The following is a 71,447-nucleotide window of genomic DNA, read 5'->3' as shown; positions in this document are numbered from 1 at the left end:
TACGTTTTCTCATTTTTCATAAGCAGATTGCCCAAAATATATGTACGAATAAATTCCTAAAGCACTGTAGTTTTTACAGGTCATCAAACAAGAGAAAGTAGTGCGTTCCTCGGGGAACGTCCTTAGCAGAAGATTGACTGTATTTAGACTCCCCAGAAAATAACCATAAGATCCTTTAAGATCAAATGGAGATGGAGGTTTTGGGTTTTTTGTATTCGTAAAGGGAGAGGTCCTGATAAATCTCACTCATCCACATCTAATTGTATCCCCTAACTGTGTCTTGGGACTGTGTGGTTGTTAGTGAAAAGATACGGTGCACATTATTTCATGAAAGAGCAATCCTCACCCTGCCTAACATGTGTGTTGGTTAATATTCTTGTGTTTATTGTCTCAGATCCGGGCAGCTAACCTCAGTGGTGACTGCTCCTTTTGGAACGAATTTGACCGATCCAACTTCGGCTGGAAGCAGCATCATCAGGTACCGTCTTCCGAGCGACTTTCAATGGCATCTCCTTAGGGTCCTTGTGTGTCTGCAATCCAACACTGAGATCGTGCTTTTCCCTCGGGGTCAGGAGTGCGTCAGAGGCCGGGCGCTTCGCTCCATCCTGGCGGTGAGGAAAGTCAGCCGAGAGAAGGCGGAGAAAATAGTGGACGAGGTCTTCGTCTCGTGTTTCAACGACCACGCGCCCTTCGGACGGATCCCGCACGGCAAGAAGGACGCCGGGTTCGCCTACAGAGATTATAACAACAGAGATCGATACTATGCAAACCTTTAGACGTGTTCCCGTGTAACTCCACCGAGGGTGCCGCCGACAAACCGGGCCCCGGTCAATATAGAGGCCTCAACATAATGACGACCAAATCCCTTCCGAAGGGACATTCACGTGATGACTTGTCCACAGAGCAGTGAGGGGAGTACATTTGATGCCCTAGCTTAGTTCTTCATACCAGTTCTTTATAAAAGGATTGTGAGGAGGAATTTTGTTGTGGAAGTGAATTATTAGATGAGGCCACAGTAACTTATTTGCCATTTGTTTTTATTTTGGGTGCTTTTAAAGAAATGCATGTTTTGATTGTTTTTGTCCTTCGATACGTGCTGCGAAAGTCGAGGACGCGTTTCTCCGTTAGCGATTCGTCTTGTTGCCACGTCGACCTTCGATCATTTCTTGTAAATACAGCTGATTGTGCTCAAAATCAAACCAAATCAACTTGTGTTTGAATAAAAGTTTTGATTCCTCTGGAAAGAGTTGTTTGTAAGGACACGGGGGGGAGGGGCTACGTTAATGTTTGACTTTGTGATTGGCCAAAGGGTCGCCGGTATGCCGCGTGGCATTATAACGCCTTTTATGTCTAATCCCAATTGAGAATTCTAAAAAAAAAAATGAACATGTGAGGCGAGTTAACAGATAGAAAAGTTCTTCCACAACAAACGCGGTCAACTTTGTTCACATCCGCGGCGCAACTGTAAAATGTCACTGCCGACATCTTTATTAGACATTAGCATTTAAAGAACCTCGTATCCCTTCCACAGAGATTAATGAGGGAAAAAGTTATAAGGGAATTAGCCTCATAATCGCCTCCTCTTCTCCTCCTATCTCTAAGACAACACCCTCTGCATGGTAATCACAGAGACGCTGGGTGTGCCCGCTTTTTGACGTCGTTGCCACTTACCGAAGCATTTTCCTCTTAGAAAACACCAGACGAGTGTGGGGCTCGAAGGACAAGGCGAGTGGGTGGGATGACGAGCCCAGCAGATTAGCTTAATTTTAGAGGCTTAATGCAGAAAAGGCTGAAAACCGCTTCAAGGCCGGGGGATTAATGCGAGACAAACACGGGGAAAAACAAGCAGAGGGAATGATTTGTGGATTTGCGCAGTCATACACTCAAGGAGGCTAAATGCAGAAATCATACAAAACAAAAGAATGACTGCTGGAATTGTCAACTTATCAAATGCCAGCCGCCTAAACGCGCTGCACACAATTAGACACGCAGAAGAAGATTGTGGATTTGTAAAGCGGCTTATTTTAACGCTCTTGTTGACTTTGGGATTTGAGGAATACCACAGTGCAGAGTCCAAGCCCGCGCAACCCAGCCACACTTAGATCTCACATGTATTAAAGAAAAGAAAATGTATCAAAGGTGGACATGCTGGACTTCAAGGCGGTTTAGGGTTTTGGCGGCATCCAGCCACCAGGTTACACTCAAACTTCTCTCTTGACGCCACCGAGAGCGAAGGCAGCCGACCACAAAACGATTGAGAGTAAACACAATGTTGTATGCAGAAACCGCTGCCGAAAAAAATGTAGTTGAAGCCATATTGCTCTACTGATGTCCACTGGACCGTAGCACGTTTGCAGCTGTCCTTCAGTGTTGAGGAGCCTTCACGTCTTCCTCATCCTCAGCTGCAGTACCATCTCAGTCCTCTGGGTGGCAGCTGGTGCCACTAATCCCTATCATTCAAGATTCAAAGATTTTTATTGTCATTTACACACGCCCTGTGTAATGAAATTCTTGTGCTTGCCTTTCCGGAAAGCCGACCAGTTTTAAAATAAAAATAAAAATACAATATTTACATAAATGTACATGAAATAGAAAATAAAAATGAGGTACGTATAAGGCAGAAATGAGGTGAGGAGGAAAAATGCAAAACTGAGCAGGTTGTAAAAGAAAAAACTTAAATTAAATGAAATGAGTGCATTATAAATTAACAGTACAGTAACAGTAAGTGAAATTCTAACAAGCTAAAGTGCAGACCAGTTGTGAGTTAGTTTATAGAGTCCTCTCAGCGGTTGATGGCTCTAATGGCAGTGGGGGAAAAAGAGTTTTTCAGTCTGGTGGTCCTGCATTTGGCACTTCTGTACCTCCTGCCTGAGGGTAGAAGCTTGAACAGACCATGTTGGGGGTGGGTGGGATCTTTGAGAATGGAGGCAGCTCTCCTGTGAACCCTGCGGGGGTAGATGCTCTGCAGAGAGGGCAGCGGGGTCTTCTCCGCTGTCCTCACCACCCTCTGCAGGCGTTTGCGGTCCATGGTGGATGTGCTGCCGTACCACACGGTGATGCAGCTGGTCAATATGCTCTCCATGATGCAGCTGTAGAAGTTGCTGAGGATCTTGGGAGACATCCCAAACTTCCTCAGCCTCCTCGAGAAGTACAGCCGCTGTTGAGCCTTCTTGACCAGCTGTGTTGTGTCGAGTGTCCAGGTGAGGTCCTCACTGAAGTGGACCCCGAGGTATTTGAAGCTGCTCACCCTCTTAACTTCAAGCTCCTGGATGAAAAGTGGTTAATGAGGTCCTCTCCTTCCTCATGACGTTCTGATATTATCAATAATATCAGAACGTCCCATTAACCCCCCCCCCTCCCCCCCCCCGAAAAAAAAGCTGTCACTTGTTTTATTGATACACATAATTGAATCCAGGTGAATGTCGGGCCTTTTTTGGGCAGAACTTCAGTAATGAAGTTGCCGCTGCGAAGAGTGACTACTTTCATTATTCCATCTATTCGAGCATGCGACACCCACTGCGATCAAATTAGGACGCTCCGGCAACACCTAATTCCCCTCACTAATCTGCTGTAGGACAACACATTAACCCCGAGAGCACTAATGAACTCATCTCATTAATTAGAATAATGCCAGATTCAGAGGCGGTGGACTGTGAGGACACCCACTTGCCTTCGTGAAGTTTTAAGGTGTCTGCTCTTCACGGGGGTGGAGTCGATAATAAGAGGCCGCTCAATTATTTAGCTGTACAGAGAGAGAGAGATACACGTTTTTCTGACCTTATTTTTCCCATGAAGAAGTCCATGAATGTTGCCGCGCGATGCATATTTTCAGAATCAATTGAAACGTTAGTGATGACCTTCAGGGAAAAGATGTCTCACACACACACACACACACACACACGTTTGCGATTTCTTGGATGACTTTGGAATGAACGCGAGCCGACCTGGGGAAGTGCGAGTGGACACGGCATCCTTTGGGTGAGGTGGACACTTTTTCTGTCCCTCCTCCAGCACTCTGGGGAGACACTTGAACAAAGGGAAATATATTGAGTCCGGCCCGTCGTTCTTTAGCCCGAGGAGAACAATCTTCTTCAGCTGATTGAGGACAAGGGTGCGTATCTCAGAATGGCCTCTGTGATGAGCCGACAGGCTGAACACAGGTATGTGAGAGTAAAGTAACCAGGACGAGGGGAGGAAAAAGATGAAAAAGAATTAAATGAAGAAGATGGTACTTGTAATATACACACAGTAATTGTACATATCCATCCAACTGTGTAATGGATGTATATACATGTTTTTCTGCAGAGGCTCCTTTATCATGTTTATGGGCACCAGGGAGGTGATGTCTTAGTAAAACTATATTTACACAAAACAATTTAATTTGCAACATAGTGTAAGAATATGAAACAATGTTCCCGTTTACATCCTGAAAAAGTGAATATTCCTGGTTACTTTTTAAAATGTACTGTAGATCACGAGTGAGTCCATAGCCGCCAACAGATTGCATGTATTGTACATTATACAGTGTGATACTGTGATACAGTGCAATGAATTATGTAGTGAACAGGAACGAGTGAGAAAGAAAAAGTTGAAATCATTACCATTCACAGCGAACCTTCCAACCTGACAATTATCTTCCCCAGCGGGGGGGCACTGTTTGAGACTGTGGCAGGGGAGGGGAGGGGAGAGGGGGGGGCGGTATATCAATTAATTATGGGCACAAGTTGCGGATTAATTAAGGAGTTGTTCAAAGTTGGTAGAGATCATCTTTGTGCAAGTAGAATTGTGTGCAATTGAAAGCTTCTCACTAATAAGTGCAATGTGTTTTTTGGTTGGTTGATCTCAAATCTCAAAATAATGAACGACAGAAGAAGCTCAACCTAATTCATGTCATTATACTAAGATGGAAAAAGTAACTATCTGGGGGGGCAGGCGAGGCAAATGAGGGGGAGCAGGGTTAGTGCAGAGCAGGAGGGACAGAATAGTGGAATATAAACACACACACTAAGAGTCCCACATTATTCAAAAAAGCACATATCAACAATTATAATATTCACATCAGCGGTGACAGCCTTTGACAGGTACTCTGTGTGTGTTTGATCCATCTCAGGTTCAAGGTGAATCTCTTGTTGTTTTACAACACGGTTGTCATGTTTCCACTCATTTAAAGTCAAACAGAAGAGGGGGGGGGGGGTGTTAGTTGTGTGCCCTTAAGGCGAGGGATGTGTGGGTGGCACACGGAGGGACGTTTAAGAGGAATGAAAGGACTGGAGATTATATCAGGAAATCCCCCCCTGTGACACACGCACACACGCATGCACACGCAGAGCGGATCATCTCCATACTGCTAAACATCCTGTCGGAGAGTTGCAGCAAACACCCATAAATGTGCATAAAATCTATGAAAAACTCACAGACCGATCAGCTCTGTGTGAGGTGATGTCATGGGATTGCACTACGAAGCTGCTGTATTTGCTGCAATATGTTGGTTTTCTCCACTATTTCTGGAAACTTTTCTCATTTTGCAGCACAGATGAGACGGATTGAAGTGAATTAGCGCTGGCAGGCGGTTACCTCAGACTGCAGATATGTAGATTACTTCTACCACGGTAATTAAAGCATGTTGGCATTTAAATCTCCATTTTGCTAATGATATGCATGATATTAATTAGGCCTAAGTGATTAACATAACAACCGCTGGACAATGTCCTGGGGTAAGAGCGACGCTGATTTTCTTTTTATTAACTCTCCCTAAAGGCGCGGCCTCATTAATACACTCTAACAGACATCTCTGCTAACCTTGACAAGTCATTTAGAAGTACAATTTAACAAAACTCTGTGGACTGAATTGGAAGCTGAGACATGTCTCAAGAAAGTAAAGACACAAGAGAAAAAAATGCACTGTGATGCAAAGAGATAGAATGGATAGAATTGAACCCGAGAGGGATTAACTGTTAAATAGCAGAGAAGAATAAAGTGCAGCATACAACAGAAAACAAGACAAACCTGAACAGGATGAGAAACGTGAGTGAAACACGGAGCTGATGCGTTTATGGCCGATAAACATTCAAATTGCGCCACCCCTGGGTGACGAAACAGATCAGGATGGCTTAAATCTGCATTAACTGATCTCTTAGCAACATAAGAAATCCAAACACAGCATTGATGACACACACGTTAGCTGATATTTGCCTGTTTACTCATCCGGAAGACCTGAAGCAAGAACAGCATTAATGAGGCTACTCAAGAAATGTGTCCTTATTCCCTTCAGCTTTGTTTTGGTCTCCACAAACAGCAGGAAAAAAGGTTGATGAGATGTGTGGGGAAGTTTTCTGTGCGTATGTTACTGTTAAAATACTGATAAGTTCAGTATAAACAAAAGTTGTTTTTTATATGAATCAAGAGTGCTCTGCTCCAAAAAAAAACCCACACACATACTACCACTCTTTATAGTTAAAGAGGTCAGAGAAATGGTCTGGAGATCGGGCTACAGTCCTCCAGCTATCAGCTCAGACCCAAATCTCTGGTGCGCTTCAATTCTTTATCTTTCTAAACTCCAAGGACATCAGAGGATCACCTCATCCTCCTCTCCGCCCGATTTGCGAGGTGCGTCCGGCCTTTTTCTCTCGAGCCGGTGGGACTTCCAATTCATTGAAGGGAGGAGTGAGAAGATCGCCCGGAGGGTGGACTCCCCTCTCTGGTGAGCCAATCTGCTTTGACCCCTTGTCCCGTCTCCTGCGTGGCGAGTCCAGATAACTGTCCTCCAATCTGGAGACTTTGTCACGGTTGAGTTCTGTCAGCGGCAGATCCGCTGAACCCGAACGCCCACAACCGGAGGGATTACCCCTCTTCACCGAGGGCCCGTGCGATGGATTGATGCCATATTCTGCAGACATTGGCCTGTCACAGCAGAGCGGAATTGGGACAGCGGTGTGAAATAGCCCAGCAGAGTAGAAAAAGATGAAGTGTCCTGTAACTGGAAGGTCAACGGTTTGATCCCTTAAACTGCCAGCGTGTCCTTGAGCAACACAGATGTTGGAGAGATGATACAATTACACCTACGGGGGGGGGAGGATTTTCTTTGGTCAAAATCCGTTTGGTGACATTTTGTTGAATGCATTTTTGATCCCCTTCCGTAACAAGCAGATCGAGTATACAAACAAAGGTCATATGACGCACAAGCGCGTGGCGGATTGGACACGTTGACGGCGTTGATCAAGCCATTTTTAATTCATGGCACCAAACAAGCGTTTGGGTACTGAGCCAAGCAACGACCATGACCAACCAATGTCACGGTGTTGCCATTGATCATCGGTGCATTAAATCCACACCAGTATGCATCTTGAACTCTTACAGCAATTTGTCCAATTATCTTTCCTCCTGAGTAAACCTGCGTTGGCTCCACCTGAGCACAGGGTTCATCTTCATTGCGCATCACACTCATTTAGACAGCGGCGGGGGCGAGGAAGGATCATTCGCTATCCAGCTTTTAACAAGCGCCCGGTACTATTGATCAGCCACTCGCCCGGCGACATTTAGCCGCCTGAGCCGGCGGTAATTAAAGGATGATCTTATAGAAAGCACATCCATGCACTCGAGAACATTAGTGACTTGGGTAAAGAGCGTTGTTTGCAAAGATGGCAGTGCCGGGCTCCTGTTAAATCTTCACGTGTGTATGACAATCAACATGGCCACGACCATCCAAATGGGTTTCGGCTGAGCATTTTGTCAGGTCATTGCAACCACACAATCATTTTGTATTCTACCAATAGTAACATAGCTAAATGCACAACGGCACGTCTCCATATTTTTCCATTTGGTATTGGATCTGGGTTTGAGTTCCTCACTTTGGTGAATCTGTCAGCTCCAAACGGGACGTGCGCATCAAACCACTAGATGTCGCTCTGGTGCTGCTTCCCGTTTCACACAAGAATAAAAGATACGACTTTACATCACACTGGCCTCAGCCAGATTTATGAACCTGTAAATAATCTCTGGAATTGTTGGAACACAATTTCAAAAAATCAAACCCTACATTTACACACGTGTGCTTGTGTGATAGAGTGAACCCACACAAACACACACAGCATAGTTGATATGTGGCAGTACAGTGGAATTAATGATGTTTTATTATTAAAGCCCACATTAAGTTAACAAACAGAGGACTATTAAGGCTGAATTGAACAATGGAATCAAGACGGATTTCTCACTAAAAGTATTTATTTTAAATGTGAGTTTAAGTGGATCATCCTACAGTTCATTAGTTAAGAGAACACTGATTCGTTTTGCCCCACAGGCCATGGCCATCTTTTCTAAGTTGCCTCCACAGGCAGTAAATATTAGTCTACATATTTCAAGACCCAAGACTCTTGCTAATAAACGTGTGCTTATAAACCGTGCTGCTGAGTGCGAGACACATTTCACTTTTTTTCTGCAACCTTCCCTCCCACTCTCCCAGATCCTGCCCCCCCCCCCCGCAACTCCCCCCAAGGAATAAAACATCTTTGAGAAACCACTTCTGATGGAAAATGCAGCTATTTGGAAGTTTGGTCGCTGAGAGAGCATGGAAACGACTTGTAAGGCGCGCTGCGACAGCACGGTAGCCCCCCCTGGCAGACTGACACGGGGGCACAGAGCTCTGGTTTCACGTGGTTCAACATGCTGCATGAGTCACTGACCAGAAACATGTCCCAGGCAGCATGTGGGAGAGGACCCAAAGACAACAAGCCGGTGGCCGGCATGATAACATATGTGCATGTGAATACCAGGAGGAAACCCTGCAACAATGTTACAAGGAATCAAGAATGAGAGCGAGGAGCTGATCCAGGTCCTCACAAAGGCGAGAGACAGAGATGCCTCTGAGAAAAAAAGAGTATTCTCTTAGGAAACCATGTATGATTTTCGGACCAAAATGTACTTGCACAAATTGAGCCGTTACGTCCAACAACAAAAAAATGAAAGCTGCTCTACTATGGATTTGTATTCTAACATTCGATTAAAAGACTATCTATAACAATAAAGGGGTCCCTTGTAGTGAGAAATGCACAGACAATTAAGGCCCATCTCTGCACTGCCCGCAGGCTTTTTTGGACACTATAGTCCCATTATACTTTCTAATGGAGTTATTCTCAGTGACAACATCCCACTACACACTATATCGACTCAGCACCAAGCAGCGGACAGCCAAAGGGGTCTAGCTGGTGAATATAGTTAAGCATTTAGAAGCTAAAGAGACAGATGTGTCCCTCAGGATTCGGTGGAGACTACAAACAGAGCTGAAAGAAGTTGGAATGGTAGATACATTTATAAAGCAGCCAGAGACAAGACATTAAGAGGTAATTTCTAGTAATTAGAACAGTACATAATCACCACATTTTCAGTGGTTGAAAAGCATTTTATTGTGGCCAAGTCTGAGAATGTAGGAACCCCGAGGCTACATTACATTTTTGCGCTTTAATTTGTTGTGTTGAAGAAAGAGGTGTTTTGATGTGATGTCGGCGCCCACATTTTTCAGCGTCCCTCTGAGATTCTGTAGGCTACTCAAGAGAGGGTGTTTTACCAATTCATTAAAAAACAAGGAGAGCTGGTTCGCCGTCGAGCCTTTTTCTTTGAAAATGAAGAGCTTTTAATATCCCACGTGTCGTCTTTCAGGCAGCTTTGTGGGCACCGAGGCCGTCGCTGCAGCCTCGGCGAGGCGATTAAAATCAGGTGGTGCTGTATGATTGATGCAGTGTGCGCCACATATGTGCTGCTTTCACACTGGTAATTACAACACTTTCAAAAGATGTGGTACTCGGCTTTTGATGTATGTTCGCCTGCGAGGACTTTTAAGAACTCGGCGGAGGACCATCTGGCAGAACGTGGCTGGTCGGGGGGGGGGGGGGGGAGCGTGTCATATGGCAGCAAGTTCTTTGGAGACCTTGGATGAGACTGCAGTGCGGCATTGCCGGCTCGCGAGGATTGTACAACAGGAATAGAATACTATAGACCAAAACGCAATGAAAGAACGAGGCCGGTGGAGTTCTGAGTGAGGTTGCTTCCAAATCTTGCTCTACTGATGTGTGTAGTGTGGCTGTCTCGTTCCCTCCTCCCACTTCTGAAGATGCCGAGAGCAACGAGTCCAGACATGTTCCCCTGTGGGTCAGTCGAAAGGCATTCTGGGAAATGGAGGAACTATCTCCCTATTGTGGGAGTCGACAATTCATTCTGAGTAAATTAGAAACACGATGGACATTTTTATTTGAACTGATCTGAGGTAGGCGTCTTATAGAATGATCGGTTCTTTCTTTTCAAGACGTCCCTGATGAGAGCAGTACACGAGCAGGACACGTCATTTGTGCCTTGATTAAATAGATAAATACAGTAAATGCAATCTCACGGCCTCACACACATCAGCAAACTTTGCTTCAATCCGGCGAGTCTGTGTTGTGAAACCGCAGAGGAATCTAAGACGTAGAGCAACATCTGGCTGGTTTCAAGAGTCAAGAGTTTGCCGCAGGTGGTGCCGGGCGGGGGTTCATGCGGGTTCTACGGGCCACGGAAAATTAAAAGGGTCAATACGTTCAAATGAACACAACTGTGGCTCATGTGGTGAGCTGGAAAGCGGTGGGATTGCCAGATTGCAGGAAAAGTAAAACGATTTTTTTAAACAATTAATACAGCAATATATTATTCAACTTTTACCTGTAGAAGAGACGATGTTTAAGGAATGTACAACCACTTTCTCAGGAGCACCAAATCCATCAGGCCTTCCTGCTAAAAATTGGGACTCTGTTGATCATAGTTTGCTGAGTGAAATGCACAACAATGCCATGCATGGATGCCAAAAGTTTGGTGTAGAGAAAGGAAAAGTCCGCTTTGAGGCCCGCGTTGTGGAAATGATTACATTCCCCTCGGTGTCATGGAAAGTAATGCTGTCCAGCAATTTGTCCACCTGCACCTCTGAACAGCGGGCTTGGTAACAATTACTGATCCAGGAAAGAAAACATTACGGAGTCATTACAATAATGATAGTGATTCAGGCCAGGATAGACGTAGCCTCTCCAGGCCTTCTCTCCTCCTCCTTCTCTCTCTGTCCCACGGCTCCTTTCCCATCCACACCTTTCAATCTGTCTTTTCATGCTAATTTCTTTTTTTTTACCGTCCTTCGAAATCACTATTCATTTTTCTTTAGAGTGTCTGTTTAGTACTTCTCGACCGAATTGGACGACCCTTTTCACTGATGCTTGGCTGTGATTGTAGTTTATAGCCCCATAAATCACGTATATTACCCTGGAGACACACTTTAATGTGGGATTATTAAAAAGGCTCCCAACTTGAAATAAAGCCACGCCGTCAAAACATCCGGCTATTTTCAGCTAACAAGTGAATGTCCAGACGAGGAGGGGGGGCATGGATGACAAGGGGAGGAGGCCAGTCGGAGCCCTTCCTCGCCTGCCTGGCACGGCGCGTAGCGGTCTCTTATTTATTGTTTCACGAACTGAACTGACGGTGCCAAGACATGAGCCACGACGTCGTCGACGCCGTCGCCACACAGCGGCTGCAGGCACCCAGTCTGGAAAACATTTGAAAATCTTTATCGCGAAGAGAGCGAAAAGATGCACGCCCCCCCACCCCCCGGCACTAAGGGGGGAAAATGTGCTCTCCATTTTCCATCTGGAGCTCGCTGACTCAGCGTGGGAGGACGTGTGTATGTTTTCAGCACAAGTGAACGGACGATAAAGTAGCTTATGAAAAAAAGAAAGAGAAATGGCTGCAGCCGCTCTTCTGGGTGGGCCGGCGAGCACATGACATGTCAAAGCCTGCGAGGGATTATTTTTGTGTTTCTCAGCCAAAAAAACGTTCAGCAGCGTAAGACTGACAAATAGCGCAGTTAAATATCAGCCGTGATGTTCTGCTTTGATATGCATTTTTATAGCTTTATAACTTATAACTATAACCTGCTAACTGCTTCATGCAGTTATTCAGACTTTCAATTAGGCAAAAGCTAAAACAGTGTAACAAGTTCCAAAGCTGCAAAATGATGTGTGTGTAGCCCACGAGTTACTATTATTTGTGTGGTTGTGCTTTGTTTTTAAAACGCTCGGCTTATAATTTTATTCTTTATACTGTTTTATGGAAACAAAAGAGCAGCTTTTAGGTGAAGTGGAAATAGCCTTCCGAGCTGGCAGGTGAACGGTACTACTCGCCCGAGGTATTTGAAACATCTCGTCTTGGTCTAATTGTCTATAAAACATGTGTCTTTTGTGGAGCCGTTTATGGTCTGTCACACATTGACAACGATGGACAAAGAATTGACCGCCTACGAAATGAGGCCCTTTGATGATGATATTCCATCAGTGTGATTTCAGAGGCTTTACCAGAATAAAACTCTCGTAATGCACCATATATCTTCCATCAGCTACTTCAAAGCAAACATATCAGCACAGCTTTTCGAAAGCAAACATTCTTTTTTTTTTTGTTGACGGCCGCTTCCAGTTTCAAAGCAAGTCAGCCAAAGACAAACTATTCATCCAAACTGCAGTCTTTCCATCCAAGGATCGGGCCCAGGCGGCGCTGGTCCGAGGGGTAAGTGGGAAATCCCCCCCCCCTTCCCCGCCGAGCTGCTCCCATCATGCCGCCTACTGATGTCGTAATTTCTCACTGAAACCTTAACCAAACAATGAATATTCGACAGCTCAGTGGTTCTAAAAGGCAGCGCTTGTTTGCACAACACTGCCTGCCAGAACACGCTCTGCCGGGTCCACTGTGTGTGTGACGGTACGGGGCGGATTGATTGTCGCCAGGTTGGAATTGCAGACATCTTTTCACTTACAGAGATGCAAAGTCTTTCTTTCTTGTGGCTATGAAACACCCAACTACGCCTTTTTATCTTCGTCCGTGTGCTTAGTTTGGGTTTTAATGCCCCAAATGATTTCTCCACGTGAGGAAGAAAGCCAAAGATTGAATTCGTCTCATGTGTAGGGGCCATGTTGTACTCATTAATGACGGGCACACATGAAGAAAGCATGACTTAATTGCGGTGACATTCCTGCCATCATATAAACTGTGGCGGCCCAAACATTCATTCCCTGAGAAGCTATCGAAAATAATCCCAGCGAGATGTAATAATCAGTCCGTGGTGAAACCTTTGTTTGGAAGCCTTAGTTCTCTCAGTGTGATTCAGCACAGCAGGTTTCACAAACACCGTTTGGCGGCTGTGGGTCTCAGGTAAACTTATGAAAACACACACCCTGTTATCAGATTAAGTCTACAAAGGGCTCTCAGCATCGACAAAAGGCGAGAGATATTTCTTCTTTATAAAGAGAGAGGCTCGATTAGTATTGTGTCATGTTGGTCTTTCTCTTCTCCGCCCCCCAACCCCCCCTTGTCCCCCCGTTCCCCCCCATCCGTCCTCATTCCTTCCTTTGCTTTCATTTGTTGGAGCTGACGACAGCAGGCTTGGCCTGAAATTAAAAACCTTTCGTGTTTGTTTGCTCGTTGTCACTGCGAGGCTTTTCCCATCATTCCTGCGGACTACATTGCTCACGCCTTTTGAAAACTTTAGTTTAGTGTGGTGGGTGGTGGTCTCCAAAGGCTTAAACAAATATTAAAATCCACAATCGTATCCTCTTCATCCCCCTGAATGAGAAATCACATTCTCACATGGGGTCAAAGCGTATTACAGGCCTTTTAATAATGATGAAAAACAGTGAATGCACTTGAATTGGGCATCAAACTCTGTGATGTTGTTAAATATGTTGAACATTTTGTTTATACCTGAAGTTTAAAATTTGAAAGCTGAACAAAATATTTGCCTAATTGGGATTACTAAGATATCCAGAATAGTGTTTATAAAAAGGTGATTTGTTGATAATAGGTGTTAACAGACGGGTCTGAGTGTGTGTGTGTGTGTGTGTGTGTGTGTGTGTGTGTGTGTGTGTGTGTGTTGGGGGGGTCTCTTAGCTTATAGAGGGGGTTAAGCACACACTCAGTGCCAGTGTGTTTGACCCAGGAGTGCCTGAAGTGTTGATTCTCGAAGAGGTCAAAGGTCACGTGGAGACCGATGACTGATGTCTACTATCCTTATTAGAGCTGGTCTTCAAACTCATCTGGCGTCACAATGAACTTATAATCATACGTTCTTATGGGCCACTGAGTCTCTGTACTTTCTATTTACTATCAGCGTTTACTCTGCAATTTCCCCACAAGGATCAATACAGTGTTGTTCAATCATTTACATCCACTGCTGCCAGAGGCGTGTAGTGCCTCCTGACACAGAGCGCCCAACGTAGTCTGAACACAACCCGAGATATGCAACCGTGGGCTGAAACGCTAACAAATTGCCATTAAAAAAATGTCAAAGGATTATTCCTGCACCGCTTGTCTACCTGGGGTGGAGTTGATGAAACAAGTTAGCAAGCTATTAGCAATCTACTAGATAGCCGGGTCACAAAAAGCACAGAGTTTTGTTGCCTCACCTGGTGTGATATGACCAGTTTTAGCTAATATGAACCAAAGTTATCGGCATTTATACAGATCTTTTGGCGTAGCAGCGTAACGTTGCTCTCCTAAATGAATCAATCAATCAAATGGAAGGTTCCTGTTACCAAGAAGGAACAAAAGAGAGGCTACGGCAACCAACAGCATGAACAAGATTTTAATGAACAGAGCGAGAGCCCAGATGCATTAATCCTGATGTAGAGTTGATTCACAGTGCTGGTTTTAGACATATTGAGGCGCAGTGAATAGTTTGCAACATATGAAGAATCATAATGACAGCATTTATTTCTGCATGACTCATTTCGCTTGGCAAAGTTTAGGCTTTTCTTGTTTATTGACCATTCATCTGTATTCGTGCAATATATCTTCACCTGTGGTACTATCGGACCACGGCTGTATTCCTGCGTGCTCTGACATATATAGATATCCAGACTTTGTTAAATGCGCTGAAGCACATTGAAACGGTAATTGCAGGTTGACAGCAAACACCAGCCACCATATCACAGCTCTCTTTGCATACAGGGGAGGAATGCGACGGGGCGACAGACAGTGTTGACATGAAGACCGGACACCACCTGCAGTTTAAACCAAACTTGCAAGGTTACCTTTTCGCCCCCTGTGGCTTGTAGAAATCCCCTGAAGGTCAACTCTCCATCAGCCTCGACTAAATTCAGACAACATTCAACATCCAATTTGTTGGGGATTACCTCAAGCGTTTGATACTAGAACTATATGCAGGTGTTTATAAATGCGGCGTATCTGCTGCCAGCAGTGTGCATTCCTGAAAATACATATTTCAGAGATAATAGGGCAAGCTGCAAACATAAAACAAAGAATGGCCAAGTGTCCCAGGTGCTAGGAAACAGCTTAGCCTCTGGCAGTTTTCTTGTCTGTGTCAATGCTCATAAAGCTCTCATCACCACAAGGCCTCCCAGATAACACCTACCATCAAAATGCACATTGCAAAATGACGCACAAATCTCACAAGCTGCCAGGAAAGCAGATTGAAGAAGAAGAAGAGAATTATCACTCAAACGGGAAGTTCCTTTCCACTAAAAGGAGGATTTTATTGTCGAAGCTCACTGTTTGGGTTTTGAAACCCTCAAATTGACTGCTGGGGTTCGGCCTCCCTGGTTTTCTTTCTGCTGGTTCTATCCTTGTTTTTAGTGGAGAGCTTGCTGCCCGGCACCAAACGGTGCAGAGAGACTAAATTAGCTGCGATGGCTTGTTAAAATGTCTGACAACATTCAGTGGGTTTGATCCTATACCCTCTTCCAAGAAACAGAAACTGAAAAATCTCATACGTTGGTTTCATAAAATGTCACACCCTTTTAAAAGGGTCTAAACTCTACTTTTAATGTAGGTTTGCCTTCAACGAGGGCCAAGCTGACATGAGCCTGCTGTAGATTTCGAATGATATAACCTGCAGGAAAGAGAAAATAAGACTTCAACTCTCGGGTTCAGCTCTTCTTAATTGTCTTGCACTACTCCCAGTACCAGCGTGAAACCTTTGAGAGTAAAAAGCTTTAGATTTGAGATTTGAAAGAGCCGACAGGCAGCCTCTTCATCCGATGCCTCGCAGACTGTGATTCACAGCCCGGTCTGGGCCTCGGCCGTTATGGTCGCGTCTTTTACAGGCTCGGGGGTGTCGGTTATTGTCGACCACAGACACACAACCAGCATGACTGATTTAGCTCTTTAGATTTGTGCAGAATTAGTCACAGTGGAGGGCCGGCCAGGACAGCGGGGAGTTTAAGACATTGTTGAGAAAGAGAAAGCCTTAAGTGGGCGCCCCCCCCCCCTTTTTTTTTTCTTTCTGGTTTTTACGACCCCCTCAGGTTTCCACCTGTGCTGACATGGCTCAGACTTTACAATAGTCCTGAGAGAGTTACAAGCAGCCGGGTGGAAATTCCAGGCCTTTTCTTTTTTTTTTCTTTCACCCCTTTTCCTTTTTTCCCCCTCTCTTTTACTGGAATGGAGGGGTGGGGGCCCCCGGTTATTGTGGAACATTTGTCAGGGAGCCAGTTGTAGAGGCAGGGCCAACTGGTGATTTATGGCAACATCTGCAAGATGCAAAGCCATTGTGTATGCTTTTAATCATGCAAAGAGCCCTGCCTGGATTGGAGATTGGAAAGAGAAGGTCTGATGGGGTTTTATGGAGTCCGTGCTGGGATTCACACTGATGGCAACTCGCGTGAACGTATTATATGACCGTGGGATTTCTGCACCTTTGTGGTCCGGAGCTGAAGTCGGCTGCAGATGGTGTTTGCGCCGGGCAAATGGTGTTGCTGTGATTCAGTAATGTCAAAGGATTCTCTGCAAGCTTTGAAAAAAAGAATCTGCGAATGATCTAAGTGTTTAGTCTCATAAAAATGAAAACTAGAAAAACACAAACCTTGTTGGGTTTGTCTGCGAACTGTCGGAAAGTTGGACCCAAAGTGAGTGTGACTTCGGATCACCTCACTTTTTAAATATGTACGTTTTAGCACTGACAAAGCGATTCTAATGTAGAAATGAGCGCAGTGGTCGTAAAAAAGTCTGACACACATCCTCCAGATAATTTTCTGAGCTTTGTAACAGAGGAATAATCATTCCTACAGGCCGCCTTTAGCTGTTTGATATAATAAACATCTGTCTGCATGTCAGCACATCTGGCAATATTAAAGACAAATTAGCTTCCAACGTGTTTAGGAAAGTGTTGTAGGAATGAGATAAGACCGTGGCATGCTCGCTGGACTCCCTGGGATCAGCCCCTGTGGTGTAGAGAGCGCAGGAGGCCTGGGGAGTTGACCCTGGATCAATGTCTGACTGCTGACACCAACACTCCGAGGTCAGATGATGTAGATTAGACGCTGATCTGAGACCAGAGGGTAGCTGACCGCCTCCGCCGTCTGCCAGTCATTGGCGGTCTGAGGGAATTGTCAACTTCCTGTCTCATTTCCCTGGACGCGGAATCAAAGAGGGGGAACTATTCTGCAATCTGGCCCATGTTTTCTTTTTTCTCCCTGACTGGAAATGTGAAGTTTGTCGCTTGTTGCAGACTCGGCAAGAGGCCTTAGGATCCACAGAGCCCTTTTCAAAAGTGGAAACGCCTCAGCCGCTTGTTATGCCCACAAATTGTTTCTTGGTTGCAGCAATTTCAGAGACTTTGCTGACGGAGTAAATAAACCATTCTGAGGGGAATTACATCCACCCGCCTAATTGTTACAAGCAGATTTGAGTTAAGCGTCGAAGCTCGCTAAGAAAAATGGATTCACGTTTTGTTGAGAAGAGCGTTTGAATCCGCTGCTCAAACATTCTACCCACAGTTGCCATTAAGTGACCTTGAGAAAGGTCAGTTCAAGGAAACACATGATGATGTGAATGGGCAGCTTGTTAAACGTGTGGGTTTGAAAGTAGAATGTCTAGATAGTAGAATATCTATTCCCTGTGGGTGTTGAAACAGATTCCAAAAACTCTTCTGACCATGATTTTCAATCTGAAAGCCTTCGATATTGACTTTTACATTTTAAATATTCCAACTGATCAGGTTACAAAATACTTACATTTTCTATAATAAATGTTCTTTCTTTGTTTTTTCAACCATTATTCCAAATGGATCAAACAACTATGTATTTTAATAAAGTCCAGAACCAGTATAGAATTTGTAGGGAAGCATTGACGTATTAGAGAATTCCAAACGGCTCTTATCCTGGTGGCCACTTATATTATTTTGGGGTAATTTCACTCAGTTAGAACCCTTCCTAAGGAAATTTGTCAATTTAAATACCGCCTTAAATACAGTAACTTCATTAGCTGAATATTTCAATACACAGGCCGTGTGTAAATGACAATAAAAATCTTTGAATCTTAAATTTTAAATGAATGCTACATTACTCCACGTCTGCTTGATGTGTTAATAAGCCTCTGTTTGCTCATCATTTTAACCATGTTACAATTATTATCTTATGTGATGTCAAAGTTGGGTGAGAGTGCCCAAGAAATGTAAACCCTGATACGTACATCCTGACATTAGAGCCATTCAACTATTCTACCTGAATTCTATTTCTCGTCCCTGTGGGAACTGATGGCGCCTCATGTCGTAACGTCCTTTGCCAAAGCAAAGGAAACTAAACTACCTAACCACAAAAGGTTAGGTAATTATCAACAGGAACACGAAATGCAACGTCGATTGCAAACAATGTGTTTAAGAACGATGAACCAATTAGTTGGCTTTTTCCCCCCAAAACATATAACTATTGAAAGCAGCTCTTTCTTTTCTAGTCTGACATCTAAAACGCCACCGTGCTTTATCAAGTTTATCAAGTATCACTCCCCGGGTCCGGTTTGAACGACATGGTTTCTGCTCGAACCAGAGACACCCCTTCAAACTGAGATAGCGTCAATAGGCAGAAGTGGACGGGTCCTTCACGTTGCCTCAGCAGCTGCAGCAGCTGTTTCCCAGGTGTTTGGATATGTATGTGTGGCTCCACCATCTTGTCTTAATAGCAGACTCCTCAAAGAACTGCCAAGACTTTCAACAAACCTCATTCCTTGACAGTGGGATAAAGGACCAGGTGTCCTTAAACATTAGTCAGCCAGAGGGAAGGGGGCGAAATAGCACGTGGTATCACAACATCAGCATTTCCCAACACAAACCTTTAGGTTGCATACGATTAGAACAAAAAGTCCCTTCTACTGCATTTGCACTCCGTCCCTTCATGCTGCCAGATTAAACGGTAGACTGAAACAACTGCCCTTGAAAAGGGGATCTGACTGACTCCTGGCACCACCATCGGGAATCTGCCTTGGTAAATAAACTCCACTGTGGGCGCCACAGAGCCACGAGACGCTTTCCAAATTCAAGTTTCAACAGCCGTAGCCCCGGCGCACAAGCGCACCTTTTCTCCCTGGGTTGGAGAGGAGAGGCCTGAAACAACAAACCTGTGGTGGGGCAGAGGGGGCGGGAGGGGGAGGGAGGGTGGGGAAGAGGGGTCATGAGTCATCCGACAAACAGAGTAGAATTAACTCGGAGCTAGGCTACATTGTTCTTACAAGTAGCAATTTGTGGGATTAACATTAATTACATGTAGTAGTGCGTTGAATGCTGTCCGTATCATCATTGGAGACCAATTGGTAATGCAAGTAATATTAATAATGGTAGAACTAGTAACAACTTGTTTTGTGTCGAGGCATTGATGATAACTTGTGGGTTATTTGTACTTCAGTGCAATTGATGACCATTGTCAGAATATGGTCATGGATCATTTTCCAGTATTCATGTAAGTCCCAACATCGCAAACACATGCAAACTCACCAAGGATCAAACATTACAGCGACTCTAAGGCTACATCACGTGATCAAGTCGCATTCGTAATAACATTCCAGGCCCTACATGGAACCACATTGTGATACCCAATACTTAAACACCCTCTCGCGCTCTTGGTGGGGGGGCTGGCTGATGGCAGAGAGAGACGTCCTTGGCGGTCTGTGGTTCAGCTCCAGAAGGCCAGCGTTCAACACCCGCCAGCAACTCGTACTCTAAATCTCAACGCACAACGTGCTGCAGGACGAAGGCAGTAACATCATTGAAGGCTCGGAGCTCTTGGAAGAATGCAGCCACACACGTTCAGGTTTTTTCTTTTATTGTTTACAAACGTGCAAAACATTGCTTCATTCAAAGCATGAATAACTGAATAGGCAGGGCTGCAAAATACTCATACACAAAATGTAAGCAAAAATATTGGAATCTGTTTATATACAATTTACAAAATATAATAAACTATATAAAAAATGTACGTATTCATCTATATTATTCAGCTGGTCCTCGACCAGCAGCTGTTAATATGTTCCTCTAGGAACATCAAATTGTCCGTTACATTCACTTGTTGCACATTGTAGGAGTCCTTTATTGCAAACGTGTCCATTCAGTGAGGTAGAAGTTGTCCTTTTTTTGGTCGTGCTGGTTCTGCGCTACGGAAAGGGATCTGTCCTGCTGCTGGCAAACGGCTGCTCGTAAACACTGTTGCTCTGCTCCGACGAAGAGTCCTTGATGAGACTGTTCTCCTCGAGGTCGTAATCGGCGTCCGGAGCGACGTAGGGATTCTCGTGCAGAGTCATCCCGTTGTGGGTCGCCACGGGCGATGAGAAGTCCGGGTCACGGCCCTTATTAGGCCTCCAGGGAGCCTTCCCGAAGGTTCCTGCACAAACGAGAACGAGGCGACAAGTCAGACCAACGGGCAAAAACAGAACAGTTGATGGTGAAAGAAACGATGGACATCAGACTCACCCATGAAGGTGTTGGGAGGGGAAAGACCCTCATGGGGCTTCCCGTGGTTGTTACCTCCTACCTCCTCCCCAGATGGCCGACGTTCGCTCTGCTGGGGAGGGAGGCCGAGGTGGAGGCTGGCGTTGGGGAGCTGCATGAGGACGGAGGAGGAGCAGAGGTCCAAATGCTCAGACAGGAAGTAGTCCCGCATTTTAGAGTTGGTCAGGCTGCAGCTGTAAGAGTCAATGCAGACGGGCTTTTGGTCGATGGAATAGCCTAAAGGAAAAAAGAGGGGGGAGGGGGAGGGGTGATGAGTTCCTTTATAGTGTGTGAAAAGGTTAACCATGACCGGTACTTCAAATATCACATGTTATATAAACAGCTCTGCAGCAATCACAGTATAAGAGAATTGTAGGATGAAGTGTTTTCCATTCGACAGACCTGAGTAGACGTCTGCCGGGTCAGCAGAGTACATGTTCTCTCTGCACAGCAGTGAGCCGACGGGACCTTGATAATGGCAGAGCAGAGGATCAATGGCTGCCTCCATGTCGGTTTCACTTCCTGTATCCAGTTGACAGAAACCTGTACGGGTTGAAAAAAAAAAATCATGTATAAAAGGTGTGACTGCAGGGGGTTTGAAGAAGAGGAGGGCAGGTGTTTTACCGTTCATGTCTTTGGGCGGCAGGTAGAAGCCGCTAATGGACGAAGACATGTACTGGTGGCTGCTGCCGCTCTCTGATGGGACGTAGCCCTCCTGGCGGTCGGCGAGCGTCCCCTGGGAGGACAGGTAGCTGGGGATGTCGGTGGGCAGGTTGGTCTCATCTGGGGGCGCAGACGTCAAGTCACGTCATGCACTTAACTCACATGAACACATTCAGGGACACTTTGTTGACCTCAATTAAAAAAAAAAAAAAAAGAGAAGGTCAAAACCGGTCTGACCTGTGTTGGTGACGCTGCAGTCCTCGCTGCATCGCCGTGTGTGGTAGATGATGACCACCCACACCAGGGACGTGCCCACCACGCAGCACACCACGGCTATGATGACAATTCCCACGGTGGTCCACCCGTCGCCGTTCGATCCCGGCCCGCTCACCATGCCGGCCCCCATGCCGCCCTGAACGCCGGAGTCGCAGTTGGGATTCGGCATGACCGCCAGCCGAATGTCGCCCCTCTCCGTGCCCAGCGCGTTGGACATCTCGCAGGTGTACTTCCCCGCGTCCGCCTCGGCGGCGTCAACGATGATGAGGAGCTGGTTGGCAGCGGCGAAGAAGTGGCGCTCGGTCACTACCAGAGGACTGTCGTCTTTGGTCCAGTTGAGCCTCGGGGGAGGGCTGCCGCCAGCTATGCACTGGAGGACGGCGGTTTCGCCGTTGGCGACAGTGCGATCCACGAGGAGCCGCAAGAAGGAAGGTGTTTCTGAAAGGAGGACCACGGCGGGGGGGAGGGGAGAGGGATAGAAGTTAATTTGACAAGAAAGCCAAAATATCAGAAGCATTCTAGACCAGAGGTTCTCAACTGGGCTGGCTCCGGGACCCACCATCACCTCTTCATGACAGGCCACGACCCAAATCAAGGAACATTTTCTACTTTTCAAATGTATTTAATGAAAATATGGTGCAGTTTGAACCTGGGATAGTATGGAGACAGAATGCGTATGCCAACACAAAAACAAGTTTAATGAAAAAACAAAACAGCCAGCTTTTAATTCTAATTTTTGTTTTCCCAGGCAAAGGCATTAAAAACGGGTCCGCGACCCACCAGTTGAGAATCACTGTTCTACACGATAGAGTCGACTTTAACACAAGCCTTTCAATCTAAAAGGAAGCTAGCTTAAACTTAAACAAACATCGCCTCTCTGCTCCGATAGTGCCGTTGCTCACCTAGCACAGTTAGCGTAGCGTTGGCAGAAATGGCTCCGGCCGTGTTCTGAGCCGTGCAGCTGTAAACGCCGATGTCCTCGGTCTTGACGCCCACAATGAAAAAGACGTCGTCCTCCGGCATGACGTGCATGCGGCGCTCGCGGGCGGCGGGGAAGTCGGTGCCGCCGTCTTTCTGCCAGGCGATCTGAGGCAAAGGGTGACCAACGGCGGCACATTCCAGCCGGGCTGTTGCTCCAGCTCGGATGCTCAGGTCCATTGGCATCTTGGTGAAGGAAGGGAGCACTGGAAACGAGATTACAGCATTACGTTAGAATCGCTCTAGAAATTTGACCAGCCGACCAACCGATTCGCTTTTTTCCGTCCTGAACTTACTGTTGACAGTGAGTCTGGCCTTGGTGGAATAGGACGATCCAAAGTGGTTGGAGATGACGCACTGGTACTTCCCCTCGCTGGAGAACTCCACGTTACGTAGCTCCAGGGTGGTCGTATACTCCGTCACCTCCGTCTCGCCTCCCGTGCCTCCCTGCACCCGCAGGTGGGCCTGGTTGTGGATCTCCGCGTCATTCAGGACCTCGTTGTCTTTTTTCCAGGCGAAGGTCATGGGCGAGTCGCTGGAGCTGGCCGCCGAGCAGACGAAGGTCACGTTGGTCCCCTTCAGCGCCGACTGCGTCTCCGGCTGTACAGTGATTTGAGGCTTCGGGAAGTCATCTGGGAATGCAACCAAAGGGAGAATTTGAGATGATTTTATAAAATGGGTTAAGGTCTTGCGCATTTCTCGGGGGGGTGAGTTGGCAGATCTGAAAGGCAGAACTGAACTGCAATATTTCCTCAGTGGTACATTTCCATAACGGTCTTTTCACAAGGCTCATTAGCTTGACTAGGAGTCAGGGAGGAAAATACTGAACAATCTGGGTCAGCTCGTAAATGGAAAACCTGTGTGAATGAGTGTGCAAAAAAAAAAAAAAAGGTGTTACACCAAGTGAATGCATCACACACCAAGTGAATGCATCACTTACCACACACAAACTCCTCCTGGCTGACGGCGAACAGACTCTTGCCCTTCAGCATCTGCGGGTGGGCGCAGCTGGCATTGACGCAGGGCAAGAAGGTTTGTTCTGCCACCCAGACGGAAAGCCACTTCAGCTGGCAGTCGCACAAGAGGCTGGAGGTGTTCATACGTCTGCCAGGAGAGAAGATACCGCAGAGAATTCACAAAGACATAGTATGACTTTGAATGGGGAGGTTTTCACGGATGTGAGTGGAGTCTTCAGAGGAAGGTGCGATCGGTGCAACATTTAAATCAAAAATAACGTTGGGAAAATCATGAAAGATTCCATTCCATAGACAGTACGCTTCAGTGAAAGGAGACAAAACGAATGAGTTTCACCTGGAGCTCCGTCCTACACAAACACTGGGAGGCTGACTAAAGCTGCCCTTAAACACGCTCGTACTTACAGCTCCTGAAGGCTCTTCATCTGAGAAAAGGCGTTCGCCTGGATGGACATGATGGCGTTGTTGCTCAAATCTCTGTGGAGGGATGAGACTAGAAATTAGGACTGGCGAGATCCTCACAGAGAGACGGGCAACCGCAGCCGTGTAGAGTCAAGGCTTCAAAAACTTCAATCGAGAGGGGGGAAGAAAAAAAAAAAGGTCTGGCTCCAGAACAATAAAACTCTAGGCCTCGGTTTGCTGTGTTAATCAGGAGAGGGCCAACTCTGGGCTGCTTTGAGCTCTGGCGGCGGCTCGGGGGAAAAAAAACAACCTCTAATTAGAATCAAATGCAGCTGTTGTGCAGACACTGACACACACACACACACACACACACACACACACACACACCGAGCGTTCTCTCCACTTGCCTCGGTGATCGATATAGTCTGGCACACATGTTTCAAGATATTAACGGTTTTCTGGAGTCACATCAAAGCGGAGGACTGAGCGACTGTTTGGGTGTTCGGCTCTTAACAAAACAGCCTCTGTGATTCACGCTGCTCGGTTTACAGCACGGACTTATGGAAACAATCGACTTACAGGTGCTGCAGCGCTTCCAGCCCAGAAAAAGACTTCTTGGTCACCGAGCGGATCTGGTTCCCATGCAGAAGTCTGGTAAAACGACAAGATTCTGAATCAATTTTAAACTTTTACTTGCCATCGCTTCCTATAAAAGGTCACGCGTTCCTGGGTTAAACAATCCTATTGATGTTGATAATTAACTCACAGTTTTCGCAGCCTGTCCAGAGCAGAGAAAGGGCCATTCATGTCTTCAATGGTCCAGGAGATTTCATTATTTTGGAGATCCCTTTCCAAAGTAACAAAGAAAGATCACCATGTAAAAAAATCCACTATTCAAATTTGTATGGTCACGCTCAAAAGAAGTGTTACCGCAGATCCATCCAACGTTAAAAACATTCAATTTTGAAGCTGAGACAACTAATAGTTTTGTTTTGAGTGAACGGGAATGTATTCACATTTTATTCCAGAAAAACAACATGATAAACATAAACCTATTAGTCCAGCTAATAATAATGTTAGCTGGACTCATGGCCAACTGACATAGGTAATAGCTTAACCATCCGTCTCATTTACCCTTCAGTCGGGATTAGTCAAATAAAAAAGGAAGACAATGTGAATTAACTAACTAAAAAAGGATTTTTAACTGCATTAATTCAGTCGTACGTAAATCTTCATTGAGACTAGACATAATGTAACTTTGTACTACGTTTAAACAGAAATTAGGCTCCCTGTATTAAACTTTAATGGATTTCTTAGCGGCTTTATGAGAAAAGCTCTTGCTTTTGGATTTTTAGGGAATAAACCTGATCATTAACGTTAATGTGGCCTGAAACACCTTCTGCTGTAACGGCTAAAAAAATACCGGCAGATTATACAACTGCTATAATAATACAACCAAACAACTTAATACACAGCATTTGAGTTTCTAAATCCCGAAAAGCAGAGAATTTCCCAGAGAAATTGCCTCCTTTGATCCCCCAGCTGCTCTAATGGTTTCAAACTGCTATTTTCCTCCTCGACATGCCTGGTTATGGCTGATTGAGATTGAGGAAAGGTGTGTGTGTGTGTGTGTGTGTGTTTATGGGAGGGGGTGCTGGATTGGAAGCCCTGAAGCTATGCATGTCCACCAGGCTGCACACCTGCCCTACGGTGACCTCAGCAACGAAGCCTACATTTGGTTCCAGTTAAAAATCCCAACCAGGGGAAATGTCACGGAGCCCCTCTGTGGGAAGGGGGGGGGGTGATTGTGTGTGTGTGGGTGTGGGATAGGGGAGCCAGGGGGGGAGGGGGCGGTTGTTGAGGTCGGTGTTGTGCCTCTCGGAGGTTTTTTTTTTATGTGTGTGGATAGACCTCAACACAGTAATCTATTTTACATCCCCAAAAACAAATCAGGCAGGATATTTCCACTCAGGCAGCGGATTGATGGTGGAGGGGGGGGTTTAATGAGGGAGAGCGGGGGTGACAGTGCTTTCAGGGACTTGCATTAAATGTTATTGACAGCTTAAGAACTAAAGTTGCACAAACTATCTACTAAAAGAAATAGATAAAAGTTGTAAGAATAGCACTGATTCCCCTTTTGAGAGGTAGACTTCAGACAGAAGCTTAGCATTAAAACGGTCAACATTAAATCACTAGTCTTGATCTGTTAAAAGTTAAAAAAAATTAAAAAAGATCTCCGCTTTCAAGTAAAAGAAAAAACACTTTACAGAGCTGAAATCAGATATTCTGTAAAACGTTTGATGTCACAGTGAAAAGACAAATTGCATGCAACAAGGACAAAAACAATGGCACGACCTTTTGCAAAGTATTGTGTGAAACATCTCAATTCAACTCACAGCATCTGCAGGTTGGAGAGGCCGCGAAAAGCTCCGTCTGCAATGAAGCTGACGCGGTTGTTTCCGATCTGGAGCTCGTCAAGGACGCTGAGGCCTACGAAGCTGGATTCCTCCAGTCTGGACAGATGGTTGAAGGAGAGGTCGCTGCAGCACAGACAACGAAAAACGTGTTAAAAAGAGCAAAAGGAAAAAATTGTCGGGATCAACTTCTGCAACAAAAAAAGACTCCAGCACTTTTTTTGAGTAAACTTAGATGAGAACAAATCAGATAGCCGGGCAAGTCTCAGCCAACAGGCGGCTTGTTTACTCTCAGCTTTGTGTGATAAGAGAGAGCGAAAAGCAGGCCTGGGGGAGGAGGGGGTGACGGGGGGGGGGGGAAAGAACAACAACCTTTCTGTGAAAAACACTCCACACTGCAAACACTGAACTGACCGCTGCGGCAAACGTGAGCCACGACAAAGGAAATTCAATCTTCTTCCAGGAATGTGTGTGGACGAGGGGAGACGGGGGAACGTAGTGTTTGACGCAAAGAGAGAGCGAGAGAGGGTGCGATTAATAAATGGAATTTCCATGAAGAAGAAGAAGAACTTTCAGAGGCCCGGGTGACGGGAGGGAAGAGGAAGAGGCAAAAGGAGTGTGATATGTTGGCGCTGTGCGTGTGTGTCAGGGGGGGAGGAAGGGCAGGCGGGAGTGTTGGGAGTTCAGAGTGCGAATGGAAAGTGAGGAGGGAATGACGAGGGAGAGGAAGAAGGTGCAGAGGGCAAACAGGAGAGAGAGAGAGAGAGAGAGAGACTTACAGCTCGCCAAGTTTCTGGCAGAACTCCCAGGCGTCAGGTTGGATCCTGCTGATGGCGTTGTGGCCGAGGTGGAGCTGCTGCAGAGTCAGCAGGCCGTACAGCCAGCCCTTACTCACCTCCGTCAGGTTGTTGTAGTCCAGCTGCCTGCAGGCACACACACACACACACACACACCACACACACACACACACACACACACAGTCACACAATGAGACCTTATACTGCATCTGGGAGGAACAGAACTCAGCGCAGACTGCTGGCGAATTGGCTTACAGGACTTCCATGTTGCTGAGGCCCCAGAAGGCTCCGTCCATCAGGCGGTTGAGTCCGTTTCGCTGCATCTTCAGGGAGCGAAGAGCGTGCAGGCCGTGGAACGTCAGGCCCTCCACCCTGCGGACGCGGTTCCTGCTCAGCTCCCTGAAACAGATGCAGCGTAAGAGGAAGTGCACATGCACTGAGCCCGGAAAACGTGCACACACGATTTGGAACGTGACAGGATGAGGCCGTGTTGGGACTTTCAAAATAACAACTAAACCATTTTTCCAAAATGATATATACGAGCCTACAGATATATCAGTAAAAGCCTCGGCATGGAAACAATAACGAGGAATTTCTTCAATGGCTGGACATTGTTTAATTTAAATAACTATGGATCTTCATGTTTTTGTCTTCAACTCTGCAAGTGGCAAGCCTCCAAACTATTGTGGAGTTCAAAGGTCAAAGGCTTTTTTGAGTCATTTCATTTGAAAGTCTGAAAACTCTTAAAAAGTATCAAGACGCCGATTCAAGACTCATCACAGTCATTTCCCTCGTAGAACAAAAAGCAGTAAAGCTTACAGGTGGTGCAGGTTGGGCAGCTGGAAGAGCTTAGCCGGGATGCTGGAGAGGCGGTTGCGGTTGAGCCGAAGAACCTGCAGGCTGCTGGAGAGGTTGGTGAAGCAGCCCGTCTCCAGCGATGAGATTCGGTTGTTGTTGAGGAACCTGAGTGAGAAGGAGGATTCGGTAAGGAGACCCGCATCGCCACCACGGGGACGTGCATGCATTTTGACTGACGAGGGCCGAGACACTCACAGGTTCTTGAGGGGCAGAGCTGGGAAGGAGCTGGCCTTGATTTCCACGATGATGTTGTTGCTGAGGTCGAGCGTTTCCAGGGCGAGGAAGGGCCCCAGCTGCTCGGCGGAGATCCTGGTGATCCTGTTGTTTGCTCTAAAAACAAGAGACACCGTCGCTCCAATAAATGACAAAAATACCGTGTGTTTGACTATCGGCGCACACCAGGGTTGTGTTTCCAGGTATGCAAACATGTCCACGTCCCTCAATTAGCATGCAGTGTTAAAAAGGAGGCAAAGTGTCACACTCTTAACTCACCACCCACAGCGAAACGCTTTTTTTGTGTGCTGATGTTGCAGATTTTCTAGGATGACTACAAATTGCTCGGTGTGATCAATGTTCTAGCTCCTCAAAACCAAGTCCAAACAACCTTTTGGTTTAGCGATGTGTGATTTTGTTTATAAGGTAATTACCAACAAGGTATTTAAAATAAAAAAAAAGGTAACCTGCCAATTACTCGGCTGATGAATACCATTCCCTCAGTGAAAGCATGCCTCGGCAGAAGCCAGCAATTTCCTGAGCCGCACGCCTCCTAAATTGCTGTGCGGGGACTGCTCGGTTATAAACAGAGCCCGTACAGTGCCCCCTTTGTGTACGAGGCTCGGCAGCACACAGGGAGAGAGAGTGAGGGGTGGGGCGGGCGGTAGGAATTCCCTCCGAAGCACCAGACTACAGGCCTCGTTTTCAGTATTCATTGCGATGGTTACGGCCTCCCCGCCTCCTCTTCCTCCTCCTCCTCCTCCTCCTCCTCCTCCTCGCCTCCCCTCGCTGCAGCTACACCTTTCCGAGACCTGTTCGTTTTTATGATTCCGTTTTCCATCATATTCCAAATTTCAGGTGTTATTACCTGTCTGTTCACACACACACACACACACACCTCCCAGATATGATACTCTTGGCCATCGCACACACACACACACACACACACACGGGAAGATTCCAGAGTTGTCTAAGGCACAAGATGGAAGGAATAACACGCGCGAGTTTGAGCTTGATGCACAAATTAACCTTGGTGCTGTCGGCAGGGGGGCAGCAGAAAAGGGAGGGGGGGGGGGTGGAGGGGGGGGTGCAGACAAGCCAAAATTACATAAATAAAATGATTTCTGAGGCACTGAATTTGAGCACTGAATGATCAAATCATTAAATTGTTATATTGCTATCTGGGGTTTGATGCTCTGCAATATGGAAATCTAGTTTGCTTCCCCCTTCCCTCCAGACATTGTCCCTCTGGCACTAAGTTAAAGACGACGGTAAAATACAGATTGTTGCCAGCAATAAAGAATCGGGCACAGGTAGTTCTTTTGTTTGGGGATTTCCAGGGGGAGGAGGGGGGGGCAGGTCCCAGGCCGTAGCGCGGCGTACACCCCCTGTATCTCGGTTTTCATGTTCCGCTGACTGGCCGCTGAGAGAGGTGAAGGCAGCCTGGTGGGAAAGAACCAGTCTTTCCAGTTTGCCCTTGGAAAGGAAGGGGGCAGGGGGGAAAGGGGGGGGGGCTTGCCTGCCTACTGCTTGGACCTCAGAGTTCGAGTTAATGTCACAGGGCACGTTATTACTCCGTGCCGTCTCTGATTGGCTACTTTGCAGTACCGTAGCCGACCATAAACTCTGACTGCGGTGCCAAACAATTGCTAACCCGGTCCGGTCCCAACCCCCCCCCGCCAACAACTCAATGAGTACTCCTCCGTCCCCTCTGCACACAAACAAACAAGCACTTCAATGACGCGCACGTCCAATCCGTGCATCCACTTTGCTATCAGATGACGTGATTGCGGGCCCCTTAGAACTGTGGCTGTGGGGCTTTTCTGCCGTTAGTGGAAGTCAATGGAGGGCGGGCCAGGAGTCAATAAACAGCGCGGCCATCAGGAGTATTGATAGAATTCATACACATTATTAACCCGAGGCGAGTAAAATCAATGCTGTTGTGCTGCTGCGATAAGAACCACACAAACGGCTGCATGGTTTAAAGTCAGTGCAACACTCCCAAAATAAAGACTCACAATAACAAGTCTTTATCTGCACACAGTCCCAGACTTTCCAGCCCTCATTAGAACTTGAATTCCTAAAATGTGAGACGGTAAATCCTTTTTTTTCCTTTTAAAATCACTCGCATTCAGTACCAACACAATGTCGATTCGAACAAGCGCATATCTGGCAGCAACGAGTTTGTGGCTTTCAAAATGACCACTTTCACACACTGAGAGTTGAATTCAACGATCCATGTTGGGTTTTTTGTGTTGTTGTCGTTTCCTTTTTTTCAGCAAAGCTCCTTCCGAGGAGCAGAAACTGATGCCTTAATGGGGGAAGTTCTTTAAATGGAAAGACGCTTTTTCTAAAACTGTCTCGCTCGTAGTGTGTGTGTGTGTGTGTGTGTGTGTGTGTGTGTGTGTGTGTGTGTGTGTGTGTGTGCGCACACGCATAGTGTGGTGGTGCGTTAGTGTGTGTGGTATTTCCTATTGGAAAAAGAATGAGTTTTGAGAAGCCATCCGATGACTCCCTCTCTCTCTGCAGAGGCGCCTGAAATGAAAACCGGGTCTGCGATCGCTGTTGAGACGCCATATTAAACTCATACGTCTCACTCTGCTGGCTGATCATCTGAACGTGAGGAGAAGGAGGGATTGTATGAACATGCTATAAACATGCAAACCCGAAGAGCCCGTCACAACAAATGACCGGGGAGCTGTACATTACATTACATTACAGTAAAACTGTAAAACTCAACTCAAACCAACGTTTTTCTCTAAAAACGCTGTGAAGATTCAAACATACGTTTTGCATTCTGACTTCTTAAATGTGCCTTTTCTTGTCGCTGAGCCCGTTGTTTTTCAACTCTCATCTCCAACAGGGCTCCCATGTCCATCCACATACCAACAAGTCCAACCCAATCAGACCTGGAATCTCCTGGTCGTTTGTCGAACCCGCCTGAACACAGGTAGAGGGATTTAGTGGAAGCGCTGTTTACGCCCTCCACAAATTCCTGGGAAATTGTTCAATTAATTAAGATGATCATGGATCAATTACTACCAGCTGCGGGCTTATTGCCGCTTGTTTTTACTCGGGGCTGCGAGGTCAAAGGAGTCGGCCAGAGCTGCCGCAATGTCTGACTGGCTGTTTGAATAAGTGGTATTTGATACCCTGAGGACTTTTTTCCCCCCCCTTCTCTTTACTGCTCCCAGCTTGGAGAAACTGGAAGGAGGGAAAGAAATTATGAAAAAAGGAAAAGAAAATCACACTGCGCAACCGAATCTGGAGGAGTGGGGGGAGGGCGACCCGCTCGGTGCGAGTGGAAACGTTAATGACTTCTTCTCATTGCTTTGGCTAATGTGGAATAAAATCATGGTCATGACTTTATTAACAGACTGCAGATTAATGGATTGACAGTGTGGTGCTTTTTTTTCCAGTTTGTGAAGAGTCCTCATGTTAAAAATCGAGTAGCTAATAACTAGAGTTGTGTGTGTTTAAATGTGATCCGTTGACACAAAAAGGCAGTGTGAGCATAACCTACAAATCAAATGACCATTGACCATTAAAAGACCTACGGCTTTTATTTCTGGTAAAAACCCAAGAGTACAACTGGCTTCCTTGGTATTCTGTGACAAGTAGCAAATGTTGGCTAATATAAGCTAATGTTAGCAAAGTTTAGACGAGTATTTGTGCTTAACCGACATTACTGGGCCCCTTGTGCTTTGGTTACACCAAATCTTTATTTACAAAGATTATGGTGGTTCAACTCACACGTTTAGTTAATTAGCAGCAACAAACAACTAATTTCACCGACAAATGTTCGTAAATGTCAATGTACTGAGGACAAGTGAACAATGAGCCATTTTATTTTGTGATCTTGAGATAGAAAGGCGCGTGTTTTATCCTCCTGGGCCGAGACGTACAGCTGGAAGTGACACTTCAGTGATAAACGTGCAAAGAAATTGTGTTACTCTTCGTGCCCCGTGGCGACCGCGGAGAGTCGTGTCGGGGCTTGATGAGGAATACGCCTCATCAAGCCGGGAGATGGATACATTTTTCCAGAATAACTTCACTTCGGTCGGTTTTTGAAGAGGCATGCCACAGAAGGCAAATAAAAGAGTTGCGGTTTCACACACTAATATCTGGGGATCTTGCAAAAGCACGTATTGCACAACAAAATACCAAGGCGTCTTCTGGCTGGAGTCTGATCCTGACGGAATTTGAATGGGTTTTACCGTGACTTATCTCACAGTTGGTTCATGATCCCGCTGCATTTTACCAAAAAGATGATTCATTATACTTTCTATTGATGTACCAAGGTACTGTTACATTTTCAAGGATGCTTCTTTGTTCATAAAAAAGGGCCACACAGAAACCTGTAATCCACCCACATAAAAAAAAAAAATTTGGATTTTCATGTGACGAATTTTCCTTCCCCCCCCCCGCGTCACGTCACTGCCTCCAGGTTAAAAATACTCCAGCAGCAGCAGCAGCAGCCACCAAACACAACATTTCCATTTCTGTTGATGGCATTCGTCTTTGCCCACGTGACCCGTCTGGGGCCGGCTGCCATGTCTCAGACTGCACAGTCTGGGAACCGGATCAGCCAAAAGGGTTCGCTCTCCCAAGGGAAAAGTGTGTGCGGAGGGAAGGAAGGGAAGTTCCTAGCTCACTGCTTTGACCAGCAATGACAACTGTGGCAGAGGAGTATCCTCCAGGCCCGGCTGAAGCCAAACAGGTTTTACTTACAGAATGAGCGTTGTGATGTTCGAAGCATAAGGGCCCAAATCCGGTATCGCATCCAGTTCATTGTGGTTCAGCTTTCTGTGCACATTTGAGGAAAGGAAAAAAGAAAAAGAGTTTGTCAAATGCACAGCGATGCAGGGTGTTTGGAAAAACCTGTGTTTACTTTATAGGGTGCTGGGAACACAAGGCATACTTACATTTCAGTGAGATGTTGTAGTTTGGAAAACAAAGTGCTGTCTAGCACCTGCAATTTGTTATGGCTCAGGTCCCTGAGAAGAAGAAAAAGAAGCAAAAGGTAAAGTATACACCATGAACCGTGTTTCCATTTGCGCCGAAGTAACCAACATAATAAGATACAAATTGACTGTACCTTGGAGGGCATGCATCAAAGAAAAGCCACGGTTATAAGACACGGATGGCGGGTGAATGCAAAAGTAAGCAAGAGATGAGATTTACGACATGCTAACAGGCGGGAGATTTCATGAAGAAAAACCAAACACCTCAAGTCTCCACGAAGACACTAAGAAACGGTCCGCCATCTTTTTGAAGTTTTTTTCAACCTGGTTCTCAATGAACTTCATTACTCTGTTTCAAAGATTGTGTGTCACTAAATTCAGACCGAAAACAAACTATTGGACCAGTACAAGACTGGAACAATATATTTTCTTGCAAACGAAAAAGCCTAAAACTAACCTTTTCATCCCTCCCCCTTTAACACAAAGGAGAACATCGCGGATGTTCATATGCAGGGCTTTGCAGAGAAGCAGAGCCAAAACAGACAAGCTGACAACTCTTCGTGCTGAAAGGACAAAGGTCAAAACCGGCAGGGGGAAGAAAAAAGAAAATCGCACCAAGGTTTCAGCACCGGACGAGGCTCGGACCAGATCTTTTCTCTGGCGTCTGGACCGCGAACCAGACCTAACAGATTTGACACCGATGGCTGATTTGTCCATTTCATACATTTTAAGACATGTTGTCTGAAGAAGAATTCAGGCCCTCGACCCTCCAGCGAGGTGTGCACATCTTCCAAATGCCTTACTCAATGTTACTTCTTCATTCCAGAGGTCCCTTTTGGACGGGAGTGGATGAAACCCAATAGAGCCTTGGACTGAAGCAGCCTTGGCTGCGGCCTCCTGAGTGGGGGGGGGGGGGGTGGGGAGGGGGAGGGGTGCCGTTTTTGGGGTTCTTGCTGTCCGTTTTGAAAAGCGGCCCAAAAAGCAGCTCGAGGAGTCTGTCGAGCGGAGCCTCGTGTGCCATAAAGCAGAGGAGTTATTGACGCTGCCGCGCACGATCAACGCTGCGGTGCCAGACACGTTGTTTTTTCTTCTTCTTCTTCTCCTTACCTCCCTCATCTGGAATTCATCAGGGAGCTCTGGGAGGAGGGGAAGAACCGACTGGTAATGCGCTCACAATGAAGGGAAAGGCGAGAGGGACGCCTTCCATACATCTGAAACACCCCCGTCAAATTTTCTGGGGCCGGCTTTTGTCCTTTTGGTGGAAAGTTTCACCAACCACTCCAACTGAGTTTTTCCTCCTGACACCCCCCCCTCAACTCTACAGCTTTTCCTTCCAGGCAAAGACACATGTGTGGCTGTTGTTGTTGTTGTTGTTGCGGTTGCGGTCGTTCCAGCGCTGGGGGCCATATTGGAAAGGTGTTCTATCACACTCCCCAGATAAAGCCTAAGTAGCTCCGACACTTCCACTTCCCTCACAAAGCGGGCTCTGAGCAGAGGCAGATAACGCGCCGCGCACAGGCCTCGGTCTGCATCAGCCGCTTTCTTATCAAAGACGGAAAAGTGAATAAATAAGCCCCTCTTCAGATTGCTGGAGCTGTGAGTGAGCTTCTAGATTACGATAGTGGGGACGGAAATGTCGCTCTCTGTAAGCGAAGCCAATGATGACAGTTAACATTATCCCTAAAAATGTGAACGTAAACGTTTGCAAAGATAGAAAAGGGGTGATTGTTCTTGCGTCCTTTGCATCAGGAACATTGTTTGCGTTGTAGCTTGGGAGCTAGTAGCTACACTGAGCTTGTCAAAATAGTTGTCGACCAGCATCAGCAAACTACTGGGATCGACATTTACCGCTCTGTTCTTCACATCTCTTTCCTGTGTGTTATCTGGCCAAACAAAACATGTATATCAAAAAAAAAAATGCATGTAACATTTAAATCTTAACGGGGTTTTGGACTTTAGCCCACTCTTCCAGATGTGCGATGTTTTGTATGGAAAAGTAACAAGTTTAATTCTGGGAATGTAAGCTAATGTATCTCTAAATCCACCTCCTAACTTACTTCCTGCCTTTATTACTGGGCAGTATGAAACCCGGCCAGAACCAGTTAGTTCTTTAGCAGCAAAAAACAAAATGCTTTCTAAAAGGTTAAACCTTTCACGGTGCATTCAAAGTAATGCACCTAATGTTTTCAAATTAAAACTACAGTAGCCTCATTCTCAAACCTTAAAAGAATTGAGTCCATTTCTGGATCCATCCATCGATCTATCCTGGATAGTCATGAGTCGTCCAGCACCCCCCCCTTTCCTGCGAGTTTGTTTCAAACTAATCCTGCACGCTTAATCGGTTCCATCGCTGGCTCCGGAGTTGCTAATTCAGCAGAAATAATGGGGTGCCGGAAAACAAAGGGTCGGGCGGTTTAAGGGGTTTAAGATGTGCTGGAGAGCCACTCGTAAATTAGCATGCCAGAGTGAAAAGAATTTTTCCCCCCATGTGGAACTCTTTTTTTCTTCTGGAAGGCCGGCCTCGGTTATGAGGCTCAGGCTGGCTCTGTTTTCTCTGGCAACGTCAAGTTTCCAGAGCAGCACATTTGAGAAGGAGAAAAACTAAACCCTACAGCAGGCGCCGAATCTAGAGCTCCTCCAGCCTCACACGGCGCGATAGAAATCCAGAACCGCCTCCTAACGCAGGACCAACCGCAATCCAGCGTGTGTGATGATCTGTAAAAGCACAACACAAAGCAACACGGCCCGATAGAAGTTGCGTTTGGAGTTTTTCTCTGCTTCCACGGGCCGAGCTCAGCATCCTCTCCCGGAGCCAGAAGGCAAACAGGAGAGTAATGGAGACATTACTTTAGGAAGCAGCCCAAAGGCTGCACACACTTCTGCCTGTGATTTATGGCTTTGAAAAGGCCTCGACGTGTGTGAAGCTGGAACCTGAAGACTGAACCAACACCGATCTCTGCGAACGCATATGTGGATGTAACCACACACACACACACACACATTATGGATGCCTTCTAGCAGCAGTTGGTGTGTACCAGCCTGCTAGCAGCAGGACCATCACTGCTGCCTGAAGTGATACATGAGAGCGCCTGGGTTGGGTTTTCAAAGCACTACCTGCAGGCACTTGGGAGATTTATTCACACGGATTTACACTTTGATGGGGAGGTTTGCAGTGACTGACGAAAGCACTTTGATGTGTAAAATCACACTGAAATGCTGCTTGGGCTTCCCTGTTGGCCTCAAGGACCCAGGACCGATGTGATTAAAAATAAAAAAAGCCTATTGAGACAAATCAGGACATGGTGTCAACCGGTGTGATTTTCAACAATAAACTCTGGAGCAGATTTTTCTGTAACTTCAGATGAGGGAGGAAAAGTTGTGCGAGGATTAAGTGACTAAAAGAGATCTACAGGCAAGTAATGGGCCGATGTTATCTTCTCCTGCAGCACTGCATTCGGTTTACAGCCCGTTCCGTCTCCACCACTACAGGAATGCTGGAGGGAGACGGAACCCAACGCGTCCCACACAATGACAAGAGGTGCAACAATATTTACAAACTAAAACAGTGAAACGCATCGCATGAGGATGTCACCCTTTAACTGGACTCACAGTTGGACTGTCCATTCCGGGATGGTGTCTGGCAACTGGCCCCTTCTCAGTCGACTGCAGTCCAAAAGCTCCCCAAAACACGCGCAGGGAGGCGGACACGTCCTTGTGTTTGCGGCGGATGCGCACTGGAGCCTCAACGCCAGCAGAAAAACACCCGCAAAACTCGCCAAACTGCGGGCCTTCCCCGAGGAACACATTTCCCCTCCTTTGGCCACACAAGAGAACCCCTCCACCCCCCACTGGTGGAAAACAATGTGACCAAAAAACTAATCCCAAAACGCGGCGATCGGCACAGTCGGTCCTTAAATCCAACGCCTCGTGGCTCCGCGGCTCGTGGATGTGGAGTCTGACTGAAAAGCGCTCCTCTGAAACTCGCCCATTCCGGGGGTAGAAAGTTGTGTGTGCGCGGTGTGCTGCGCTGCTGCTGTTTGGGGCAACTTGTGCGGCTGCAGGGTCCCCGCACGGCAGAGGTATGCGGGGGGGATGGGGGCGGGGCTTCATGGGGGCATCCTGGGAGATGTAGTCCTTGTGGCTCTGCTGCCTCTGTGTGTGTCCTCCAGGTTTGTAGCAGAAAGGTCAAAGTAAGTAAAACTTTTTTTAATGCATTTAAAATGTCTTCAGATTCAGTTGTGTGTTGTGGCTGTTCTTTTTCTCCTGTCAGTGTGAATTTACAGGTACTGTGGACCAGTGTGGGTTCTTTCCGGTATTCTCCGCCTTCCTCCACAGTCCAGACATGCTCTGGAGATGCCATGTTTGGAATAGTTATTATCATTTTTTTATTAGACTTTTACTTCCATTGCATTTTATTCATTCAGATTTCAGAGTTTTTCCTTGAACACGTCATGCACATATCAGAGTGTTAGCCTACCTTGAACACGTCAAGCACATATCAGAGTTCTCCCTTGAACACGTCATGCACATATCAGAGTGTTAGCCTACCTTGAACACGTCAAGCACATATCAGAGTTCTCCCTTGAACACGTCATGCACATATCAGAGTTCTCCCTTAAACACGTCATGCACATATCAGAGTTCTCCCTTGAACACGTCATGCACATATCAGAGTTTTACCTTGAACACGTCAATACGATTCAATGTTATTGATTCTACAATTGCTAGGTGTAAGATATAACTGTAGCAGTACCAGTAGGCGCATGATTTACTACAAACATAATCAGTTGGTTTATTCCATGAATTGTCTCATAGTAGTGAAAATGAAGATGAACTACTACACTTAGGAGATTAAATTCATTGATTTCTTCAACTCAACTTACTCAATAGTATTTTCCAGGGAAGTCTTGTTAGTGAAGTAAAGCCAAATCTGAGTACTGAGTTGTTGCAAACAAAAATCCACTGCCTGGTGTATCGCTCGCTTTTATCAGCATCTCATCATAGAACGATAGGATCATAGTGTTTAAACAACATTTTTCTCACACCAGGAGTGAGTGTGCTCATCATTCATGAATAGTGCTAATTGGACCGCAGGCGAAATCCCACCTTTCTGTATAGAACACAAAACATCCCCATTTACCTTGAAGGCAAAATTACTAACAGAGGCTTTAATTGATGTTCCAAACTTGAAAGCCAATTGAGATTATTCACATTTGCAATTCAAAAGGTACGCGCTCTTTGTCATTTCCACATTCAAAGGCCCTTCATGGGATATTCATGCCCAAGCAGATGTGCCAGGTTTCCCCCCCCAGGCAAAGTGTTCAACAATTTCCCGTTGACCCAGGTCAGACTTTCACTGTCCGCCGGCACTTCCTCTTCGCCGTCAAGAAACAAGCTCATTAACCTTTTGACATGCAGATTATCATACTCATTTCTCGAATAATAAATATGTGTCAAAATGCATATTCACTACTGAGTTAGGACTAAGGAAGAAAATATACGCTGATATCATATTTTTAATTAATCCCAACATATGTGGGCCGATGTGTTGGGATTAATGTTGCGTGCCGTGATGTTTTCAAACATTTAGGGGGAAAATTGACCTGCAATTTCATTCTTTCACGTATTCGTACATGGAAAAAGTTTGTGGTTAGTCCTCGATGAGCTCGTAGTACTTAAGTAGTTTACAAAATATATACAGTGGCTGAAATTAACTTATTATGTCGCACGGTCAGCATGTGATATTACTTAAATGTGTTGTTTTTCAGTTTAGCTGGCTACGCCACAGTTATTCATTGGTGAATACTATTAGTAAAACATATCTACTTTCTGCCGGGTAACTCAAATAGACGCCCATAGACCAGTCGGACCAAGTCAGGATTCATTTTCAGACAAGAGTTTTACAAAACGTCCATGTTCATTGAAGGCACCAGTGCTACATTTTCTGAGACTTTTGTTTTATCCACTACGTGTGAACACTCCAGTCACAACATCTTTCTCTGCAGTTACAATTCAACATTTTTTAAAGTAGGCCAACATTTTGCTGTTCAAACCTCCACACGTGTGTGGTTTGCTGTATTTTCCAGTCACTTTGGTCCCCTGTGAACTGCTTAATGTTATGATCGGTTGCTTTGTTGACAATAAACATCTGTTTAATTCACCATAAGTGCCAGACATCACTTTGGGTAAATACATGTCAGTAGACTGAATTGATTTGCTGCTCTTTCGGTGCAGCGGATTGGTGCTAAGCTATTCTATTGTTTTTTTGCACATTGTCATGTTAACAGTTTATGGCCTCAAAGGTGCGAGAGTCCTCTGGTCAGGTAGCCAACTCATTTGTGTTCTCTTAAAAGAGCAAATGCAGCAACTACAAAGGGAGACCCCCCCGCATGCTGCCTAGAGATAAGATGCTAGCACAAATTATTCTTGGTAAAAGATTGAACGTTGAAATACATTTGTCTTATTTAACAATTATTTCTAATGAATGCCTTTTCCTGCAGTTGTTTATCTGTTTCTCCTGGCAAAACACAGCATGCAACATTTTACTGCTGCTCCATTTTCTTTCCTCGGTCATTTTTTAATTAGTTGTCAATAAATTGGATTGTGCCAGAAAGGAACTGGGTTATTTACCGATTTAGTAGATAGTACGTGTACGTCGAGACGATTTAATGTGATCCTCCTAAAGAATAATGTACGCTTTATATCCACTTAGCGTTGTTACGGTTTTTCACATCATCAATATGAACTTATTAGTGCGAAGAGCTGTTTAATTTAATTTGAACAAATTATTCAAATTAACATAAGAGCCGTGGCATGACTCCAATTGGCTCGTCTACAATGTGGCGGAAACATAATGAAATCAAACGAATAACTAACCGCAAAGAGAACATTCCCCACAAAACACAACCAATACTTTTTCTTCAGGAATCCAGTGTTTTTGTTCTGCACCACATTGTGCAGACTTCTCAGCAAGGGGGGGGGGGTGAAACAAACAACAACACAAACTTAGCAGGAAGCCGGGGCAGGAATTGCATGTCGTAGTGATTGATTAGATGCCTGCACACTCCTGCAGGACATTGGGAAAACAGAGGGGGGGATCTCACCATCCCAACAGGCCCACTCATCGATGGGCTGATTGCTTCCTCGTGGTCCCCTCCGCCGAGGCCTCTCGCTGGAAACTAACTCCAGGCAGCAGCGAGGCTTCTCTCTGCCAAGTTGCTCAATCTGGAGCCTTCGGTGAAAATACCACTTGTTTCTTCGAGTGCGTGGCGAGAAATCGGACTGTTTCCGAGAACAGCGCGCTGCCTCGGGTAAACTCCTTGCTCTCCTTTTTCTTCATTTGATTAAAAGTTTTAACAATCGTAAAGGTCTGCCGAGCACCTGAACGGCCCCTCTCCAGCTGTGGGCCCCTAGAATCCCCCCACCCCCCCACCCGTCACCCCATCTCTGCACAGCGTATTCAGTGTGCAGCTCTGCTCTCGCATTCCTCTCTCGGTGAAATCATATTTCTAGCCGCCGTTGATTTGTTTGGTCACAGCGGCGCCTGCATGATAGATGTTTCTTCCCTTGCTGTGAGACGCCCCCCCCGCCCTCCACCTGCACCCTCAGACAATTTGGAGGATGGTGGAGCTGTGAGTTGCTCCGTCAGACACGTAGCAGCGCCACAGCCTCTGCAGCCCGGGCAAAGCACGTACAGATGTTGGCAGTGAGCTTGACGGCCCGCTAATGCTGCGCGTGGCTGGCCGCCAGATATTATACTCAGAATAGTAACAGTGGTAAAAAAAAAAAAAGCCTACCCATGATGCATCGCTCCAGGTACCGCTCGCTGCCAGGAACAACATGCAGTCAAGGAGCGGAGTGGCATGGAAGGTATGTCTGTGGGTGCTGTGTGTTTTCTATAAATTTTGCTTGTATAAAGGAGGTAAGAAGAGTGGGGAATATAAACCAGTTCACGCATCACATTAAAACTATGCTGCGCTTTTCAATGTTAAGCGTTTTTCTTTTCCTCCAAATGTTAACGTGACTTTTAATTGTGACCTCTGCTAGATTGTCTGTTGATTAAGCTTTAGCCTGTGCAAGGCTATAACAAAAAAAAATGAACAAAAATGTGCAGGGGCTGCAGCTTTGTGTAGGTGTCAAACCAAAACTACACATCATAAAGCCGCTCCAATCAATATTTTCATACCACCTGGTCACGAAATTACAGGCCACCCGGTTCCAGCTCCCTTCAGCTTAATTGAGCGTTTTTTAAGCTCATTCTTTTCTTTCTTTTTCTTCACGGCCCACAGCTTTACCTTTGATTGAGCCTAAGTGCTCTCATCAACCCGCTTTTTCAGATGCCTGACCAGCTGCAAACAACAGAGAGACAAAGTTAGCAACTCGCTATTCAACAGAGTGGATATACGTTGTACCCAGATGATTCCTAAAACAGAGGCAAATGGCCACAAACAGGACTCCAAGGACTACTTTTTGCTGAGAAGTTAGACTTTTCAACTTTAGAAGAGGATGTATTGAGAGGATTGTGTTAGTTAGTGTGACTTAGTGGTCCAACAAATCCACCCATGCAGGTAACAGATCCTCTTCCGTTTATTTCACGCTGATCTCATGTACAGTTTACTGCCACGTCAACCTCTCACGGGAGGTCTGGAAAAAATATAGCAGAAGAATTTGTTAATGAGACCTTCTTAGGCGTCCATTTCTTTCGTCAGCAAGTTTGACAGCAGCAACACTGGTTGCTCTCTTGGTTGGTTGTAAAACAACTGTTGCATCATTTTCTATTATTGTAACAATACTGTGTCTCTGCTTTTTTTTACTAACTGACTGTTGAACTTGAATTTCTCCCCAAGCTCTGTGAGTTTAATGTGATGGAGGTCTGGCTGTTAATTCCAAACAAACCACAAACATAAAACAGTTGGTGCTATTACTTTGAGAACATCATGTGTGCGGAGGAGAGGATCTTTGGACCGGTCCACGCGGCGGTTTCATTCCAGGTGTCGAGCCACATCGGTGCCCTCGCTGCCCAAACACATGTGCATTTAAAGGTCAGAACAGTGCATGTGTTGTCGAGGCTCAGCCTGTGTGTGAGGTTGATGTTGACGTGTGGCTGAGAGGCTCGAAAGTGGCCCGTGTTAAGGTCTGCGTTGTGTGGCCGCCGCCAAACACAAGTCACAGAGCCCGAAAACAAAATGTCTGCTGTGCGAACCGGTCAGTGGGGATAAATGAGGTAGTGTGTGGCGCCCGGTTAGGTCGCCTGCCTCTCATTATTAATGGGAGGACTGACTTTGAAATGAGTGTGGTGACCCAGACTGATGACCATACAATTTGTCAACATGTGTCCTTTCGCCCCACAATTCCCCCCAATAAACACAAGCAAGACACAGCCACTTTTTTGGTGGTTTGGAGCATGCTTCTTATCGTAAGTGGAATTTTGATAAATCTATATCATATAAAATCATTACTGATGTCAGTAGTAGTTACCTTCATTTCTAAAAAACAACAGTAAACCCTGCATATTTGCTTTGACCTTGTAGTCAAGGACAGCGTAAATAGGGCAATTGGCCTGATGCTGTTATCGATAGTAATTATCTTCCACCCTGAGGTGAAAATGCCCCTCATTTGTCACACAGTTTTCCTTTATTTGTTAAGCTGGCATGCTTTTTACCCAATAACCACCGACTGACCGAATTGAAGACAAGTTAATTCAATATCTAATTCTAATATCCAATTCAGCCTTTTGCATGCTTGCACGACATACTCTGGTGCTCGACTTCATTAGTACGTGTTTCCCATGTTGGCACACATGATAGAGATACTAATCAGGGCCCACACGGTGCAGAATAAGAAAAAAACATGGTGCAAACCCCCATTTTTACCCTGCAAATATATGTATGTGTGCTAATGTTGCATTTAGTCTCACTAGTCCATTTCAGCAGATCCTCTAATATTGTCACCTCCCTTGTGACGACGTTCTTTGTGACATGTTGTGCTGTTTTCAACTGTTATATCTCAGGCATTTCTTCTCTGTCAGCGTCACCATTACCTGAGGACAATAACCCTCAGGGAGACTTTTTAATCAGAGTAGTCTCTTCTCTCCTAACTCCAGCGGTGTTCTACCAAACAAGGCAGTAGTCACACCAGACCTCCGTCCTGCTAAGAGCCTCCACCCCCCTCCCCCTCCAGACCCCCCACCTTCACTGAACTCACCTCCCATGCCCACCTGCCAGGAAAAATCAGCGGTGGGTCCACAGCAGTGCTAAAGAAAGCCCAGCTGTTCAAACAGTGGGGGTGGTAGGAGGGATGCATCAGCATAGTTAGTCCTTTTTGTTGTTAGAAATCAAACTTTATCCACACCACCAGACCACCAAATAAGAAGTCTCAAGGCCTTCGATATGTGTCAAAGCCACCAAATCATAGATTTTGTAAATATTTATATGATCTTTGATTACACAAGTTGATTGGAGCCTAATTGCAGTTAAAAAGGAAGGTTGAATTAGATTAGATTGCACATGGAAAGATGCATCTATGTCCCTTAATGTGGTTTGGGCTAAAACACATCTCTACCTTTTAAAGACAATGGGATATTCATCCTGATGGAAATACCTCGCAGATGAATGCAGGTTTGTCTGTAAGAAATCTCCAGGGACTTATTGAAGAAGAGGCCAACGTTTGTTCCACGCGGTGAAACTGAGGGTCACACATTTCATCCAAAAATCTGTGCATCAACAGCCTCAGGGCAAAACAATGAAATAAATCCAATCTAGCAAAAGTCAATACACTACTCCAAACGTCTGATCCTCCTCACCTGCTGGCCAGAGCTGAAGGGGGATCAGAGGTCCGCTTCGGTATGACAGCACTGGGAGGCTCCTGCATGCAACGGGTCGTTACATTAGCATTTCAAAGAGAGCTTGTCAGATTAAACCACATCGCCATTAGGTCAGTAATGGGTTAAAAGGGGTCATTGCTCAGAACAATGTGTGGTTAATAGGTGACTCATTTTGAACGGACCACAGGAAGCGAACATATCTGATAAGAGACAACGGGGAGAAAGGCCGCAGGGGCGAAATGTGTTTTCAGTTAGAGAGGGACAGTTCTGACCGAACCCTCAGTTCAGGGAGACAACTTTCACGCACATGTTTGAGAATTCTATGTAACACCCTTAAAATGCCTCATGAACAGACTCTAATTGCCCCTGAATGGATCCATAATTAATAATAATAACAATTCAACACAAAGTGGTTGAAGTTATTAGTTGTGATTGGGTAACACCCCTTCCACTGCCCTGGCGGGGCCCAATCAGCCTGATTGTTTTTGGTGTTTGCTCAGCATTGAGGCAATCATGGTGTTCTGGTAGCAATGCACCCTAAGGCCACTTATGGCTCAATCTAGAAAGCCCCTCACCCAACTTTCCCACTCAACAAACCTCCCACTGCTTTTCTCCTAAAGGCTCACCCTCCTCCTCTAACCTCCTCACCTCCGCTGTCTTCCATCCTGACCTTTTGTTTGGCGGCCGACGACGCGTGACACTCAGGGCCCAGCTTGAGCTTTTTGTTTCTGGAGCCCAAGGAGATACCTGCTCAAACGCTGGGGGAGGGTATACGCCGTATACTCCCCTTTGAAATTCTAATATAGAAATAGTGGAAACAGGGTGAAGGCGACAGGAGAATACTTTATCTATCTATGCTTATTAAACAAAAACGTCTTCTATTTCAAACGATCAGATCGATATTTATTGGATGTGTACGGATATTAGCATGGTTTTGTCTTGGAGACTTGTTAGCAACATCGATACAAAGCAATGTTCAAGCGATAATCAAGAGGCAGTTGGAATTCTTAGGATGTGCTATTGGAGCCGAATAAAGCCCACCGTTAAAAGTCCAATGAACTTTTATCAAAACCCAACTCCAAGACCGATGCTCCGTCAGTAAGCTTCAGACTATGATCCTCTAAATGAATATACAGTGACAAAAGCTGTCCCATGATTCCATCCCAAATGTTTTCTTTCAAAGGACCATCCAACATTTCTTTTGGCAGCAAGTACGTAGAGGAACACTCGAAAATCTGGCAGAACACACCAAACAATATCCAATTTCACACATATTGACGGGAATGCTACTAAAATGGAAATAAAGTTTGGTCGACATTTTAACAACAATTTTGTTCCCCTGATATTGCAGTAAACAGCCCTATTTGTGTTTTGGGAAATATGTTCATTTGTCTTGTGAGATATAAATATTGATGTGAATCTTAGATCTGTACGGTAAATAAGAAGACACAGCCAGCTTCTGGTTAGCTTAGCTTAGCACATCACACAGACAGGGAACAGAGGAGAAACGGATAGCTTTAGTCCAACAGACTTTACTGGTGAGATGTTTTGTCGGCCATTGTTCCCAACGTCAACAACGAACTGCGAGCTTTGACTCCTCGGGGGGAGTTGACACCTTTATGAAGAGCGGAGTGAATGAAACAGGTTGGTTGCAGCACGTGGTTGTGAAAAGCAGCATGACACAGGTGGAGGGTATCTATGGACACAGCTGTTGGGTGTCTCCTCGCCCCCCAAACCAGAGGGAGGTGTTGAGGTGAGAATGCAGCCCTGTTCGCCGGCTCGGTGGAAACAAGCTGTCAGGAGAGGTAAACACAGAGGTGTGGAGAGAGGCTCTTCCTTCGGTGGTCTCATCAGTCAAATGGGTTTAAATACAGACCTTAAATCAAGGAACACGGGCGGTTAAGTTAAACACTAGCCGGCACAGAGCACGAGTTACGATGTGAGAGACGACGAGATGATTTGAGAGCAGGGGCCCCACTCCTCCAAGCTGTATGTGAGGGTGATTTCTGTGGAATAGTGACCTCTAGAGGTAGAGATGGTGGAGAGGGACTAGTTTCCCTCGATCCGCCCAGAACTACAGAAAGCCCTTTCTGCTTTATCTAAATCTCATCGTGGGATTTACCTGCATTCCTGTCATCACGGGGAGGGGGACGGCCCCCGGGATGGGTGCATTGTAGATTCTTTGTTCAGTGGTTTTTATCAGGACTTACACTTAGAGTCGGATGTATCTGAACAGAATATGTAATAAATACTATCCTATGGTCCATAAAAAAGAGTCAAATTCAAACTTTGTAAATGTTACCCCCCCCCCCCCTTTTTGTTTTAGTTGTTCTTGCTTTTTAACATTTCTATTTCATAATTATTTCATTATGATCATTTTGCTGGTGGTATCACAATTTATCCCCGCTGAAGGCTTTGGATCAAACCGCGTCAAGTCATGTTTTCATTGCATCTTTCTAGCCGCTCATTGTTATAGTTTAGTAGCACACGTCCGCCCTCCTTAAACAATCCCATCCACACAACAAGGATGTGCAGAAGAGCATCTGCCTATAGGGTTCCACACGGTGCACTTACAGTAAGTGTCCCGCATGCATATTAAGGTTGGGGACGTTGCTTTGATTCAGTGGAATCAAACTATGGGCGGTGCAGCCTGCTGAACATTTATATTTATTAATGTAGTGTTCCCTGTCCCGTCTCCGCATGTCTCTCAATAAATTCTTTCTAAACGCTTTCAGTTCACGCCGTGGTCCTTGCTAGTGAATATTACATTTTTAGTCGCTTTTCCATCTTATTTTAACACTTCAGCTTATATTCAACATCTTTTACTATCCCCAAATAACCTTTCAATTAGCCAGAACTGCTACAGCAGAAAACACAACACGGCTTTACCAGTTTCTAAGAAGATGAGACAGTTATTTCGAAAAAGCTCAAACAAAAGGGAGAATTCATTGACATCCTCATTTGTGTTTGGATTCATTTCCCACAGCGCACCCTGCAGGTGGGACATATTATGTCCACCAATGGCTCCACATCCACGTGCTGTCCTTGTCTCATTTCCTTTTAAGACATTTTTCAGTTTCATTGGAATGTGCTGAGGGTTGCGCCCAATATGTCTAACCGGTGTTCTCAGTTAACGAGCACACAAGCTGGTTACTGTAAGTCACGACACCCGTGCGACAACATTTCAGTTCACACAAACTTGTCATTACAATATATGTTCGTTGAAGTCATACACGTGCATAGTAATCAGAATGACATCACAGCGGGAGGAGCCTTAGGTGATGGAGGGAGCTGATCAGCAAGTAAACACTGATCAAGCTTGTATTTAAAACTGGAGAAATACTTAAAAGTTAACTATAACCACAATATATGTTTTATTAAAATCATAGGAGACATAATTAGAGTTAATAACATGAATTATTTTAAAACAACAGTGTGTTTGTACCTAGATTTCTATGTACATTTATCTTACAGGCCCTAAGTCCCCATGAGTCTCATCTGCTCTGTTCTATACATTACGGTTGCGACCCGAAAAACAAGTTTCTCTTTGCTTCCCCTGCGAGCCGCACCTCCACCTCAACAGTGCGAGCTTGTCTGGAGTTTCTGTTTGGACTGTGGGAGCACCATGCTTCCATAATCTGAGCTCTTATGTTTGTGTTTTTATCCACAACCTGAGAGCTTTTTGTTGACATTTTACAACTGTGAGGGATCGTGTGAGTTTCCCACCAGCAGCAGTGCATGGTTCTGTTGATATGAAAGCGCCATGTACGCACAGTCATCGGGCCTGTTTAGTATAGTGCAGAGACTGTATGCGAATGGAAAAACGTCATTATTTTGGACGATTAATCTAGTTCTACAAAGTGTAGAGTCAAGAGAATGTACAGGTGTTTACTGTTAACGGTGTAAATCTAAAATAAAACAGATCAGGCATTGACACCTTGCTACTCTCTGCCTTCAGAATCACTTATGTAGTGTTTTACAAAGCCTTATGGCTTAGAAAAAACACCATGTATGGTGCCTCAAAACTGAATAAACGTAGTGGCCTTTCAGACAATGTCAAACAATGGTGCCCACCACTATAGCATTTTCTATGTGCCATTTGGCCACGTGCCAGGATTCCTGTTAAATACTTTACTGTGTGTCGACACGTTGCGTATAGGGTGATTTCAAAAGGGAAGGGCAAATATTTCTGACAGGATGAAAGAAGAGAGAGAGCATTTCACTAAAACCAGCAACTTTGCTATTGATGCATTTTTAGGAATGATTAATGATTTATCATAATAATTTCTATCAAAGTGAGTAAGTTACTCCAAAACCTGGAGGTCTTCTGTATCTCTGCAGCCTCATTACAAGCCAACCAACAGCTCTTTCCTTCTTAAGTTTATCAGATTTGTTCTACTGGTAACGTCATATGATCCCCGTTGTTTTGTGCAGTGTTCTGAAAAGTCTTCTTCACATTCTACAAGTCCCCCTTACCAAATGCAAAGGCTCCATTGAGACCCCTTCACATTAATTTAACCCAGATTGGGTTTTTCATTGGTGATGCCAGTGGCTTTACGCACGCAAAGGACATCTGATGGCGAAAGAGTAAAAGTCAATGTACAGAAAATCCCATTTCAGCGGCTTTGAGGGCCACTGACATACTTGCACTTCCCTCACACTTAATTAAATCAACGCTTGATTTAACTCATGTTTCAACTTTTATCTCACTATTTAAACTGCCACTTTTTAAATGATTATATGATTATTATTAACAGTATGCCCTTATCCAGAATAACCCTTTCATTGAACTTTTTTCGTACTGTTACATGTTGCATTGTTGTTAACCTATATTTCAATGGTTTCATGCATACTAATTCAGCTCCTTCTGCTTATTATCATTATTGCTATTAGGTATTAAGAATAAGAAAAAAGGTTTCTCAATTACAACCATGTTGTGCTCAACTTATGTTAATAACAAATCAAATAACAGAATATATATATCGGTTCTCTATTTATTTGCCGCTTCAAGGGTTAGGCGACGGATCTACCCATCAGTGAAGTGCGTTCATACCCCGAACCGGACACGACGCAGCGGGGATACGCGGTACAGCAGGCCCGCCCGGGAGGTAACGAGTAACGAGTAGTACTGAGCGGCCGAGCCGCTCCTTCCGAGCCGCTCTGCTCCAAAACAGACGCACGACGCGGCCGGCGCGCGCCGCCCTCTCCTGCGCGCGCGCGCGCGTCACGTCATCCAGCGCCTCGCTCAGGAAATTCGAACACAAGAGCCTTCGGCGAGCGAGACGCATCTCTCTGATCCAAGGTCACACCGAGCCCGCATCTTGCACGCGCGCGCGCACACACGTCACTACCCCACCTCAAAAGGTAAAGTCACATTTAATGTCTTAATTTTTTTTTTTACCGAGCCGCCGCTGTCGTGTGATCTGACATATTTAACGGGGGATTTCGGTGTCGTTGGGACGCCGCGGTATGCAGAGATGAGGTTGCGATGAGCGAGAATGCATTAATAATAATAATAAGCATAATAATAATAATAATAATAGTATACATGAAGCGAAAGAGCTTTTTAGCGTCAGACGGCGTGAGTTGACGTTTGATTTAACATTGTGTGATGCGTTCAGGAGCAGTTTGCAGAGAGGTGTGTGATTCCCTCTCCACGCGGTTGTGCCCCGGGAATTGCCGGAGGAAATTATATATGAATATAACAATTCAAACCGTTTTTTTAAATAAAGCAAACGCAACTGTTTAGTCCATGTAGGCCTTGGTCATTTAAACTGGCTTCATCCGGTCGCTGTCCTTGCATCAGCAGCATCATATGATTGGGCCTCAGTGCTGAGGAGTCGCTCTGCTGTTGCCTCCCTCACTACCTAGTGTTCCTAATGGGAATCCAACTGTTACACGTTTCCTGCCAGCAAACAGGGAGTTTTATTATTAGAAAGAGGGGTTTTGTTTTGTTCGTTTTCCGGCACAGGGTGAGTTGTGAGTGCTCCACTTCCCTCCAGGTCAGCTGATGATCTGTAAGAATATCTCCATGCCACCTTTATCCACTGGACAATGTATCACTGCTCTCTGTTTATTTACACTAAGACAGTTGAAAGGCTATTATTCACCTAGCTACTAGTCTGCTATGGAAGAGCGTGTCAATCATCTTTAAGCGAGTTTAGCTCATGCAAGACACCAGGACCACAGAGAGCCTTCACATCTTCCGCCGCGAACTAAAGACACACCTCTTCAGACTCTACCTCGACTAAAAGACTAACAAATTGTAGCACTTAAATTGTACTTATAACGTCACTCATCTATAGCAAATAGTACATTGGCTTATTTGAGGAAATTGCACTTTCTTGTTTCTTGTTCTTCTGAGTTTGTACCCTATGGTTGAATGCACTTATTGTAAGTCGCTTTGGATAAAAGCATCAGCTAAATGACATGTAATGTAATGTAATGCCATTTGTTATTGATCCCTATAGCCACTGTGGCCCAAAGTAACATCTACAGGATACGAGTTTCTGCCAGAATGCTACAACTAGAGAACGAACTGTAATGTTTGTGTAAATTGCGCTTTCTGTTCTTTTCTGTTTGTATCCTTATGGTTTAAATGCACTTATGGTCACTTTGGATAAAAGCGTCAGCTAAATGACTTGTATGTAACTGTATCGTCAACGGAAATATAGCTATAACCTAAGCCTCCACAAGCTGATGGCCAAAGCTGTGTTTTATTTTCTATCAACGCCAACATTGTCCACCTGCCAGCACCTAACATCCCAAAATGAACATGTTTCTTTGTTTAACCTGTTCACAGACTTACCTATAAAAAAAAAGCACATTGTTTGGCCTGATGGGTGTGTTTCCTGTCACCTCCTGTAGCTAAGATCACCTGCTAGGTGGCAGCTTCATAACCAATGGGAGTAATACCAATCCTCTCATGTAATTCTGGTAAAAAAAAGTATGTTTTTCCTGTTCAATACGCAGTTTGCATCACAGCGCTTGTTCGTTGTTGAGGACATCGGAAACCATGCCGGTCGTACTGGCCCCATTTATCTGTTTGTGGCTTTTCAAATATATAGTGTATATGTTTTGTTTCAGCTTTTGTTCGCCTGTAGTTTCAGTCTGAGGGATACCTGCACATTCTTTGGTTGTTTTTCCACAATATATGTTTCCATCAAAAGCAGTGACGTCTTTGTTCCATAACTCTGTTGTTAAAGGTCAACATTTTTTTCATATTTCGTTGGTGAGTCTGTTCTCACGTAGTATATTAGGAATTACACGGACGGGTTGTGCTCTTGTGTACCTCGCAGATATTAATACATTTCTATCGGTTGTTGTTTCTGATAACACCTGATATGGAACAAGGCATTGTATTCCACTCTCACTTGATGACCCCCCCCCACTAAAAACCTATTCAAATGAGGTGGTCAAAATGTATGTAGTTTAGTTTAATTCACCACACCAATACAAGTTGTACAACAATCCACTTGACCCCATGTCCAACACCGATGCCAGATGGGCAAAGTAAGTAAACTTTTTTTGTCATAGTAGCAATTACAATCATGTCTAAAAAGGAACATAATGATTATTTATTGTTACAAAAGGCTATGTGGGTAAAAGGGCAAGTGCTTCTGTAAATCTGTCATCATCAAGGATTTCAGCCAAGGAAAGAGAACATAACGGCCTGAAGTTTTCCCCGTTTGTTTTTCTGTATGGAATTCTTTGGCCTTCATTCAACAGTTGAATGGAAAGAGGCAGGCAAGAAACAAGGAGATAGAGAGAGAGACAAAGTGGCAACCCAAAGACGCAGCAGAGACCAGTGCCTCTGACCTTCATGGCGTGTTCAGGGGCGTGGGAGAGGCGGGAGCTTGGGATTGGCTGTTCAATCGAAGTGTTGACGAGCCCACATGGAAAAAGTGGAATGGATGGCCTGAATCCCAGCATGTTATTGTGTCCACAGAGCTTCTGCAACCACCAAGAACACGGTGCTGCGTGAATGTTCTTTTTCTGTCAGTGAATCACAAATTTGGTCTCGCCAGAGGTTTTCCATACATTTGTTAATGGTCAGAGGCGTGTTTATGGAAATGTATCAGTCCACTTGAATTTTTTTTTTAAAAATCAAGGTACTAAACTATCAAGTTTGACAAATACGTTGAATGTATCATAGCCTTAGTACATCTTACGGGTGAGATGTGTGGTTTTCTTTAGAAAGCAGCGTTCTGAGGGAGCCATTGTTCCAGTGGCATTTGCTGGTGCTCGGCTTCAAGGTCACGGTAGCGGAATCAGACGCTGATAGGACGAATGAGACGCGTGGTTCGGTTTGGCACCCATTGTTCCTGTTAAGTTAATAATGAACCATTTGTACAACAACGTGAGTAGTGTTGCTCCAAGGTTACCTCGGGGCTAATCCTGCGTTGCCATAACTTGAAGTCTCGTGACAGTTGGTTTGGTCGGCAGGCGTGGCGTGAGGGTCACGCTGGTGGCCGTCGCTGACAGTAGAGGTCATATTTCCGTTTGGCAGGAGTTTGACGGGGCTTAAAGAACCTGTTTTATCTAAACGGCATTTAAATGGAACCGTTGAATATTTCTGCTGTTCAAGGTCTTCGCGAATATTACGAGGCGGAGCCCGTAATTCCAACGATGCGTATCGTAAAACGTATACAGGCTGAGCAGGAATGTCCTCTTGCTCCCGGACTCTCATTAAGACTTGTTCCCACATCAGCACCTGTCAGTCAGCTCACCTTCTGCCGTCCTTCATTACAGCACGAGTCCTGCAGAGCTTCACAAAAGGCCACATTAAGAAACCATTACTGAGTAATCACTGGCCCGCTATCAGTGAAAGTGAAAGGAGAAAAAAGTGAGTCCACTTAGCAGCTAAGAAGTCAAAAGAAAGCTTTAATCGGTGTGGGAAATGGAGGGGAGGAGCTCTACTTCCTCTGAATGGGACCTTTGCAGTTCTTTTCTTCCCGTTTTAATTGCTGGCTCCAAGAAGTCTCAATTCTATCAAACACTTGTGTGGAAATGTCCAAATATCTCTCAAATAACAAAAGAAGTTACCACATAAAGTTATCACCACATGCAATTGTTATTATTATTAAATGATTCATTTTCCTTATCAAATCTTGTTTGAGAATCATCGCTTCGGGAAGACGATACTCACAGCAAAGAGAAAGGAGATCTTTGGTTTCCGCTCCCTGGCCAAATTACTTACTCAATAATTGTATTAAATCTGTGAACGCTGGTGTTTATTAGGATGTCTATTCAAGATATTCACTGTTAATATTTCAACACTTTTATCCCAACCGTTTATCCCATTTGTAACTTACCTAGTTTTGTTTTTTGTTTCACTTGTGTATTTCACAGTAAAAAAGTCTCCTTGACAGCCCCGTCCGTGACCTTCTCCTTTACTTGAACCTATCTGAAATACAACCTGAGACCCCGTGTCCCTCCATGGTGCAAATAGTGCAGTCCAGGCCTGCTGCCAAGGTACTAAGTGATGTCCTCGGAGGTCACACTGACAGACACACAAACACGAGATGCACTCCAAGAATGTATTGCTGTCTAGTACGCCCTATTAGCTTCTGCCGGTTGGGATGATTTGATTATAGAAACGCTATTTTGGTCCCTGAACTCCTACCTTTTCCTTGCTGCTCACTCAGCACTGTTGTTCGTGGAGCGTCAACAATGTGAAGCCAAACATTCACTTCCAAGTACAAGCAGGGGACACTGGACGCAGCCTTTGTGCCTGACAATCCTTCCCAGCCTGTGAGAAAGAAGAAGAGTTTTAGTGAGATCTTTTTGAGATTAAATGTCAGAAATGGATTATACTATTCATATGTTTTTAGCAAAGTACATACATCTAAGACGTGTTTTCCTTAGTTTACACAAAAATCCTTTAAATCTGTTTGGGGATTGTGTCTTCTGGACTGCCACATGTTGACCACATGTTTCTACAGCAGCTTGAATAGAGGTTGGGGTCCCTGGGATGGTAATGTCTCCTCGTCAGTCCACCCCTTTGGTCAAGACTGCACCACTTTGCGTTCAGGATAAGATTGGGGCCCTTACTCCTTTTTCCGCATGGACGTTTGGGAATAAAAGTGCATCTACATCTACGTGCGTCTACGCATTTGAGCCGCAGTTTTTAATCCTTCCATCTCAGAGGCTTTTGACAGAACAGATCCACTTCTAGTTTAATCAACAAGCTGTTCGCACATGATGTGTGCTGCATCACAAGGCAGAGCCTCAAGTCTATTTCCTTATGTTTTATATGCACCAGAACATTTGCCCGTTGAAAACGCCAGCGATCTACAAACAGTACTGAGCCCAAAGGCCTCCTGTGTTGCCACTTTGGAGGACTGAAGTTGCTGCTCTGTTAAGGAGCGGCTTATACGCAGATGCTATGTACAACGGAGTCAAGACCTTAACTGCAAGATCGTTGGATTATTACAGTTTAATGGCCAATAGTAAGTATAGAAGGAACTGAAACACAAAATAATCGCCGGGCCTGCTGGCTGACGAGAAGGGACGTAATTGTTGATTAATATGTTAACATCGATCGATAGTTCCAGGCATCGTGGTTACTGGAGTTCAGTTGGATCCGGTCCTCACCTGTGTGTTAACACACCTGTGGCGTCAGTCACTCCTCCGTCCGTGGTGTCAAGTGAAGGACACGGAGGCACACAACGTGGATCCGGGCTTCTAAAGGGAAGTGTTGACATTGCAGAAACTGAAGGGCGACTTTGCTCTGTTTGACTTCTCATATACTTAATGTGGTTGATCATAAACCAAATTTGTCAAGCTCGCCTGGAAGTGTGCCTTGTCCTCCATTCTTCGCTGCTATTTCATGGTCAATCTGTTCTGAGCTTCACATTCGAGCGCATCAACTTAAGCAGCTTATGAGTTATGAGGTTTGTCCGTGCATTGTGGTCACGTTCAATCAATCAAAACCAGTGTCTGCTACCAGAGGGCTGCTGTGGACTGCCAGTAATCTGATTAGTGTGGATTAGACCTACTGTATGGAAAGGAATAATCTCCAACTCTGATTGAAGCGGCAATACAAGGCATATACACCGTGATATTTCCATTCACCAAGCCAGTTTTCCTAATAACAATGTTTCAACGCAGCATTTCCTATTATGTGCAGACAGCCAGCATCACAAGTACCAACCCTGTTTTGTTTGCAAACAAAGGCAAGTTCATCTTATTGAGTTTTTCTTGGAATTCATAGACTTAATAAATAGAATTTCATTAATCAGGTTAATTAGTTTGTCCTATTTGTTTTCCCTGTTTTTTCATTCTTTCAAAAATGTATGTGTGACTCAATTATTATGTTTCATTACAAATTTAAAAATACATCCCTAACGGAAAGATACGAGTGATTTCTTCAAAGATTAGCAGTAATACCTATTTACTATGAATCAATATTGTAATGTGAAAGGGCTCATGGGCGTCATGATAAACGCAGAAAATGATTACAGTTCCCCTTTTCCATGTCAGGCTTATCTTAGAAATGTAAGTTAATGATTCAAACCCATGATCAAGTTGAAACACTTTTTGGTGTCACTGTCAAGCCTCCAGCATATATATATATATATATATATATGTATATATATATATATATATATATATATATATATGTATATATGTATATATATATATATGTATATATATATGTGTATATACAGTATATATACACAAGGACAGGTTCAGGTATTGGAATCTTGCCTGTATAGAAAAACCCCCACACCATAGCAGCATAGAAGCATGCATTTTCCAATTTAGCTGCAGTTGCATGGAAAGGAATTCTGATTTATATTGTTGGAAATAAATCATTTAAAAGGACACCATTCTTTTGAAACACAAACTGAATACAAATAAAGAAGAATTGTCCAAATTTATTCAACAGAGATTTCCTAACTTTTAAACGGAAATCTAGGTTCAGATTAAAAAAGGGGAGGTTTTTATTTAATATTATTAACTATAAAAAAGTAATTAAGCCTGACGTTTTAGTGAATTCCTCCGTTAGTTACTCTCTTCTGCTGCAGGTACAGTAGCTAATGCAATTAGTAGGGGAAATTATTAGCAAACGCACTTAACTAATGTCAAATGTTTGCTCACTTGTGAACGCAAACATGAGAAAAACTGTCGATTCTTCCTGAGTGTTCATTTTGCTGAAACCCATCTAGCTTCCTCCATCTCAGGCTGTGGTTTCATTTGCCTTTTCAATGTTTATCCACTGTTTTACAGGCACTCTTTTGTCCACTAAATATGTCCCACGTCCCGTGTAACCACGTCCTCAGTGTGAGCTATGAACTAGTTGTGCGGCTGTAGGTTAGACACAACAGCTACACATTTTCTACTACGATGTTTGTGTTTCTCCTTGAAAGGCACTTTGTCAAGAAAACAAACTCCCCAAGTGTGAATGTGGACATTCGTCTTTGTATGTGACGTTGGGGTTTGTTTGCATTGCACACAGCAACACCTGGGCTCAAACGCCTTTGTCAGTTTTCAGCCGTTGTATAGTTTCCATTACTTGACGCGGTGAATACTGGGTGGGGCTGCTCCACTCAGGTGAAGTGAATGCACGCCCTCTGAAAGCGGTAATTATCACAGTGCAGGACGTGGACCTGTGGTGTCCCCTTGCTCCCCCGCTGGTGTCATATTACCGCTAGCAGCTTATCTAAATGAAGGCACATATTTGTTGACCACCTGCTTAATCCCCTCGGCCTCATTGTTTGTGTACAGTCAACATGGAGCTGGGGATCGGATACATGTGTGTCGTCGGTAACGATCTGTGACGTTTTCCCAAGGAGACGGGACAACAGGACGCTGGTGGTAACACGCAATCTTCCTCTTTCCCTTCCCCTTCCTGTCGTTGCAGTGAACAGTCAGCGTTGAGGTGGGCCAGTGATGCCGCCCCCGTCCACAAGTTCCCCCGCCGCGCCTCCGCCGGACGGCGGTTGGGGGTGGGCCGTGGTGCTGGCGTCTTTCATCTCCATCGGCTTCTCGTACGCTTTCCCCAAGGCCATCACCGTCTACTTCAAAGACATCCAGATCATCTTTGATTGTTCCTACAGTCAGATCGCATGGATCTCCTCCATCATGCTAGCGGTCATGTATGCTGCAGGTGAGTCCTTGCTCGGTCGGAACTCTTATGGTGTTTTAAAGTTACCGACGTTTTCATTTCTTTGTATGAGCAAATGTAATATTTGATGGAGCTGCAGTTAATTGTTTCTAAGCCCCACCCCCCGTTGACCACGTCCACGACACTGTCACTGACTGCACTCCCTTATGAACGATGACCAGGCCTTTGGAAAATGAAAAAAGCAAATTCAGAAAGAAGCAGACAAAATGCAAGATGCGTTAGAAGGACATACAGTATCCAGGATGTCAACCCGATTCAGCTCTGAAAACACTGTCCTGTCCTTAGTCCTTGTTAACTGTTGAAAGCATTAAAAGCATCATGTCTACATTCAGTAGCAAGCACAACACAGTGCAGTGCTAACGCTACCTGATGACAACTAGTCCTATTTTAGTCTTATTATTACGTTTATTGTAACAATGATATCACCTCATCAGTCTAGACAACATCAATTTTGACCAAATAAGTACACATTTTTTGAGCAAAGTTTAAACTTCTTACATGTTTTACTTTAATTTTAACAATGATCAGTGTCGGGGGGGATCTTTTAAAGATTTTATTCGTTACACATGTTGTTGGGGTTTCATTTTGTAGGAATGCGTCGTTTCCTGAATCCTTAGCAGACGTGGTTGGGATTTGCAGTGTTGGCTTGTTGAGCGCGTAGTGTGCTCATACACGTTGTTTGTTGCCAAAGGGATAGGGTTAGAAGTCGGTTGTGTCATCAGATCGTGACCTGGATTTTGAAAGCACTGCATCACAAGATGCAGACACGCCGTCACATGATGAGCCTCCGGACAGCGAGAAAACCCTCCATGTTCTGCCAAACTGAAGCAGCACGTGAGAGTCAAACACAGATAATGTACCTGTTCTAAGGTTGTAGATAAAGGGGAAAAAACAAACAATCATTTTTAATGATAACGTAGATTACAAGCATTACCAGCATTGACTGGAATCAGAATGAGTAAGAGCGCTTTGGAGGCTCAAGATGCGTTTCCCGTAGGTAATTTCCCGACACCATATTGCTCTGGTCACCTGCTGTATTTCCCGCTTTGGCTTCAATCCAGAGCCTTGCTTGGCGGTGCCACGGCGGCCATCTGTCCGCGCTGTAATCCTCCTGTCACTCGATCTACTGCTGTTGTCCCCATCTGCAGCGGCACAGCAGCACTGGAAAGCTCATTTAGTGCGGCTTCTACCAAAAGCAGTGAAAGCAATTAAGAAAATGCTTCTCTCAGACCATCTTAGTACAACCCTTGAGTAATACATGGATTTATATGTTAAAGAATCAAATGTTTGTTCTGTATTGTGGCCACTATCTAGCAAATCATTTTGATGGTCTTTGCTCTATTGTAACTTTTAAATTGTGTCATCCCTATGAAATAAATTAAGTCTCAAATACACAGACGCAGCATATCAATGTCAACATATGTGCTGTCAATGATATGATATGATAACAGAGCTCAGTGAATAAATGACAACAATATGTTTAAGTGTCATTTGGAAACCTTGGCTGACCTCTGACCTGTCTGAGAGATCAAGTTGAAAAGAATCGGCCGTGGAGTCACGGTTTGGCGACAATTGCCAAGTGCCGCTCCTGCTTTGCGATGACTGCGTGTCACTATCGTGTGGTGACGGCGTCAATATGTTCAGGTACTAAGCGAGCAGCTCTCGCTACTCATTCATACATATTGATTAGACTCATCAGCTATTCATTAAAACATTTGCTCTTGTGTTCTGCCTCTTACGCTGATGAAGCAATCACTGTTTGGCGACTGTCTTCTGACTGCTGTGTGTGTGTGTGTGTGTGTGTGTGTGTATTGGGGTTTACACAGCTCAGTCATAACCGTGAACCTGCCTGATAATGACCGACAACCTCAATCCAATTTGCAGAAAAGCGCTTTTAATTCTAATTCCTGTCCAGTGCAAAGATGGTGTACAAACTTTCACAATCTCCGAATACAAATCAAACTTACGGAAAATATCCATAAGCCCCAAAGAGTCAAATCCGTAATCCTCACATTAATAATGATACAAATTCTTAAAAATGCTCTTTTTCAAGTTTTTCAATCAACAATCAGTAGGTTTAATACATGAAAACGTTTCAATCTTTTACACAAGAGCAGTCGTTCTTCGTAGTTTCGCACTTTCATCTCTTGTGTTACTTCCCTGCCTCTATCGGACTATAGGAAGCGATGGAATATAGTCTTCATCAACTAACAATGTAAACAAACTGAACCCCCACAATGGTTCCTCAAGCTCTGTGCTGTAACTTGAATACGTGTTGCATCGCAAGAGATCACTCAGGCTCCTGTCAAGGCCCATAAGACCACAGCAGCATGACAGGCTTACTATCTAATCATTTGCATAGTCAGTTGCCTGACCGACAATGCAAATTAGTTGGCAAACTGCTTTTTTAACAGACCTATTTCTAAGGATAGAGGTAAGATCAATGAACCATAATAGCTGTATTTCTTAATTATCTATTAACATGTGTGCTAATATTTAAAAAAAATGTATTCAAAGGTTGTAAATTATGAGAGCATACAGTCTCCAAGCTCTAAACTCCGCAAGAAAGCACCAAATGTGTTTCACAGTCTGTCCTTTGAAAAGCAGGCCGGTGCACGTGTCAGCTCGACCCTTCGTGGCGCTCGTTCCCTCAGGCGCCGCCGCAAGATGACTAATTTTAAGCTGGAGGCCGCGTGTCCGCGTCGGATCAATGCCGCTAATCCACAGAGACAGGAGGGACTCAACCGTGGGAGAGGCGGCGTGACAACAATGCACGCGTGACTCATAAACACAGGTAGACGCCGGGCGCATAAAAAAAGAACTGTGCTCACACCTGTTAAGTAGTTTGTCATGAGGCAACCAAACTGCTACTGAAACTACTAACCGGCCTAATGGGCACAAACAAAAGCAAAAATAATCCTGTTTTGATTCGCTGCTCTCATTTGCGTATCATCTGCTGCCAATTGAGCGGCTCCGCTTCCCATTCTAGAAAGTATTCTACAAATAGTCTTTTTCCTAAGAGAGAACAAGTAAAACCTCCAAACTTTAGGCCGCCGTGTCAGTATGATGCTGAGTGATGCTGCCCCCCCCCGTTACGCCGCTCTAAACTTCCCCCCCGAAGCCTCTTGTCAACTTAAAAAAAATGTGTATAAACTTTTACCACAATGCCTGCAAATATCTATGTAATGGGCTGGCTGGACACCGTGTCCGTGTCCTCTCGCTGCAGAGCCGCTTCCGAAAGTAGTCTGCTTCCATTTCCCTCGACTGTATCCTATTTGAAGTGTGATGGATGGGCAGCATCATCCTGAGCGGTTCCCGCCTCGTCTCTGCGGCTCACATTAAAGGGTCGTGGATAAAAAAAATGGTCAGACACATTTCTATATGTGTCATTCCCTTTCGGGATGTAGGTGGTTATATTTAGTTGGGGGGTTTTGTCCACTGTGAAATGAAGTCCATGCCGCGCCTGGCCAGAAGATGATAAGCCCTTTTTTTCAATGGAGGCGATGTGCAGGCTCAGGGGCTTCCTCATCCGGGGCCGATCCGGGTAGCGCCGAACTCCCGAGAATAATGATCACCGCAGAGGACGGAAATGAGGTCGAAAAAAATAGATTCTTGCAGAGTAAATTAAGTCAGATGACGCGCTGCCCATTGTGGCTTTTTAAATTGCACTGCGCCTGGCAGAGATATGATACATATTCTGGCTGGTAATGACATTATTATCTTAAAATAAAACATCTTTCATTACTTTTCACCCTCCCTTTTGATTTACACCTCCCGTGCTTAAAAGACAGCGTAGGGTTAGGGGGCCGTGTCAATTTATGTAGACACAGTACTCATTGGATGGAATATAGATACACTACCAGACAAAAGTTTGGGCATCTTTGCTCATTTAATTGGTCTTTTAAAGACTAATTCAGAAATGTAATAATCAAACCTTGACTTTTCCTGATAATCGACCCCCCCGGACTACCCGCTAATGAATTGCAACGTATAACCAGCACATTCAGTTCACGATACCGTAAAAGCATGTTCCTAAACATCTAAGCACAAACTGTGAAGGTCGAAGCAGGTGGCTTTGTAAAACCATACAGACATTCAGTGGCAGTTTGGCTATTAATATTACTGTTGACCTTTTGTTTTCACTAATTAAGTCATTACAGAAGTTAAAGTCAGCCACAATATAATTAACCTCATTTAAGGCTTTTTCTGTGAGTTCTCTGTTACAAACACATCTCTGGCACGGCATTTTATACACTCGAGAAATAAAAAAAAGGGCTTTATAATTTGCTCTGCTTTTTGTTTTTACGTGAAATGTATGAGATTGCGCCTGTACACAAACTACAATGTTACTTGATGCACCTCCTTTTTTTTTTGCATTATAGACAAACAATGTTGAAAGACATGGAATGCGGACTGCCAGTCTTGGACAAAGGATTGTCAGTCACTTCCCTTAAACTACTTTGGCCCAAGATGATGGGTGCCATGTTTAAAAATTGAAACCACTTAGTTTCTGCTATTAATAGGAGCGGAGCTCCCGCTGGCGTGCGGCACTAACCCGGTTAAATCATTGCGCTTTCACATTCAGTTACCCTGCCTTCTGTAAACTTATGACATGCATGGGTTGATCTCGTCTTTTCCCCTTTGGTTCCAGGTCCCATCAGCAGTATACTGGTCAACACTTACGGCTGCAGGCCCGTCGTCATGATGGGCGGCTGTCTCTGTGCCACTGGCATGATCCTATCTTCCTTCTGTAACAGCGTGGTGCAGCTTTACCTCTGCATAGGAGTTATAGGTGGTAAGTCCACCAAAATCCACTTAGCTCCGTTTGATGAGGCACTTCTAAGCAGCAGGTTAAAAATAAACAGTGTTTCCCTTGTTAATTCAATCTATTCTGGTACTTTCCTCAATGTATTATACTGTGTCTTTAACAGATTATAAATGCTACTTAAAAAAACCTACTTGTTGACATATTCTGAAAATTATTTTTGATAAGAAGTTCAAATGTTACTTTCACTTATTGAGTTTCATCAAATCTTTCGGGCATATTTCAAACTGTCAATACATTGTGCTATGTAATTTGAAAGGGGGGTGTGTACAATAAAGGAAATAATATAAGGAAATTATATTATTGGGAAATATTGATTTGACATATGCAGAAATTGACTCACTATTTTAACAAGAATACCCTTGCAAATGTTTAGCAAGTATAATGTTTACCTTTTTCATTATCAAAATGTAACTTTTCTAATAACTACTAAAATACAACTGATGCTGGTGAGAACCGGATTAGTCGGTGAGTCTTTAGAGCCATGATGTCAGCACGGCTGAACAGCGATGTTGCTAGTTGTTAAAGCAGAGACATCACAAGTACTCAGTTGCTTAGTTTCTTTTATAGGAACACGAAGTAAAACCCATCCTTTCTAGTCTTCTTCAGCCTTAATACGTTAACAGTTGACGCATTACTGTTACTAAATTAACTTTAATGCACCTCTGTCATCTCTACCCACAGGACTTGGACTAGCCTTCAACCTGCAGCCGGCCCTCACTATGATAGGCAGATACTTCTGCAAGAAGCGTCCCATTGCCAACGGACTGGCGATGGCGGGCAGTCCGGTGTTCCTCAGCACCTTGGCTCCTCTCAACCAGTACCTCTTCAACCATTTCGGCTGGAGAGGCAGCTTCCTCATACTGGGTGGCCTGCTGTTGAACTGCTGCGTGGCCGGGTCCCTCATGAGGCCTCTGGGGCCGCCGCAAGGCAAGCTGAAGAAGGACGAAGAGTTGGCCGCCATTACCACCTCCACGAAGGAGAAGCAAACTGCCTGGCAAGTATTTAACAAGTACCTGGACCTGTCGCTCTTCAAGCATCGCGGCTTCCTCGTTTACCTCTCGGGCAATGTCATCATGTTCCTGGGCTTCTTTGCGCCCATCGTCTTCCTTGCGGCCTACGCTAAGGACATGGGCGTGGACGAGTACTCGGCTGCCTTCCTGCTCTCAATTCTGGCTTTCGTGGACATGTTTGCCAGGCCCTCCATGGGGCTACTGGCCAACTCGCGCTGGGTCCGGCCCCACATCCAGTACTTCTTCAGCTTTGCAGTGCTGTACAACGGAGTGTGCCACATCCTCTGCCCGCTGGTGGAAAGCTACACCGGTCTGGTGGTGTATGCCATGTTCTTCGGCTTCGCTTTCGGCATGGTCAGCTCCGTGCTGTTTGAAACGCTGATGGACCTTGTCGGGCCTCAGAGGTTTTCCAGCGCTGTGGGACTCACCACCATTGTGGAGTGCTGTCCGGTCCTCATTGGTCCACCTCTAGCAGGTAGGATTAGGCCGAATATCATTCAATCTCGTGCAAGTGTTTCTTTGCTCGTCTGGTTATTATTGTTATTGGAGTTGCTTCACAGCATTCTAAATTGTTCTAAAACTACCATTAACCTGGGGGCTAGTGGCTAATATAATGTATGCATGCTCAGTCAGTCACACAGGCTTACCAAGATAGTTTGGTTGCTAATGTGACAATATGTTCCAACAGTACCAGTGGCTTTTGTTTCTTACCCGTCTGCAAACTATGCAGAAATAGACAGCTTCTCTTCTGCTTAGCGTGGCGCTCAGCAGGAGGTAAGCTGTCTTATCTTCTTTCCTTATCAAGGGAAGTACTTGCATGGATTTACTTCTTTGCGAGCAAATTATGATGAAGGACATTCCATTAAACATTTTTATCTGAAATTAACAGCGGGCCTTTTTTCTCAAACGGGTAGGATTAATAGTAGTTAAACGCTTAGCCATTTTTTAATAGACAATAAAATGGAGTTCTAAGTGGTAATACTTAAGATTGTATGTCTGTCTTGCAGGGAAACTCGTCGATCTCACAAAAAACTACAAGTACATGTACTTTTGCTGTGGAGCTGTAGTGATTCTGGCCAGTATTTGGCTCTTCATCGGGAACTTCATTAACTACAGGCTCCTGGAGCGCGAGCGCAAGAGTGCAGAGATGTACAAACCCACGGAGACCGAAGATCCAGACAAAGCCGTGGATCAGAAGGCGGCCGACGGGGAAGCCCAGGCGTCGGAGGAAAAGGGCGACGAACCTATGCAACGGGAAACCAACATCTAGAACCCTCCTCACTGCCAACAGCTGAACCTCCCCACTGCGACGACCTCGCAACACACTCCACCACGATCGAAGCGGGCCAAGCCTAGAGGTGCCTCTATTTGAGGTCCTGTGCACTTCTGTGAAACTGCAACTGCCAAAAGGAACAACTGCAGGAGGCTGTGAGGCTCAATATCTGTTTTGTCAAAGAGCTGCGACTAGAACAGGAATGTTAACCACAGAGAAATGTTTGAGATATTGCATGCATATGGGGAAACCAAGTCAGAAAACTGAATGGAAAACAGTGTAGTACTAACTTTTAATATGTGTTTTGCCGCGTTCACCTCATATCGGATTTACTGTCAAAAGTAATTCTCTCAAAACCCGAGAGCTAACACACCACGGACGTTACAGATGATTCAAAAAATTGAGTTTTCCGGCTGATATGAGTTAGTCATATGTCCCAACAAGTTCAAGATTATATATAAGCTGTAGTAACATTCCTATATGACGTGAATGCAGCATCAGCGCGCCGCCAAACCGGACCAGCACCAGCAAACTGAATTCACGCTCCAGTCTGAATGGTCTCTCTTCTTCACACACAACACAACCAATATTTGGTAATCAAGGACAGGTTGAATCATAGAGAGGAAAGCACTGCACAGACTTTTCAGAGGTCAGGGGTTGGATGATAACCGCAGCAAGTTTCACTTCCTTGGAGATGTTTTTGAGAAACACTGAATCCTAACTGTGCTGTACATTTTTTGAAGATTGTTGGAATATCCGAATGTCCAGTAGTCCTTCACATTAAAGTGGCTGCTTTGACAGATGGGAACGTAATTGAAATCATATCAACAGGGAACAAAATAGGATCGGAAATCTGCCTTGATAACGCCAGTTTGTTGAGCCTAAACAGTTTGGCTGATTTTCCTCGGGTCGGTCAGCTCCGCACGATGCGAAAAACTCCAGTTGATGTTGTTGCCCACAGGGTGAATGCAGCGTTAGGAATCCCAGTGCATCAGGAAATGTTTGATCCATCTGCTGGTATGTTTCAAGCAAGAGCTCCAAATCCTAATTGCACTGTGTTTTAAAATGGCATTGGGGTGCCATAAAATTTACGCTTCCAAAAATAATGAACAGATGTTTTCACAGCTGGTGATGCCGTTGCCCGTGTATGATACTGCCTGCCTTTGCACTGTTACGTTGTGTAGTGAAACCTGCGCAAATGTCCCACTTTAATACTTCCGATCAAGTCATAAAAGGCTCCCTGCACGTCGATTGTTGCATATTGCACTCGTATAAAGTATGCTGAAAGAGAAATGGCCCCAAACAACATTTGAGAAAAATGCTACAATTAAACGAGTTTAACTGTGGTTGAATGTAATTTCCTCTGTGAGCCTTAACAAGGCAATAATGACCAAAAAAACATCTGCATAACAGTGGCATTTCTACAAACAGAGCCCATCAGCAATATAATTCCTCATATTGTAATGCAGTTATACAGGGAAAGGTGTTTCCTGTGCGCGACACTCCATTGTGCGATACATTGCCTTAAATGTAATGTGAAAAATGCAGGGGTATGTACGGGGAATTATATTATACGAACCTTTGTGTGTAAATGTGACCCACCTTTTATGCTGTGAATAACTTTAATATGAGAAACCAGTGTCGTGTCCTCCGCTTGTCTCCTAACATGTCTGTATAAATGTTTCCGTAATGTTGTTCTGTAACTAACTCACTGTAATCCACATCAGAATGGTAATATTATGAAGAAATGCTACGGATGCTACTAATCACTAAATGCTATTGAACCGTATTGCGTTCAAAGGAGTGTGCGTTTCATGAAACAATGGAACCGTTGCTGTAAATGTCAATATCGTCCAACATTTTATCCATTCCAGGTGTTTTGTAAATGTCACCCTGGCGCGCTGTTGATTGGTTTTGAGCGAGAACCTGCGGCTTTGGTGTGAATCATTGTCCTGATCGTGTCGTGTCCCACAACACGGACAACACATTTCCATCACATGTTATGGTCTCTATTTTTTTTTTCCACACGCTTTAAATATATGAATGTGTATTCTGAGTAAGGAAGATGGGTGTCCAGCTGTGTAGCAGGAGCGCATAACTACATCCTCACGTGGTTCACCAACTCCACACGCTCTGTTACTGTGAAATCCCATCTGGAAAAGGATTGCTTTTGACAACATGTGTTGTGAAGACATTTATTGTAGATGAGATCATTTCTGAAGGATTTGCACACTTGTTCTCATGGTTCCGTTTGGAGATTATCATTCTCTCACAATGCACCAGTATCTCATGCCGATATTAGACAGTGTTTTTATATTGTCACGTCCTTACCCTCCTTATAGCTTTAGTTCATGACTAACATTTTGAATGTTACCTTATCCTGCTGGCACTTCATTAGTGGAAAGAGATGCTACTGAAATCGGATGTCACTGCTGCCGTACAATCACTTTTTACCAAATAACACTGCCCCCTGCTGGTTCTAAGCCACCTAGACCAAACTCTACAGGAGGCCAAGCTTCCCTTCCCTCTCACACACACAACGGTTCAGATGTTAATCTTTAAGATGTTCAAGCAAGGTTTCAGTTTCATGGGTGATATAAGTGCGTCAGCATTGCATTGTTCATGTGATAATACTTTCTGGGTGTGTTCTTGCTAAGTACACAAACAATCAAACACAACCTTGTAATGGTTTAGAGAAACTACGGGGAATACCATCGACTTCCAACATATTTCCCCCCATACATGTTAACATTGTTATTTCTGCTCCAATCTTTCGGTTGTAGAAAGCTTAGTCGAAACGCAGTCAAACATGATAGGAGGAATTAAAAATGATCAAAATTGCAGTTTTCTTGTGAAATCCTCGACAGTCAAATCTTTTGACGCTATATTAAATCCGTGAGACATATAGCTTCGTTTACCGAAGGGTTGGGGGCTCCCTGATCACAGATCCCTGACATTGTCCTCTGCTAATACGAGCTTGGTCACAATGTTATCGTAGCCTCCTCAGTGTACTTGATATTTGTTATCCAACTTAAGTAAACATACAATGTTTTGGTTCTTTTCGTTTATTCAATTTAATTGTACTAATTTAATCCCAATGGAGATAATTGATTTGTCTGACATGCAGCACGAGCCTTACGAATTATATTGCATAGCATCTTGTGTATTTTATATATGTTTTTTTGGGTACATTTACAAACAAAGGCTTGAAGTTCAAATGAAATGAATAGAGAATACTTTCACCGCTCTTGGATTATTTCTGTGCTGTGTGTTTATTTAAATAAATATGTTCACTTTAGGAAATGCTATGGCTAAAAATAATAAGCTATATAGTTTTATTTTTTCCTGATGTGGAAAGCAATATATGAAGGCTTATGATTCTGTAAGGGAAAGGGACAGATGTCCCTCAGCTTCCTCAGTGTTTATCTGATGGAGTTACCAACATTTGTATGTAGGAAGAAATGCTTTAATGACAATTTGCACCTATTGAGTGAAGATCCCTGGAATAAGTGTGACGTCTCGCCATGATCAAAATTCATTCAAATTTTGTTCTAAATTTCTGTTTTGATGCGATTAAACTGGATGTTTCTTATTCAGGGGACAATTTAATTTCTGTCTTTGAAATCAGGAGTTTTCACTTTCCATTCAGAAAAAAGCTGATTTTTCAAAAAGGTCTCTGCCCCCTAAGCCGATGGGATCATTCCTGCCTCCATTAAGCGTTTTAAGACCGAACAAAAGTATAATCTGTGAAAGGAAGTCTTGCAAAGATCAGTATGTGTTATTGGTGTTGATTGTATACATGGCGCTTTGCTACTGGGAGGCTGAAGGACTGTTGATAACATCTCTGTGCCTTATTACGCTAAAACATGTCCTTGTGTTGCTCAAATTATGACATCTAAGTATGTCCTTTTTCCTTACTGATTGTATGTTTGCAAACCTGCACTCCCACACTTAACACACGTGAACACCAGATATGGTCAAAATATGTCTAAATAATTGTATTACCTTTATACGTTTCTGAAGACATTTTAGGACAACTGTGTTCACATCAGTGCGATTCTTTGTCTCAGCATTGAAGTCAGTCCATCAACGTCCTTCCAGTAGCAGGCTTACCGTGTGCTGCCCCCTCTGTATGGCACCGTCTGTCCCACTACCTCTGCGGCACCATCGAAGACAGATTAATTTCATTAGAATTCTAGTTGTATGAGTGGTCTCACTGTAGCAAAATAAAGTATATATCCAAATAATGGTTTGCCTATTGTTTGTTTCTTAATGTACGGTTTGACTGATGGGTTATCAAACAAGCTATGAGAAGGTAAACGCTGCTTTAGGCCTAACTGCTGAGATGTTTCCATCAATACTCTCGGCCACATAATGACAAAGCAAAATCAGGATATTGGATTTTTTAATTCATGAAAAAAAAGCCTCACATTGACAGAAGTAATCAGAACCTTTGCTGGAATACTTTGAGTTTCCCTCAGGGGACTCCCCTTTTCTCTAGACCTTCTTATAGATGTTTCTGTTTCATTGACACACTCGTGGTCACTCAGATTGATTGGACACAATTGGAAAAGGCCCATAAGTGTCTGTGTGTAATGTTTCAGCTGGACGTGCAGCATCAGAGGCAAAGCCAAGCCGATGAGGTTTGCCGTGTTGTCTGACCTTACACATCACTTCAGACGGAGCGATGAGCTAATAAACCACTAGGAAAAAAAGGCAGAAGCTCCATATGGTCATGGTATAAGGCCTTTAGCATGTCTGCACAATGAATAACAATAAAAGAATACGATATGTGTGTGCATCTCCATTAACAGTCCACACACGAGATCACCTGGAGGGGACCAGCGGCTCTTATTACACTCAAAGTGAAACTCCTCCCGTTCTCCCTTTGCCTCAAACCCGCCGATAACGAATTCTGCCTGGTAACCAATCGCCCCCCCCCCCCCCCCCCCTCCTTCATTCCCCTCCTCCCACCCCCATCTGCATCTGTCTCATTAGCATGCGATGCTACGAGAGGCTGTGCGTGCCGATGATGGCTGGAGACCATGAGGCGGTGTTGCGGGCTAGATATTAATGGGGCGGTAAGGGTCAACAGGAGATGAGAGAACAATGAGCTCCAGTTCTCTGGTAGACATTTCAGTGTGGGAGGGGGTTGTGGTGGGGGGGCTGTTGGGTTTGAATGCAGAAGAAGTTGACCTTCAAAAGCAGTGTCAAACTGCATTCCCTGCAGTGCTGCAGAGTTTCGGGTCGGCTGCCTTTGAGTCCTGCTGTCACGCTGCCATATAGGCCAACCACACCTCACTAACAATGTTGTGGTAATAGGTTAAAGACTGCGGGGATGCAGGTGGGCCCAGTGGAGATGTTAGCATGCGTTTGATGCGGCGTTAAGCTGCTGATGGTGTACATCCACCTGCCCCCATTAGCTCTCATCCCTCTGATCTCCTTTCTTCTGCCTGCACAAACTTGAAACAGCACCGTATGTACCGCGAGTCTGGATGCTGGCGATTTTTCAGCCACATGCAACCGTGTTTTCCGCTGAGGTTTCCTATCAATTAATCTGTGGACGTTACCCAAGATGAAAATAGTCATTTGTGCTATTTCTAGCGACGTTTCGCATGTGAGACGGAATAGAGCACGGCGTTACTTCCTGCTTCAACCGGCATCAGCTGTCATGTTCATGCTGTGCAGTCACTGCCTCGGTCACAACGTTGCTGCTGTCAGCTGACTTGTGACTTCCAATCGAGCTCCCAGAAGTCCATTCACCAGCTCCTTCAGTGCAACACCATGTGTTTGGTATTGTTGATTTAAGAGCTAAGGTCCACGTATTTCGTTTAAAGGGGGGGGGTTTATTTAGCACCCTCTGAAGGAACAGAGCCCACAGCCAATTTAACCAGACGGCGTCCTTCCAACTTTGGAATTGGGCAGGAATGCGTCAAAAGTTTCTTTAAAATGTCAGAATCCAATATGACGAGGGCATTCGATTCACACGGGGAATTGGCCAGGTGTGTGGAGGCGAAGAAGTCAGCAAGGTCAGAACTTCTTTCAAACCTTTTTTCTCCTTCTGCCCGCAGCAACTTCCATTTCTTTTGCCGTTGAGTGCAACTCCACAACCTCAGAATCAGTCAGCTATCGGCCGGAACGGAAATTTTATTCACAATTAGCCTCTTTAGTAGTTAAGTGCTTGTGAGATGAGAGCCGAGTGGGTTTTTTCTTTTGTAACCCATTCAACCAACATCTGCTCCAAAGTGACTAAAAACAGAAACCAGAACGCTTCCAATAACAAATGTTAATCCGTTTGTCCGCTCTGCATCCATATTAATCGGTTGAGAGAGCTAAATAATAGAATGAATGCACTTTGTAAGATCTATAATGTCCAATCGTTCTTCTTCATTAGACTTTTTGTTAAATCCTTGAGATGTGGCCCGAGAACAACACAACACTATTAAAGCCTTTAACTCTGGTTTAAAAAAGGTTTAAGTCAAAACACATTTTTGAAATGATGCTTTCCTGTTGCATTCGCAGTTGCTTTATATCAGCATCAATCACATTCAAGGAGGACGATTCCCAACTGGTACAAAAGCAAATGTTGTCTTTCTGACCTGGAAGAAAACTGCCCACCAAGGATTAGTTTTAACCCCCCGTATCGCACACCAACTGCGTGAAACCAATAAACGCTGCCTCAAGGCATTCTGACCCAAACCGGGGCTCAAACCACGATGCGCAAAAGCTACAATCTGCTCCGTAGTCTCAACAAGACACGCATTAACCTTCCCTGCATTATTTTTTCGGAGGAGATCTCCCACTTTGAAGTGCTTCCATTTAACCTTCATTTAACTTTTGTGTCATGCGCTCCCAGGCGCCCCACTTTGACAGCGGAGGCCTTTAGAAGTCGGAAAAGGCCCGCGGCTATAGCTGGCATATCAGCACATCTGTCTGCTCCAGCACCAGGTTACGGAGTGGAGAACTGGCTGTTCGTTCTCCAGCAAGTCTTTCTGCTACTTGGCGATTGGATATCGCTGCAGCTCAGTGTTAGGGAGACGCTTTGAAAAGATAAAACATTACTTTTGAAGGGACAA

General features: G+C 44.8%; 3 protein-coding genes across 3 annotated transcripts in view; 2 read left to right on the top strand and 1 right to left on the bottom strand.

Annotated features, from left to right (window-relative positions):
* atp23 (ATP23 metallopeptidase and ATP synthase assembly factor homolog) overlaps window positions 1–1,244 on the top strand; it is a 2,816-nt gene extending 1,572 nt beyond the window's left edge. Inside the window, exons 5-6 of the mRNA XM_040172989.2 lie at window positions 395–478; window positions 573–1,244. Of these exons, the coding sequence (XP_040028923.1) occupies window positions 395–478; window positions 573–776 (288 nt within the window). The 3' untranslated portion in view covers window positions 777–1,244. The remainder of the gene's footprint in view (window positions 1–394; window positions 479–572) is intronic.
* An 18,844-nt stretch (window positions 1,245–20,088) lies between these two features.
* lrig3 (leucine-rich repeats and immunoglobulin-like domains 3) lies at window positions 20,089–37,376 on the bottom strand. The gene is made up of 19 exons (XM_040174828.2): window positions 36,916–37,376; window positions 33,268–33,339; window positions 33,074–33,148; window positions 28,325–28,459; window positions 28,091–28,234; window positions 27,527–27,670; window positions 27,254–27,397; window positions 26,457–26,600; window positions 24,827–24,907; window positions 24,640–24,711; window positions 24,064–24,135; window positions 23,625–23,788; window positions 22,981–23,316; window positions 22,609–22,890; window positions 21,668–22,144; window positions 21,392–21,550; window positions 21,170–21,310; window positions 20,750–21,004; window positions 20,089–20,660 (listed from the first exon to the last, which is right to left on the bottom strand). The coding sequence occupies exons 1-19, from the start codon at window positions 37,110–37,112 to the stop codon at window positions 20,434–20,436; spliced, it is 3,321 nt and encodes a 1,106-aa protein (XP_040030762.2). The 5' UTR covers window positions 37,113–37,376; the 3' UTR covers window positions 20,089–20,433.
* Window positions 37,377–49,327: 11,951 nt separating this feature from the next.
* On the top strand, window positions 49,328–68,618 carry LOC120817982 (monocarboxylate transporter 2). The gene is made up of 5 exons (XM_040174690.2): window positions 49,328–49,492; window positions 56,997–57,242; window positions 61,912–62,055; window positions 62,770–63,573; window positions 64,106–68,618. The coding sequence occupies exons 2-5, from the start codon at window positions 57,026–57,028 to the stop codon at window positions 64,366–64,368; spliced, it is 1,428 nt and encodes a 475-aa protein (XP_040030624.2). The 5' UTR covers window positions 49,328–49,492; window positions 56,997–57,025; the 3' UTR covers window positions 64,369–68,618.
* Window positions 68,619–71,447: the final 2,829 nt, after the last annotated feature.

Source organism: Gasterosteus aculeatus, chromosome 4 (assembly GCF_964276395.1).
Source record: "Gasterosteus aculeatus chromosome 4, fGasAcu3.hap1.1, whole genome shotgun sequence".
Taxonomy (NCBI): domain Eukaryota; kingdom Metazoa; phylum Chordata; class Actinopteri; order Perciformes; family Gasterosteidae; genus Gasterosteus; species Gasterosteus aculeatus.
This window is presented reverse-complemented; position numbering and strand designations above follow the sequence as displayed.

Bases quoted from the DNA above. Each gene is read 5' to 3' on its own strand.
- LOC120817982 (XM_040174690.2), top strand. From the start codon at position 57,026: ATGCCGCCCCCGTCCACAAGTTCCCCCGCCGCGCCTCCGCCGGACGGC. The intron at 57,243-61,911 runs GTGAGTCCTTGC...CTTTGGTTCCAG, and splicing joins AGCGGTCATGTATGCTGCAG to GTCCCATCAGCAGTATACTG. The intron at 63,574-64,105 runs GTAGGATTAGGC...TCTGTCTTGCAG, and splicing joins CATTGGTCCACCTCTAGCAG to GGAAACTCGTCGATCTCACA.
- lrig3 (XM_040174828.2), bottom strand. From the start codon at position 37,112: ATGTGTTCCTCGGGGAAGGCCCGCAGTTTGGCGAGTTTTGCGGGTGTT. The intron at 28,460-33,073 runs GTAAGTAAAACC...TCTTGTTTTTAG, and splicing joins AACATCACAACGCTCATTCT to AGCAAACAACAGGATCACCA. The intron at 23,789-24,063 runs GTAAGTACGAGC...CTCTCCTGGCAG, and splicing joins ATGAAGAGCCTTCAGGAGCT to ACGTATGAACACCTCCAGCC.